Source organism: Lemur catta, chromosome 10, assembly GCF_020740605.2.
Source record: "Lemur catta isolate mLemCat1 chromosome 10, mLemCat1.pri, whole genome shotgun sequence".
NCBI lineage: Eukaryota > Metazoa > Chordata > Mammalia > Primates > Lemuridae > Lemur > Lemur catta.
The window spans coordinates 54869330-54941418 of NC_059137.1; positions in this window are offsets into that span (position 1 = coordinate 54869330).

Genomic DNA, 72089 nt, shown 5'->3' on the forward strand with positions numbered 1-72089 from the left:
GCTGTGTATTATGTAACTCAATTATTTATTAGAATAAATGCCATTCTTCATTATAAGATATACAATATTTCAGGAGAGTATTTGATGAAACATTGGAGATTTAATTATTCACTATATGGGCTGTCTTTACTGGTTAATCCCTGGGAAAACAATTAAAAAATAACGAGTATTAAAAGCTAAATTATCAAGGACTTATTGCAAGAACATTGGTTAGTTCATTTGGTGAGATTAGGTGTTAATAATATTCAGGCTCTTGGATAAATGTTACAAATTTATAGATGTCTGATCCTCCTCTGCTTTGAGGCACACACACTTCCTTGAACACTTGTAGTTTTATGTGAGCCTGTGACTACTCACCAGGATGGAAAGTGGAAGTGATGAGTGTTACTCCTTGTCCAAAGTATTTAATTTTCCATGTAATATCCTCCAACTTTCTTATCTTTTGCCATGAAAATTTTGATGAAATCTTTGTATTAAAAGGGTGATGCCAAATCTTAAAGGATTCTGAATCACTGAGTGCCGAGATGACAATAATTGCATTACAGAATTGCCTCTACCTATGGTAGATTTTGCAAGAGATAGATACACTTTTATTTTATTATTCTGTTTATCTTGTTAAGCCACTGAATTATTTCATTTTACAGCAGTACCTATTTGATTCTAACTAAAATGACTTCTGTGTTCTAGATCTGTGCTGTTGTCATGGACTAAATTGTATGATTGGTATGCCAATCATTTACACTGGATATAACCAGTTTAAATTAAAAAATTCAGAATTTTAATTAAATAATTTGACAGTATATAAAATTAAAAATGTTTCTTTTTTTTTATTTCTTATTTTAAAAACAGTCACATTTAGCAATGGGGCATTGTGTATCAACTTTAATGACGCTAATGTTAAGAGGTTCTGGTAACCTACTACCATCAGACCAGCCTATTTGTTTTTATTTCTAAATAATGGAGAAAACAATTATGAAATATATGAATAGAATCTTTCCTGGTATTTAATATTAACATATGTAAACAGTATCATTTACATTTTTAATAAATGTGTCAATAGTGCCATTTATTTGTCACTGTCTTCTGGTAAGTGTTGAGCACACAATTTATGTTTGCTAATTGAGATGGTGAAGATGTTATCACTATAAAGAGAGGTTTTAATTCCCTAGAAAAGTAATACTAATGTCAGTCATTTTTATCAGTTTGGCTTAGTTTCAGTTGTATATAACAAAGAACCTTACTTAGAATGGTTTTAAATAGAAAGTATTTGTTTATTACACATAGCAAGAAATTTACAAGTAATTAAAGTAGACTTAATGATACATAGATTGGTATCTCTGTGATTTTATTAGCATTTCTGTTTCTATCAGTAGAATCTGGCCACTACTTTGAAAATTAAGGCATCATTCAAGACCAAGAGACTGGAGATAAGTGTGCGGGACATGGCATAAATCATTTCTGATTCATCTTATCCAAGATTTTCTGTATTTTCTCACCTTTGACCTCTCCCCAAGTTTTCTATATATTATTTCCCAGAACAGTATCAAATGGCCACTCCCTGCTGTAGTACTGCTGAAAATAAGAATATTTACATTTGTTGGGCTCTTATTTGACTCAAGTAAGGGAAAAGTTGGTTGAGAAATGTCTTCTGGTCAGCCAAATTAGTGTGTCTGCTGTGACCATTACTTAAATATTTATATGTATAAGTCCCTGTACTAGGCACTACTTAATCTGCTGGCAACAATCTGAGGCAAGAAGCATTACCCAGATTTCACAAATGCATGTTGAGGTTTAAAGAATTTCTGTTATTTGCTCAAAGTTGCACAAACTAACCATGAATGTACCCTAAGAGCATGGATGAACAAGCACTAACCTCTAATGCTAAAACCTTGTTTCAAACTTTTACTCTATTTTGAACTTTAGCCATATTGAAATACACAAGTTCCTATTTGAAGGAATTTTTATATGCACACACCAACTAAAATTCCACGAAGTACTGTAGTATATTTTTCTCAATGTACTAATGAAAATTCAAGTGAGCATATGATCAAAATAAAATAAATATGAAAATCACAACAACTCTAACACACAAAAAAATCAGACCCTCCCTATGTGGTGTTCATGAAAGCTTCATTCTCTGACCTTGAGCTATAGTAATAATTCATCCTGTCTGCAAGATTTTCCACTCTCTATCATGATCAGATCATAGCCACATTGCAGTCAGAGTTATCTCATCTCTTCTCATCTATTATTGCAAGTCCTTCATGAGAATATTTGTCTGCTCTATTAGTTTTCTGGCAAACCTAATTTGCTTACACACTCAAAGTTGCACTTTTAATGAATGTGTCAATACTGCCATATTGAGTATTTCTTCTTTGTTAAAACAACAGCTGCTGAGTGCTATCATGTCATTTAGAGTTTCCCTGGTGTCCAACCCATGCGAGATCATACATTTTAATCATTTTTTGATTCAATAATAATTGTACAAAAATCCACTTCCTGTGCACATTCTAAACACAAGGAGTAAATCAACTTAACATGGCCAATTTATTCATTAGATAATGATGACAATAGGAAAAATATGAATTCTATACAACGTGATCTAGTGAAAGTAAGAAATATGGTCTAACCAATCAGACATCTTTTGCCTGCTGTGCTTTTTCTCTAGGCTGATGTATATATACAGAGACATTAGTGTCTTTGTTCTAGACGAGCTGACAATGTTCACAAGCCTATGAGAGAATGACTGGGAGCTAACATTCTTTAGATTACATCAATATCCCACATTTCCAAGTAGCCTAGACATCAATTAATGCATTTACAATAGTTTTTGGAAATGCATAATGTCAACACACTTTTAACGTTATGCACATGAAAGTTCCTAACGGGTGTATATGTCCCAACATAAGCAGCTATTATAAAATGTGTTTCTGGGTCTCCATTTATTTCATTTCCTTCTGAGCCTCATTACATATCCACTGTTCATTTCATTTTATTTTGTTTTCTCCGTGTGTCCACTGGACTTTTCCTCTCTCCTTCATGCATTATCAACATTTACCAGACATATACTATGTGTCACTTGTGATACCATGATATAAGTATAGAAAAATGAATGACGTTAAATAGGAAAAGTCACACAATGGAGGAGAGGAGGTTACGTTCAATTAAGCGTTATAGGTGATACCTAAGACATGCTAAGATGTTTGCATGAGGTGTCAATGGAACAAAAGAAAAGAGTGCTCAAATAGTTTGAAGGTTGAGATATCACATGAACAAGACACTCGCTTTGTCATTTATTCTTGAAGAAGATGAAAACAAAGTGTTCCTAAATTAAAAGCAATAGCATGATATTAGGATATAAAGTGTAAAACTGCCTGAATTTTATGGGGCAGCTATTAATAAAAACATAATAAATCCTTGATGATTGACAAAGTTATATCAATAGATCTTTGTGTATTTACAAATACATTAATGGAATTACAATATAGATTTTCACCACTAAATAGCTTTTTTTGCAAAAACTGACACTCACTGAAAATATTTATATTTTAAAACATTTTAACATTTATATTTATATGGTAGATTTCTTAATATTCTTTATATTGACTTAAACTGCTTTTTGTGTTTAAGAAATCTTGTTTTTATTTAATATTAATGCCAAAATTTGCAACTGGCTTTATTCTGAGGACACTGTTGAACGCAGAAAGTTAGTTTCTGTCTCACTCTGAAGCATTATTACATTTAGCTGGGGCAATCACCATGCTAAGAGCGCTACGCTTCAGCCCCAGTAGCAACCTTTTTCTTTTAGTGATACATCAAGCTAAATCCTAACATAGGACTGTTACCCTTACTGTTCCTATGCCTTTAATGCTTAGCCTCATAATTCTGCAAGTTCTACTTTTTCACATTAATCTAGGCTTATTAACTACCTGAGATCATTTTTCTGATTTTTCAATCATATGTAGCCTCAGAATTTACCAGTAATATTCTATTACATACTCGTCATAGCAAATCATTATCTCATATTAATTAATTTGCTTTCACAAGGGAATTTACTTTTTTCTCTCTACCAACTAGAACTCAGGAGCCATGAAAGAATGGCTGCTTTATTCACTGCTATGACTGCAGCAACCAGAATAGGGCATGGCCCTGATCCAACTCTCTTCCCAGCTCCTATTCACCCTTCTCTCTTAGCAAAATTGCTATGTGAGTTCACTGCTTGCTAGGCACCAGGGAGGCCTTGGCTCTAAGAGAGATCCAGCAGGGAGAACTTGTGTCAGGTTTTCATTGCTATGTTTGTTATCAACATTGGAACAACTAGAGCCCCAAGCCATAAGAAATGGAGTAATTCTATACAAAAATGGCCTTTAATTATCTAGGAACCTCCAAGGGAAAGTCAGTTTTGCATGAATGTGTCTGATGTCTATGGCCTCATTTATATGAAGGGAATGACACTGACTCCTGAGTCTTCCTTTTCCTGAGGCTGAGAGAATATTAGAAGACCCAAGTGTCAAGAGACCTCTGTTAGGCAACTCAATAGGAGTTGCCTGTTTCTACCCACGAGGCAGCTAGAGGAGCACCTGCATTGTCTTCTAGTAAACATGGTGCCTTTTAATAACTCCATCTCAGACTCTGGGCTGGCATGGATGGCTAACAAAGGTGCACTATAGCCATTAAAGTTTCTCCATTAACCAGAAAGAAAAAAGTCAGTCATTACAAAGTGAGGACAGTTCTAAAGAACTAGAGCTAATGAACAAAACAGAACAAGAATAAAATTGAATAAAAATAATATTAATAATAATAAGAGTACTTAACAGCTATAAGAGTAGCTCAAATAAACTTCCTAAGGGTGAAGAGCATAATGCCACAGGAAACAATGACATGGATAAACTGAAAGAGTGAAGCATACCTCAGACCTATATTTACAGACTGAAAAATCAAGTATAGAAAATAATTCAGGCCGGGCTCAGTGGCTCGCGCCTGTAGTCCTAGCACTCTGGGAGGCCGAGGTGGGAGGATCACTTGAGCTCAGGAGTTCGAGACCAGCCTGAGCAAGAGCAAGACCCTGTCTCTACTAAAAATAGAAAAATTAGCCAAGTGTCCTTGTGTGTGCATGTAGTCTTAGCTATTTGGGAGGCTGAGGCAGGAGGATCACTTGAGCCCAGGGGTTTGAGGTTGCTGTGAGCTAGGCTGATGCCACGGCACTCTACTTAGGTCAACAGAGTGAGATTTGGTCTCAACAGAAAAAAAAAAAAAAAACGAAAATGATTCATAGCAATGGAGGAAAAGTATAAATATTTTTAAGTCAGAAACAGTAGGCTAAAAAAACTGGTGGATAGCTCTAGATGATCTAACATTCAAATAGTAGAAGCTACAAAGAAGAAAATGAATCAAATGGAGAAGCAAAGAGTCTAGCCAAGTGATTTATTCTTGAGATGAAAAAAGACCCAAGTCTATATATATTTCCTCATGAGGGGAAACTAGGTGGATAGATAGATAGATAGACAGACAGACAGATAGATAGATAGACAAAATAAATAGATAGATGAGAAAAAGAGAGTTTGATAAAAATACAATTTATTTGGAACTGTTAAGTAATTCTCTCACAGAAATGGAGGCAAATTCAGTAGACAACAATGGAATGACAATGAGGGCCTGATTAATAACATTAATAAACTCAAAGTGCGTGCGTGCGTGTGTGTGTGTGTGTGTGTGTGTGTGTGTGTGTGTGTTTAGAAAGAGAAAGTGAGAGAGCGAGCATAAAACATTAAAATAAGAGATAGTAAAAGGTACATTCTCTAATTGTAATCAAATAAAATTAGAAATGCTTACTAGACATTGAACTTCTAAAATATCAATTGTTGAGAAATTAAAAAATGTGCACGCTAAAATTTTAATGAAAGTAGAAATTTAAATAGAAATTACAAAATAACTGGAAAGAACCTAGATTTTTGATGATAGGAGAGACTCCCTTTTTAAATAAGTGACCTCTTTACCAGAGAGATGTTTCACTTATACATACTCGTCACAAACTTTGCTATTTACAATCATGTGTCACAAAAATTACACATTTTTACATGTGATGAGCCTTTGCAATTGCTAACAGAGTCAAAACCAAGACTGGGAAGTTTTCAATTATGAAGAGCTAGTGTTTGTCAGTGTGTTTGCCCCTGAGTGTGCTACTGGAAAGAGAGCCCAGCTATGACGTATGGGACCCCTAATTCCATGACCACATATATCTCTGCCTTCTAAGCTGTGCTCAGTCATGGACATTTGTTGGGAGATAAATCATGTAAGTAATGTATCAACATTCATTCCCCAGGGTCCTGCTTGTTTATTGTTGGTTAATATGTGCTCATACATAAATGGGTTAATATGTTACTTTCAGGTTAATATATTTGCATTTTAATATGGAACTTACTCAAAAAATGAGTATAAAATACACATATTTCAAACAGCACTGGGAAAAAAGAAGGTATATTTCTTATAAACAGACTTTTGGAAAACTTCAAATTAGTGTTAGTGGAAGTGGCCACATCTATTCCCAGTGTCTATTCCCTAAAACCTATTTTACTGGATCTCCTGAAGAGCTAAAATGGTAAAATGTTAAAGGAGCTGAAAGATCATTTGATGAATGCTATTATAAATACACAATATTTCTGTGATGTAAATTACATGATACAAATTAGAAATTGAGGGATATATTAAGCAATTGTCAAAATTGATGTTGAGTTTTGCTTCTTATTTTTAGTAAGTGGTTTAGGTTCTCAGATACTTCCTTGATAATAGTCCCTTATGCTTTGGTTAGTATATATTGTTTCAGAGGCAGAGAGTGGAAAATAGTGAAGGACGAAAGAGAAAATGAGTCACTAAGGAAGCTGACACCTCATTAGATTTAAAAAATGCAGTCTGGTTTTTCATGAATATCATTAAAGCCCTGAGAAGACTTTAAAAGGTCCTATCAAATTCCACACAATGGAAGCAAGCAAAATAGCCCAAATATGCTTACCCTACCAAAGCTGACTCGAAATTAATTTAACAACTTAGTATGTCACCTGATTTTTTTTAAAGAAATTTTTTTAAAGAATTTAAAGAATTTTTTTAAAGAAATTGTTCTTTTGTATATTTAAGTGTTTTGATCTCCTTAATGTCATGAAAATGTTGAACGTAAAACTGTTTCAACTCATAAAACTGGTCAATACAAGAACAACACTTTCATCGCACATGAATCCAGCAAGCCTCTATTATATACCTGCTGTGTGCAGAGCAGTATAATAGCTAAACTAGGAAATACACACTCACAGAAACACACAAAGAGAAATTGTCCCTATTCATGAGGTATTTAATGTTGGCTAAGGAAATAAATTGTATGTACATGAAATAACCAGAGAATGTATGCAAATATAAGAAAGTGAAAAAATACTGAACATAAATATAATTCAAAAATAGAAAACAAAAGCAAAGAAAGCAATTAGGATAGCTGCAAGAGAACTGGAATTAGGAAACTAAAAAAAAAAAAGATTCAATTTAATTATCTTCTCTTTATTTGATAGGTGAGCTTGGTCAAACTATGCATCTTTGCATCTTTCAATCCCTGTCATTCACATGCTAAGAGCAAATAATAAAATCCATCTCAACAAGTTGATGTAGGGATTAAATTCAACAATGGATATGAATGTGCTTTAACAATTGTTAAATTACTAAGAAAGTTTTATCACAGAGAGCAGTTTTAGTCTGGGGTGGATATTGCTGCTCTACTCACAAAAGTAGTTTGGCATCAGCTCTTTCTGCAGTTTCACTTTTTAGGTAATTAAATTGTGGCTCACAAAAGTTGAAAAAATGTTCAGCATTATTTTTTTGAAAAAATAAGCTTTTAGAACATAGTACTAGGTAAACACCAGTAGTTATTATTATATCTCAAATATACTTGGCAGTTTTTACAGAATCAACAATTTACTCACTCCCTTCTGATTTTAGAGACACAGAGATGAGTAAGTCACCGTCCTGCCCCTAAAGAAGAAGAAATTCTAAAGGGAAGGCACCTATTAATAATCGACCCAAACTTTATAATAATAAGGACACTTTGTATTCATAGACATGTAAGATGAAAGAACACTTAATTGGGAAATATATGCTACCATATGTCCAAACACAGTCTAAGTGTAGATGCACATTCTCATCCCTTTTGGTTAGATAAAATCCTTCCCTCTACATTTAAGCTAGAAATTCCCGTTGCCACTAAGATCATAGCTGTCTATTTTGTCTTTCATTGCTTACTTATGGGCAGAAATCACTTAATGCAAATCTCATTATGGAAAAATAATGTTTATAATTTTATTCTAATTTGCTGATCATATTTGCTTAAAAGATCACACTTGTCTGGTGTTATTAATAATAACCAGGCTCTAATAGTCATAAATTAGATTGCTAGTAATTATATTACTTGGAAATCTTGCCAAGTCTATGTGAAGAGATGGTTTTCATATCAAGTTAATCATAAAAATTTTACTTTGGCCAAAGGTTATAATTCCTATTCATTCCATCCAAAATGCCAGAAATTCTCTAAAGACTACACATAGGTTAAACATTTTTGTTTCCTCAGTATACATAACAGATTTTAGTATGTAAATAAGTTGTTACATATTTAATTCACTAACACCCTGGCCTTATATTTGTATTAAAAGTAATGAATTTATACACTCTGTTTATTTTGTAGAAAATTGCAAATATGAAACTAATCTTTTACCGGTTCATATGCAATTGTTAACCTTGTGGTATTAATTGGATTGGACATGAAAACAGTCAAGTACTTATATGTTTAAGTTCTAAACTACTGAAATAAATTAAAGGAAATGATGGGAAATACTAAAGGAAAATTACCAGTGTACCTGGAGGAAATACAGTGTTATTCTGTCTCAAATAAATGCACTGCTTCATTTGTACTTTTATGTCTATTTGTTTCATAAATATTTTTTGGATGTATTTACAGAAAATGGTAGAAGGCAGCACTGCTCTTCACAGAGAAATTTCTGTATTATTTTTCTTATGAATAAAATATTTTGTAAAATGATGATTGAAAGTATGGGAACATGATTGGGCATCTTATAAATTAACATTTCACTGAAAAATTTAAATTTGATGTATTATGACTTAAACTCAACTGATTATACTACTATTTTCCTATTTTTAATTTTTTTTTTTTTTTTTTTTGAGACAGAGTCTCACTCTGTTGCCCGGGGTTGAGTGCCATGGCATCAGCCTAGCTCACAGCAACCTCAAACTCCTGGGCTCAAGCTATTCTCCTGCCTCAGCCTCCCAAGTAGCTGGGACTACAGACATGTGCCACCATGCCTGGATAATTTTTCTATATATTTTTAGTTGTCTGGTTAATTTTTTCTATTTTTTAGTAGAGATGGGGTCTCGCTCTTGCTCAGACTGGTCTCGAACTCCTGACCTTGAGCGATCCTCCCACCTCGGCCTCCCAGAGTGCTAGGACTACAAGTGTGAGCCGCCGTGCCCGACCTAATTTTTCTTTTAAAAAGAAATAAAGTATTCATAAATGCCATATATATTTTTTTAATTTCATGAAATACTTTCAATAAATTATTTTAACTTTTACGGAAATACTGATAATATTCAGAGAAACAACACATGGTATAAAATTCAACCATAATTGATTTATCCATGTCACCACCTTTGGTAGTTTTTACTGTGTTGGACTTTCTTGGACTTAAGTACTCTATTCGTCCAGCTTCTAAAACATACAGCTCAGACAAATGGCACACTTCTTCTTTAGTTTATTTATCATTACTTTATGTAATCATTTTCTCCTCCCCTGATGGCTCCATAGAAACAATTTTGACTATCAAACAGGATTTATTCCTTTATTCCTTGGGCAACTCGTTTTTAATTGAGTCATAATCAGGGCAAACAGCAAGGGTACTGATTAGGGGGTGGTGTGAGAACAGAAGAGTCTCAGAGGATCATCGGTACCCTGGCCACACTAGGAAAATATTACCATAAATGATTTGAAGGATGCAGTGTTGACAGACAGAATGGAAATTTCTCTTGAGTGACAGCAGAGAGACCAGCATAGGTCAAAAAAGAGCCATGGGAGACTAAATATGGGAAAATGAGTAGAAAGTGGTGAATAACACAGAATGGGTTATCAAGGATGGTCAGAAAGAAAAGTTAAGAAATATGACTGGGAGTTACAGGTATTTAAATTAATGATCCTTGAAAGTGGAATACTGTACACCTTGCAACAATGGCCACAGCTGTTTGGATGTGTTGCTATAGGCTGGGAACTTGCTGTTTTTCTTTGAATACACTAGTAATCTGAATGATTTTTTGTCTTCAAGTTCGGGTAGGGGGACAGACAGGAAATAGTATGAGATATAAAGAAATCGATCAATCAAATAGTTTGTTGTGTGGTACCAACGATAATAGTATGCCCTGAACTGGGAAATATGATTAATTCAACCAAAGTTCAGCTGAGAATATATTCAGGTATAAAATGGTTATTGATTTCTTCCTCATTTTTCTTAACTGTTTGCTTTTTGTCTCACTTGTGGTCATGTTTCTCAATCATCTATAAAATATTGAAATATTGCAAGGTACCATTCTAGGCCTTCTCTTCTTCTCATTCCACATTCTCTTTTCAGGAGACCTCACACAGAGCTTCAATTATTATCCATGTGAAATTCTACTCCAGGCTTATTTTTGCATTATAGAAATTTGCTCTGAAGTTCAAACCCATATGTCCAGTTTTCTATTTTATACTTACAGGAAAATACCAAATACATATTTTGTGTTTTTTTTATTGATTGGAATTTTTTAAACTTCTTTTATCTCTGTAGTTTATTGGTCTACATTAAGTTTATACAAATTTTGACCATGATTTTCTCAAATATTTTCTGCCACCCTCGTTTTTTTCCTGAGATTCCAATTACATGCTTTAGACCATTTGATGTTGTGCCAATGTTCACTGAGATTTTGCTCATTTAACATTTTTAATTTAAAAAATTTTAAATATACATATATATATTTTAGATAGCTTATTTGGTAGTTTTTGTTCCTATTTATTTCTGTTCACTGATTACTTTCTTTTAAAGTGTCCACATTCCTATTATGACCAGCTACTGAAAATTTTAAATCAGACATTTGGATTTTAATTTAGAAGTTTCATTTAGTCTTTTTTATATGTTTTCGATTTACCTCTTCACTATGCCCATGTTTTCTTTTAAAGTCTTGGCAAATTTTTAATAACTAGGTTAGAGTGTTTTTCTGCTGATTTAATCATTACTTCTGGTTCTGTTTCTATTTTCTGATTTTTCTCTCAGTTGAAGATCAGATTTTCCTGCTTCACTTGGTTCTAATAATTTTTTATTCATTCCTGGCTTTGTGATATTAGGTTGTTGAGCATTTGAATTTTATTTTTAAAAAGGTATTGTTTTGTTTTTTTCTTTTGGCAATTAAGTTATGCTTAAATCAACTTTATACTTTCAAGGCTTGTTTGAAGCTTTTCTGGTGTGAATATTAAGCAACTGCTTACTCATCCCAGGGCTCAGTTTGACCTCCTCCCAAGCATGATCTTCCTGGGGTATCTACAAAATATTTCAAGTGTTATGATGAAGTCTCTTTACTTTGGCTCATCAGAAAGTGAATGAATCAGCCATGAATGTCCTCTGATTATTTTTCAATTTACAGTTTTCTGGTAGTTGTTCTTGCCTGAACCCATGACGTTTCTCTCTCTACATATACAGCTGAGTGTTCAATAGCAGACTCAGGGGAACCTCTATACAAATTTCTGGAGCTCTTTATCTGTGTATCTCCCACCTGTACAAGTGCCTGCTACCTTAACCTCCTGAAATTCTGATCTTTGTTTCTTACCTCTGCAAAACTCCTGAGCTCTGTATGGGTTTCTCCTTCCTGTGCCACAGTCCAGAAAACCAGGGTGGTTATAGGGCTCATCTGGTTAGTTTCTCATCTTTTAGTGATCACCATCCTCTGTTGCCTTCTGTTCAATGTCTGAACACAGTTTTTTAATACAGACATATTTTTGACTCATTTTTTAATTGTTATAGCAAGAAGGAATTTCTTTTACTGGTTACCCTGCCATGGGAGTAGTGTGGAAGTTCCCCGATTTACACATAGAGGTATTATATTTACTTTAGATATCAGTTCCATCAGTACTAATATATAATATGTTGCTCCAATTATTGTAATTGTTTTTTCATGTTTGTACCTGTCAGTGTCTACCTATTTTGGTGTATGCACACATGTTCCTCTGGAATTGTTCCCTACTCTGTTTATTAATACTGAAGTGTATTAGAGACGGACAGAAATTCACGTTTTGTCTGTGTTTAAGAAGATAAACAGTATAAGCTATAAATCAAAGAACCCCTGTGCTATATAAAAGAATCACTATGGATAACAATAGTACTGACGTTATAATAGGCAAAGTCTCTAGTGACAAACTCACCTCTAAACACTTAGAAAGAAGGAAAATTGGGAAGAGGTCGTCTCTACGAATTGTCCATTAACACCTGGTTGTTGCACAAAGATTCAAGGAGGAAGGGGGCTTTTGAAGCAGATGGTGAACATACATGTCCACCTAATTATATCAACCCCTGCCCTCAGCAGTGATTCTGTGCCACAGTGATACTGCTTTTTCATACTATGGTCTGAGAGCTCTTTCATCAACCTCTGTGCAAGGGAGTAGGCAATGATTTTGCACAGGAAATGCGGGAGAGAGGATGTAGCAAAACTTAAACCTCATCATATAATTTATCATTACACTGCTGTTTTTGGTTGTCCGGCATTCCACTGCATAGCCAACTCCCTCACTTCCACCTGAGCCTTACCACCAACACACTCAAATAAGTTCCTGTCAGCTTTTAGTTTCTACTTGTGTTTTGTGCAGGTTTTTAAATTTAGTTTGTTGATATTGCTGTTATTCTTTGCTCCATGATTCCTTCTCAATTTCCGAAATTGCTGCAAGGTTGACCCCCAGGAGTATCTTAAGCCAGTAACTTTTTCAACTAGAGTCTGAAGCTATTTTTTGTATTCTTTTTTAGAAACAACATTGTTTAGGTAGGAGCCATTGAAAAGAAATAATTTCACTTTTCTTAACTAATTATGATTAATTTAAAATCAACAAGAAATATTAAGAGTTTAATCCATACAGTTTATAGATAAGTTTTAATGATAATTCACATTCAATGCAGTTGTTTTCTGACATGTAAAATATTTTTGTCTGTAAATTAGAAAAACAGTCTGCTTTTCCAGTAGGGATTCTCCTTTGGAAAGTTAAAACCAAAAGCTGTGGCACACAGAGTGAAGATGGCAGTGTATATTGCATAACGAGTGCAAGAGCTTGTTCTAATATCACTTTATAGAAAATAGTACTACAGTATCTGAACTCCAGGAAATACAGAGGTGTATTTTAAAAGCAGTTACAAGAAACTTGTTAAAAGTTTGCATCTGTCTGCATTTTAGAATAATGAGACAAAATACAACACAAGTAAAATGTTCAAAGAATCAATTAAATGTGTATTTGCATAACTTATTGGAGTCCTGGTCACGAGACCATATTGAGAAACTAATCCAAGATAAGTCCAAACATAAAAACTATGTTTTCTACATAATTACTCTTATTCATTTAGTGAGAATTTCTAATATATTATATTTCAGCAACAATAGACACTGTGGAGATATTTTACAATATTGGGTCTATATTTAAAATATTTTTTATAATTTATTCTATAACTTCATTCACAAATATGCAAAATGAATATTATGCAATAACTAAAATTGTACAAAATGAAAATGATATAATTTATGGAACATTATTCATTTGCAAAATTCGAGGTAATTCTATATGTATTAATATGTAAATATTTCTAGACATTCACTATTAAGTAAAAAGCAGAGTGCAGATCAGTGTGAATGGAATGCTACCAAGAGCACATATTCATATTTACTTATAAATGAGGACATATATAATACTAATAACAATGGGTATGTATGGCAGGGGTGGAAAAACCTTAGTCAAGGGAGGACTGGGATGTGAAAGGCATTTTTCCTCTAGACCTTCAATTTTATTTTTGACTTTTAAACCATGTGTATGTATTAATTATTTAAATAATTACTTTAAAAATGTGTGTTTACTTGTTTCCCACTTATAAAACATGACTCTCTCCAGATTTGAGCCTGACTTTTAAAAGAAATAGCACAAATAAAGTTTGTAAAACAAAAATAAAAAAATATTTTTTGTAATACAAAATTAATGCATTATTGTTGTGAAAGTGAGACAATAGAGTTATTTTTAAAAAAGCTTACCATCTCCCTCTGTAATCCACACCCTCCATCTCACTTCTGTGAATTAATCCATGTCAACAGCCAGATAATATGTGAAATTTCTTGCTCAAAATGCAGCATATCTTTAATATTCAAAGATTCCAGCTTTTAAAAGATCTGGGATGGGGAATAGATAGATGCCTTTCTAATTAGAACGTCATATGATTCCAAAGAAGGCACACTATAGAACACATTTAGAAAACCTTACATAATTTTTAAAATGTTCTAACTAGACATTTTATTCATCCAGAGTATTTTACTATTGATGTTTTTAAAGGTACATACTTGCTCTATTGTGACCAAATAGAATTATTGTCCTGCTTCAATCTAGCCACTAGGTTTTGCTTTATTAAATTTTTTTAAAAACCCAAAGTAATTCTTCAAGTGGCTGTAGAAAAAATATAAATGCGAACTTTGAAATATTTTCAGATGATTTAGTAATTCTGAAACTATATAATTAATCAAATCTTCTTTGCTAAAATTATTTATTAATAATATAACAATTTAATTATTAACATAAAAATTTAATTTGAAAATTATTAAATCACTTGTATTTTTTCATTTGTAGTCAGTTCTAATAACTTAAACTACATCTAAATGCAATTTTGTACATCCACTTTTGCATAATTCTCATATTCCAGGAGATGTTGCCCACCTTTATCCTTGCAGTTAAATATTAAATATTAAAAAAAAAGTTTTCTTTCTAAAAAATGTTTTAAGCTGATACCTAGAGCAGTATCTTGTGCAAATACATCAAGCTAAATTAGCTGAAAGAGTTAAGACTCAATTTCAGGCTTTCTGATATCACATGTAGTAGTTTTTATACCACAATGCTAGAAGTAGCATTTTACAACTGTAATCCAAACAGCAGGAGGTTCTGGAGCTTATAAGAGGAACTCCATAAACAAACAAACAACAACAAAAAAAGGAGTAGACTATTAATGGTCAATGAATTTAAGGGGTTTAAGTTTATATTTAACTGATTTCTTTGAAGAACAACTTTCCAGAATCTTTAAAAGGCTAGTATACATGACAAAAACATATGTAGACATAATTCACTAAACTTGTTTAACCAGAGGCCCTGACATTTTATCAACATTTCAGGAAACCCAAGTTTCTTTAGACTCAGTTTATTAAATATTGCCCTAGTGAAAAAACCTTGCGTCCCCTAAATTTGAAATATGTGAACTTGCACAAGATTCTCAAAGAACAGATCCAACACTCAAAGTTAATTTCCTTCTGTATATTGTGTTACCCTTTTTTCTCTTCAAAATAATCAACATAAGGGAGTTAAAGAATCCTATAAATCTCAAAGAGGACAAACACGATTGTAAGCTATAGACATTGGAAGAAAGACTCAGTAAAGGGATGGAAAATTTTCTCAGCTGGAGATCTATCCCTGAAGCCCCACTTGCACTCACTAGGTTGATGATTAACTGAAGAACTTTCTGAAATTTATGGTAGTCATAATTGTTATATGGAGTGGCTGGGCTAGCTTTCTATAAATAGCTAAAACCTGGGGGCGGGGGACAGGGGGCGGGAAGGAATTTTGATGGAACAATTCAATTTCCTACTTCAGCTAATGGGATATCAATCTATTTTATTTAATTTATTGGTTATTTCATTCCTAAATTTTATATGTATTCATTTATTATTTAACAAACATTAATTCCATTATTTGTTCCAGCTACTGTGCTCAAAGTTTATTAAAATTAGTCCATGTATTGTGTTTCCCAGAGGTGATGGAATGAATTGAACTATCTCTCTACATAAACGACCACCTTATACCACTTTATTGTAGCAAGAATAATCAAGAATTTTAGTCAAACAGGATGGGAAGAGTATTTCATTTGAAGCCACAAGAGACAGGTCAAGTTCTAAACACAGTGTGCAATAACTATGTGTCAACCTCTCTACACCTCACTGGTTTCCTCACAAGTGAAATAGTGAAAATAATGCTGGCCCTGAAACACCAAAAGGTTGTTTCGGGAATTAAAAATGTACCAGCTATTGTATAAAGCACTATAATTTACAAAATACCATTAAATATGCTTTTAATTTAAAATTCCTTTCATGATATCACAATTGAGAAGTTTTGAGAAGTTGCCTCAAGTAAATAAAATATGCTCCTACTCTGGTGTAGGATTTGCATTCACTCCTATCAGCTTCAAAGTTCATAACATGGAAAATAAATCTTGATTAGAATATATCTTCTTAAAATAGTTGTAAGATATTGTGTATAGGTGTTCTTTAGCATAAACATGGATTGCTTTGTTTAGTGTTTCATTTTATTTTATTCCAGCCCCATAGTATTTTGATCATTTGGAAACTCTAATACCAAAACTTCGCCTTTCTTGCCAGAGCAACTGCTTATCTAAAAAATATATTTTTCAACCACAGTCCAATCCTGAATCACACTATAGTAAGCTCCAAATCATAAACATCTCATGTGGAGTAACTCATTTTCTAGGTATTGAAATTTCCTTTCCAAGTAACATTTTCATGACAAATTCAAAACACAATCTACAGGAAAAACAGCCACTTCCAACAAAGCAAGGCATTTCTGTAAAAACCATGCATTATTTTTACACTAAATCCGAAATACATGACTCGCAGTATCATCACCTTCAAGCAACATTTCTTGAACAACAGCTAAGTACAATATGTATGTGAAAATATATTGGGTTTTTCTATTAAGTAGGCGTGTGTGTGTGTGTGTAAAATCAAAAAAGTGGTATTATATAAGTATGGCCATATTTAGCATAAAGATAAACAGAAAGGAATCAAGGATAACACCACAAAATATTATCAAATCACAAAGGAAGAGAGGAAGAGAGAAACAAAGGATTTATAAAACACAGCAACAATCAAGAAGATGGCAATACAAAGTCCTTCCTTAGCAATGATTACTTTAAATAGATGAAGTTATCCAACCAAAAGATGTAAAGTGGCTGAATGGATTTAAAAATAAAAGAAGAAAAAAAAGAATAAAACAAGCACCAGCTACATGCTGCCTAGAAGATACTTACATCAGATGAAAGGACATAGACTAAAACTAAAGGGATGGGAAAAAGATACTGCATGCAAATGTTAACCAAAAGAGAGTAGTAGAAGCTATACATGTATCAGACAAAATAGACATGAAGTCAAAAACCATCAAAAGAGACAAAGAGGATCATTATATAATGACAAAGGAATAAATTCATTGTGAGGACATAACAATTATAAATATATACACACAATATATATATGCACATTAAAGCACCATATAAAGTAGTTAATAAATATTAACCGATATGAAGGGAGAAGTAGCAATACAATAACAGCAGAGAACGTCAATACCCTACTTCCAACAATGGATAGATCACCCAAACATAAAATCAACACATCAGACTTGAACTATAATAGACCAAATGGACCCAACATACATATACAGAACATTCTATACAATAGCAGCAGAATACACATTGTTCTCAATTGCACATGGGAGATGCATCACGATAGATCATATGTTATAGCCAAAATTTTCTTAACATACTTAAGAAGATTGAAAGCACATCAGCATCTTTCTGACCACAATAGTATAAAACTAGAAATCAGTAACAGTTGGAAAATTGGAAAATTAACATATTTGTGGAAATTAAATAACATACTACTGAACAACCATAGATCAAAGAAGAATTCAAAAGGAAAAACAGAAAAACTTAAGTGAAATGTAAACATAACATACCAAATTTTATGGATTCAGCAAAAGCATCTCTAAGAGAGAAGCTCATAGTAATAGGGCAGGGGGAAAAAAAGCAACCAAATCAGAAAGGAAGAAGTCAAATTTTCTCTTTGCAAGTAACATGATCCTATGTGTAGAAAAACCTAAAGAGTCAATAAAAAAATGTTCTAACTAATAAAAAAAGTTCAGTAAAGTTACAGGATACAAAACTAACATGTAAAATTCAATTGCATACACCAATAATGAACTATCTGAATAGTTCACTATTAATAGTTCAGAAAATAATCCCATTTACAATAGCATGAAAAATACTTAGCAATAAATTAAACCACAAAGGTGAAAAATCTATACCATGAAAACTATAAAATATTAATTAAAAGATTTGAAGAAGACACAAATAAATTGAAAGAAATCCCATGTTAACGAATAAGAATTAATATTGTCAAAATGTTAATATTACCTGAAGTAATCTACATAGTCAATGCACTTCTTACTGAAATTCCAATGGCATTATTTTACAGAAATACAGGAAACAACACTAAAAATCACATGGTACCACAAGAGACAAGACCCTGGATAACTAAAACAATCTTCAGCAAGAAGAACAAAGCTGGAAACAACATACTTCCTGATTTAAATTATGTTACAAAGCTATAATAGGAATACATAAAACATTATGGTACTGGAATAAAAACAGACATGTAGACCGATGGATAGAATAGAATTGTATGTGTGTTTAAGTTAAAATATCCTTTCTATACTTTATAAAATGGTGTACACCTGCATTATGGAATTTATATTTTCATATAAATTATTTTTTCAGTAATGTAGATGCAGATCAGGAACATATTATACACAAAAAACTTTTAAAAAAATTATCACAGCAACAACAAAAGCAAAATACAGCTCAGGATTGTGTAAAGTAGAAATGTCTTCAAAGCTATGAGAGAGGGTTAATTTTGCTATAATGCCTGACCTCTACCTGTCAGCTTCCCAGGTTGAATACAATAAAGTCAGCGTGACTACCTGCAAAAGAGCAACTGTAAAAGATTTAGGCAAAAATGTGGCTTTTAAAATGTATTTTTCAAATATATTATTTCCCTTCAATGACTAATACAGAGGAAAATAAAACTTGAGTGCCAATAGGGAGGAATGACTTATGAAATCATGACATTTGGGGAGTTAGGAGAGAGAGTGAACCTCCATTTAACCTCCTTCTTAGCTCTCACGTGTCTTTGAAAAAAATTGCCAAGACAGTTTAATTTAACCAGCTGATTTTAAATTGCTCCTTGGGGCTGATTTTGTAAAACTTCTTTGATATTTTATGGTTCTACAGTTTTATGAGCACCATAAATGCCACAAACCTTAGATATGGCATAGCATTTCAACAGGAACATCTTTTCTTAGAATCAGGGTGAAGCTAAGTAAGTTACTGACTTCTGAAATCTATTAACAGTCTCACTCCAGTTTAAATTTCACCAGGCTACCTAACAGGACCATCAATTTAGTGTAACATTACCCTGAGTACTTTTATTATCGACCTTCATTACTTAAATGTTCCTTTTTTTTCCTGAGCAAATAATCTATGAACTATATAGAATATAGAACTTTCAGGTGTCTGTCTACTGAATTAAAAACTCAGCAATACATCTAGGAGCACAGTAAAATTACTCTTCAGAAGGCACTAATCACACAAGCAATCAGGATTGATACTCCAGGGAGACAGCATTTATTATTTCTGTACCAGAATACCAAGCAATTAAAAAAAATGTAAAATCTGTTAACAGTGTTGTAAATGAAAGGCCAGTAGCTACATGATGACCATTAACACTGGCAGAACAGAAGGAATCCAGGTGCCTATCTCTAATATATTCTAGTACATTTAATATGTTCCACACTTAAAACCCCTTAGGATAGGGTATTAACAAGGCATAATTTTTCATTTCTATCCTTGAAAAAATAACTGAGATGCTGCTGCTTTCCATGTTTCTAAAAATTTCCTTTTAAATCAAGTCCCTTTTTCTCCATCCTTTATTTTTTGAAGGAATTGTAGCAAGGCAAGTTATATCCATAATAGATGCAATTTCCTTCATTATAAGTGAAATCACTCCTGCTGAGAGCTTAAGGACACTTCAGCACTTTTGGTTTCGATGAGAGAGCAATAATTGATTATCGTAAACCTTAACACTGCTATACAGGACGAGGAGACAGTCTCTAGACACACCTGCAATGCTTTTGCCTAGCTTAGCTTTTTAAAAGATGATATGGATTTCACAAATACATTATTGCAGTTTGTGTTGAGAAGAGGAAAGCTCACACAAAAGGCTGAAAAGGAAATCATTTTAACCTCAAGAAGAAAGCTATTATGATCTCTATCCAGGATTCCAATTAAAGAATATCCAAGAGAAAACAACACTAGTGGAGATAGTAATGAACATTTTTTGATTAGCTTTCAAGTGCTGCATATTTAAAGAATAAAAAATAATGAACCAGAGACACATCCTATAAATTCCATCACGTTTATTTCTGCCATTAGTCAATATATATAAAAAAGAGCTATGAGAAGGGGTGCCCTTAAGCTGGTAACAACAAATCATTTTGCCCTCAGATGCACTGAAGCAAGGTGTGGCTTTCCATTTCACTTTAGTGAAACAGCAGCAGTGTGAGGAGTGACACACAAGACAGTGAACATTGCCTAGCCTTTAACTACTTGCCCAGGAACACACGCCTGAAGTGACATTCCTAGCTAATTGTCAAATATTAGGTACGTATTTTTCAAAAGCTAAGGCCAATAAAAAGTTTTGTGGGTGGGTAATAACAATATGAGCAATTATAATTAAAAACTAAGATAATAACAATGATGTCTATATCTACTGAAAGGCAGGGATGTGTTAGTATTAGCCATTTCATTTACTGACCTCGATAACCCTGCAAGGAAATATTATTAAAGACGTTTTATAGATAAAATAAATAGGTTTAATAATATGCCCACATTGATGTACTGGTCAGTGACCATACTCAAGATTAGACCCTGAAACAGTCTTAGTATAATTTCTTTTAAATCTTAGTACATCAATTATTTTTAAAAATGTTAGCATTTGGGCCAGGCGCGGTGGCTCATGCCTGTAATCCTAGCACTCTGGGAGGCCAAGGCGGGAGGATCGCTTGAGATCAGGAGTTCAAGACCAGCCTGAGCAAGAGCGAGACGCTGTCTCCACTAAAAGTAGAAAGAAATTAGCTGGACAGCTAAAAAAATATATAGAAAATATTAGCCGGGCATGGTGGCGCATGTCTGTAGTCCTAGCTACTCGGGAGGCTGAGGCAGGAGGATTGCTTGAGCCCAGGAGTTTGAGGTTGCTGTGAGCTAGGCTGATGCCACGGCACTCTAGCCTGGGCAACAGAGCAAGACTCTGTCTCAAAAAAAAAAAAAGCATTTGCATCAAGGCACACAATGTATTTTCATAATTCTTTTGATAAGTATACAGCCCTGTGAGGTAAGCAATGATTAGCATTCCAATTTCAGAAATGATACAAGAGATATTTAGCAAATTTAAACTGGTTTCCAAAGCTATAAAATTGGTGATAGCTAAGACAGGGTTTATATTTAGGATTTCCAGTTCCAAGTATAAAGTTGTTTCAAATATTCTACCATGAGGAATGCTTCAGAACAATGATTCTCAACTTTTCTTTAATATACCTATTTTTCTTGCAAAGACCTAGGGCCCACCACGGCAAAAAAAAAGGATACAATTTTTTTTCCCAAGAATAGAATTTATATACTTGCTGACATTTTGATAATATATTTAATATTTATGATAGAATTTTATGATATAAAAATCATAATAATGTTGATAATACATCTTATTGCTATGACTTTAAAGTACTATATATTCATATATATTCAAATATATAGTTCTATCCTTGATTAAATATGTAATAATACAATTGAGCATGCATTTTATGGCTATTTAAAATATTAATAACAAAAAAAGATGCTGGAAATCATATTTGTATTTACTATAGTAATATAGATTGTTCTCAAGAATTGGATGTTATTTCTATCTTATTATAGTACTACTTAGTTATGTTTCTGTACTTATTATTGTTTTATTCTGTAAATTACTTGGCATGTTTGATATTGATATCCTTATTTTCACAAGAAGAAAATGTTTATAAACTATATTAAGTTACTCAATGTCATAAAGCAAGTAAGTAGCAAAACCAATTTAAAGTTATGCTGTTAACTATACTGTCAAGGACTATATATATATATATACACACACATATATGTGTACAAAAATTATGCTTCACTAGGATAAACTTGGAAATATTAATGATTGAAATAAAGGCTGTAAATTTCAAAGGAAAAATGGGTAGTTATTATTTAAGGACAACAATTTTAGCCTTGCAGAATAAAGATAAGCAAAAGATGCAGTAGAGGATTATGGAACATGAAAGCCTATTTATCAAATCTCCTGATTTACAATCCAGTCTATGCTTTTATGCAGAATATGCATCTTAGTATCAGGTTCCCAAACCCAACCTATTCACTCTTCATTCAGGCTCACCCAACAATCTCTCTTTTTCTCTAGGATCATATTTCCCAGACACCTGCTAAATGTAGCATGAATATGTGATCACATTTTCTACCCAATGTATTTAGCCACTATTTTTAAGGAAATTATCATTTTATCCCATAGGCATTTGTGCCTAGAGAAGTATTTTCTAATTGTACAGTGATGCAAAGGTTAAAATATGATTAAATCAATAAAAATTAAATTAAGCTTGCTTGAGCTAGAATATGACTAGATTAATGAAAATTTGCTTTGTGATTCACTTTCCCATAAAGTTACTGTTTAAAAAAAAATGCCTGAGACATTGAAATTCTCCAAATTATCTTATATATGACATATAATATAAATATACATTTTAGGTAATGTAAATGTTTATACATGTAAGAAACAAAAACCCAATAACCCAATTATTTATAGAAGTTTATATACCGTTTTCTATAGGGCACGAGAGAGATGGACAATGTAGATAGTTCTTTTGAGAGACAGTGAATCAAAAGAAAGAATTAAAAGACCAGGAAACAGAAATGAACTTGTGAATGATTCTCTTAGGTATTTGAATGAGTCCAAGAGACAGTGACTGTCTTGTGAAAAGGTCCATCCAGGTGTGGTCAGATTCCTCAGTCTGCTCTTCTGTGATAGATAATGAGATTTCAGGGAGGAGATGGGAAGCAGCTGGTCTCCTTGGTGGGCCCAGTCTTTATGCAAATAAGGGAAACACCTCTTCCAGCATCTGCTGATCTCTAAGGGCCTTTAACTCAAGATATTCTGTATGCCAAGGTGTCATATTTTGGGGTAAAATAGTCTGAACTCCTTCACTTTTCTCATTTATTAAATATTACTTCTTGAATAGTCTTAATACTTAATAAAATTCATTTTTCTTTCATGAATTTCTCTTTAAGTGCCTTCCTTGCAAGGAGTTAAGTGAGAATTAAATGAGACAGTATTTGTAGCAGATAATACAGATGGCATGGCGCATTCTTAACTAACAATTCTCTTCTAGTTTATTCATTCTCAGTCTCACTCAGTGTGTGAAAGGTACCACAGATTATATCAATGATCTATACCTTTTAAACAAATCATTCTGTTTAATCTCTATTTGGAAATATTTGTTCAAAATTCTGTGTTTGGGCAATTTGGGCAGTTCTCAGCTAAGGTGGCACTTCTCTGCTCCACATGGGGTCAGCAGAGCACGCTCATGAAGCTGACAGATTGACTGGATGATGGCTGATCTCCTATCACCTCTTTCACAAGCCTGAGGGTTGTGTTGTGCTGGAACACCTACATGTTCTTCTCCAAGGCAGAATCTCTAGTCTCTTGAGGTTTTGGCTAGGAAATGTCACTCCCACCGTATTGTAATGTGCAAAGCAATCCACAAAAACGGGCTAGGTACAAGGAGTAGGGAGATTAATTCTATCTTTTAATGAAAGAATCAGAAAAGTCATATTGTAAAACAACGTGTTTATACAAGGTGTTAGTCATTGTAGGTAGTTCCATAACAATGTACTCTAGTAGATTGAACATTTTGGCAGTTCTCAAGGAGATTAAAGATTGGAAAAACATGTGAAGCTCTACTTTGAGAGAGAAAAAGGAGATGGGTAAATAAATAGAAGAAAGAAAATGAAGCCTCTGACCATGATGCTTATCTATGGATGTCATACCTATAAATTGGACATTTAATTTCACCATATTGACAAGATTTGTGCATATTAGAGATTAGATTTCTTTGCTCTGATCTCACTAACTTCAAGTCAGAACCTCAAGAACCACTGACCATTGCTTTGGGAAGGCAGAATCTTAAGCACTAGTATTGGGCAGAGTTGCCCCTACCCAAGCCTGAAACTGAATTTGCAGGGCCTCCAGGTTTCAAAGGAACACAGCAGGATGGACTAAATTGAGGTAAAGGGAATGTTAAAATTGCCACCATCCTTTGATGGTGCTGTTCAACATGATGGGGAGCACAGACGTAAATAGGCATTTTGTATTGGGAAATATATGGTGAGGTTAAGTGAAATTAGAGTATTTCTTATTCATCCCAGAAGAGATGTCTAATAGCAAGTAGATATGGAGTGAAATAATAAAGAAGATTTGGAGGTATCATTTGGAGAACATCTTGCATCATGCCCAAATCTCCAGGCAAATTAGATCTAGAAAAATGCGTATTATAAAACTATTATAAAACATTAATTTAAAAAAATTACATAATACAGAGTTCTGAGCATGCAAATTTCTATTCTCCGTATCACATTTTCTAGGAAACACAGATTACAAGCCCCCAATACCTATAGTGATTATTAACTGGGTTTTCTTTGAAAACTTTGTTTTTGATTAGTCACTACATAATCCAAAATATAATCTAATTTCAATAAAGGAACTCAACATCTTCATTCATGACTATTTCACCATAAAGGAAAACACACGTATCTATACACACACATGCATACATACACACACATATACATACAAGGGAAAGAACATAATGGAAGTTATCAAAGTCATCAACTAGATAATTTTTTGCTTCTATCAATATAATCAAAATAATTAATGATGTCAAAATATAAATGTAGTTATCAGAGAGTTCAAAAGGTTTGAGGAAATATTGTGCTATGTCATTAAAAAGTCCCATATGTTTCCCAAGAGTAGATTGTCTTAGAAAAAAAATGGGGGCAGGAGGGAAATATGATATGTTCTGATATAAAGTAGGTACAGTTACATGTTTATTTAATCCACATATAAAGACTTTGACCTGACCTTTTCAACCAGGACATTGAAAGTTCAGACTCACTACACTAGGTACTGCTGTATCTACAGAATAATGTACATACAGTAACTGCACAAATGTGACAGTGCAGTGACAGTGCAATGTCTTTTTATCTGTAAAATGTCAGTCTGCATAAAAACAACATTCAGCTGCCAATACTTTAACAATTCATCTTCCTTAATGTAAAATCAATATTTCAATGTAAACTAATTACACTGGGAATTAACTAACAAAAAACATCCTGTCTTTTCAAGTGACGTGGAAATAAAAGGATGTTCAAGACCAAGTCAGCTATGAGTAAATGCTAATTGGCCCGATGGCAATTTATTAAATTATTACATGAAATAGGTAATTTATTTGAATATACAATTTTAATATCCTGCTAAATTTTCAGGAGCATACTTACATTCATCTACTATAACTGGTGAATATAAAATACTAGAGGCTCATCTAGCTTTGAACATTTGGTGAAATAAGGGTCCACATACTTCCTTAGGACAGAAGAGGACAGTCTATCCACTATAGATGATGGAATTCTCTTGATTCAGGTGGAACAGGCCAAACTAAAAGAAAGACAGTGGTTTGTTTCCTGCTAGTTTCTTCCTTTATGAAGACCTCCCACTCGCTTCCCACCCCAGCACCCATCCACATAGTTGGACACATTGACAGGCCCGGGAGTATTATCAAATTTGAAAATCTTTCAAAGAGAAGAATACCTACTAAAATCTGAACACAGGCTAAAATGTATGCACAATTAAAGAGAATATTCAAAGAACAATATGTAACATTCTGATACTTTAAAAAACAATGAAAATATCTATTTCTACCTAGGATGTGCGAAATGACCTCTGTTACCTTCCTATTGTTGCTATAACAAATTACCACAAATTTAGTGGCTTAAAAGTGCAATGTTTTTGTTTCATAGTTCTTGAGGTTAGAATTCCAAAACAAGTCTCACCAGGCTAAGACGCCTGCAGGGCTACTACATTCCTTTCTGGAGAGTCTAGAGGAGAATCCATTTCCCTGTCTTTTTCCACCCCTTTGAGTCTTGGCTCCCGGCTCTCTTCTATCTTTGAAGCCAGCAAGGTTGCATCCTCTCAGTCTTCTCCCACAGTCACATCTCCCTCTGACCACAACCGGGAAACACTTTCTGCTTTGAGGGTTAGTGTGATTAGATTGGGTCCACCTGTACAATCCAGGATTATCTCCAATCTCAGTTTCTTTAATCTTAAATATATTTGCAGAGTCCTTTTTGCCATGTAAGATAATATGTTCACAGGTTCCAGGCATTAGGATGTGAAAAGTTTATTAATTGAATTTTTTTTGTAGGCCATTGTTCTGCCTACCAAAACTAAATTTCTTAAAGAGAGATCTTGCTGCTTATAAATCAGGAATATTCAGAAAACTTCTGCATACTTCACATACTATATTTTACTCCAAAGTGGGTACATGAAAAAGAGACAAAAGCTATGTAAAACCTGTCTTTGGGAAACATACTTATCTGCCTTTGCTGCTAATGAAGAAGATAAAAATGGTTCTGATATTCCTTAAAATCTCAAGCTATGGCTTCTCAAGGAGAGAATATAAATTACATATAGAATTCTAGATGAATGTGGTTCCAGGGAAAGTAGTTCCAAAGCTTCCAAACCTTGTTTTTAAAAAAGAGAAGACTAGAGATGAATTCTCTACGAGAATTTGCTACGAGAAAGCATATACCTAACAGTTGAATTAAATTTAAATCACTAATGTGGGGTATAAGTCAAGTCTCAAAATATGAAAGTTTTATAAATGAAATTTATTTCAGTTTCATTTGCAATGAAAAATGTTTCATGTGTTAATGGGACTCAAATTTTTTAAATGTCAATTTATATTTCTGTGTGTGTATGTGTGTGCACTTGCCAATTTGTTTTAAATAGCCCCTGTTTGTGAACTTTACTTTTCAGAATTACACTTCTCAGACAAATTGTGGCATAAACAATGCTATGAGTTTACCAAACCATTTTATCTTCCTAGGCATAGGGCTGTTACCAACCTTATAGTTCTTGGTCCCTGAGTCAATAGAAATTGGCACAAGATCAAAAAAGGAATTTTTACAGGCAAGGCTTTATTGGAGGAGTGGGGAGGGGGTGCTTTTGTCCTAACAAAAGGGAGACAGTGCTGATTAAGGAGCAACCAGACTTTTTGCTCTCTGAACAAAGGGCTGGGGAACTTTTAAAGGGTAGAGAGAGAAAGTTTGAGATCAGCATTGAAATCATAGCATGTAGAGATGGAGTTTTGTTGGCAGCTACCCATCCAGTGATCATGCTTCTTCATACATCGCATGTCTCATTAGCATTTTAAATCTCCACCGTTGGGCATGAATTTGAGCATTAAAATGAGGCAAAAAGTCTATGAGTGGTCAACTTTGGGCTTTAACTTGGCAGTATCCAGTTTGTGCTGGCTTTGACTGGAGTTGGAGGACCTCTGCTCCATTGGTTGCCACGTCCTGTTAAAGAAAGCAGAACTACCTCCTACTGTAGCCGGATATTAATCATTTTCCAAGCTTTTGTTCAGTATTGTAACCAGACCTAAGCTTTGGCTCAAGGTTCAGGCAGGTAGCCCAAGTAGACCTCCTATACTATCTCACAGGTAGTCTGTATTTATGAACCACCTTGCATCTTACAAGATATATTACTTCTTGTCTTAATTATGTTTAGTAAATAAAAGTGTCTTCTCCATATTTTTTCACCTTCCATCATAAGTTACAGACCCATTTGTTCAAAATAGCATAGTTTCAAATGGGAGGAGAGCTGCTTAACCCACATTTGACTTTAAATGAAGGAACAGTGAAAGCTTATATTAAGCCATAAAGATTTGAGAGATTTACTTGATACCACAATATAGCTTACCCTTTCTTGATTATTGTAGAAATATTATCTGATATTTAAGTAATAATTAGTACAGGAAAATGTTGATTGATAATAGCAAATATATGTAACACTTATTTCATGTTTCCTGTTTTTTTCTCTTTATTTTCTATTTTGTACATGACCCTGTGCAAAGCACAGATGTACCATATTAGAAACTGGACTCTTATCAGAAATCATACATTTTTGTAAGTACCTAATAAAACTTTGCCCTGGCATTGTAGCATAGTATATTTTACACATTTCGTTGGCTAAGACATTTATTGTGTGAACCTCAAATAAGAAATCGTTTACTAATTCCTTTGGTATGACTATGAGAGTGGCACAGTCATAATATTAATTTCATAGACAGTTCTACAGATGCACAGAGAGATTAAAGTCTAACCCAACAATGATGACTGAAGAGAATCTAAGTCCCCCTTTTCTGATCCTCACATGCTTTCTATTTGTCAACTTGTATATGTATTTTACATTTGGTGTACATTTGACATCTGGGAAATGAGAGAAAATCATCTCTTCTGGGAGCAAAATGACATTGATAAAGTTGGCAGAGATTTGCCTGCCATTTCCCCAATTTGAAAAACTTTTCCTTTCTAACACATAAAATGAAGTAGTTATAAATTAAAAAAGAAAAAAAACTTAAAAGAATATTTCTTCAAAGTGAAAAATTGTTTTACATTACAAAATAAGAAAAATCACAAGAAATATAAGGTCATCAAAATTTCTCAGAATAAAAGGATTTCCTTTTTTCTTTCCTTATTTTCTTTAAATAAACCAATTTAAGTTGTCTCTAAAGGTATAATTAACTGAGATGGAAAAGGGAACACTGAACCAAACTAAAAGTAGGTCAGCTCATTTGAGGTTCTTGGCTGTACGAGCTCTGACAGCTGGCTGAATATTTCTATATATATAGAAGATATACAGGTTCTAGTGATTTATTGTTCTTTCTTTTCCTTATGCTTGTTATATAAAACATAGAAAAGAAAACCTATAGTTTTTTCTTCTTGCTTAGGAAAAACCTACATTGGGGACTTGAGTGTAATTATGAAATGGAGTTAGCTGTACCCAAGTGCGTAAAACACATTGCTAATTACTTTCAAACACAGAGGAACTATGATTGATGAAAGAAAGTTTTGGTACTTTCTGGCCTATAGATATTTTATGTAAATTTTACTTTGTATTCACATATCAATTAATCTTTAATATTTTAAAATTTAAATATATTTTTCCTCCTCATTGCACATCCATAGACAAACAGAAATAATTGCATCTTCCCTTTTTTAAAAAAAAACTTTTAAAATTTTGCAAGTCATAAAATTCTAGAATAGTCAATGTGACCCGCTTTCAGACACAAGCAAACTCCACCATGCTTGATTCATGAGACTCATTTGTGCCATTTCAAGGACATCCACGATGATTCATCACATGTGCCTCTTTAAGAAACCCATTATGTGCAATACTGTCTGTTGGGGAAAGCATGCTTAATTTTATCCTCCATCTTGGCAAGCTAAATCCTGTACCCTAAATATATTGGAAATCTTTTTATCTGTGAATCTTGGCCTATAAGTTTCGAGTATTTTGCACCATATTTGCTATCCTATTCTCAAGTCCCTCTTCGTCCAGGAAACTTTCCAATGCATTTATATCCAGCAGCTTATCTCTTTGTTTTCTCATGTCCTATTACTGTTTACAGAGTCAGTTCATGTGAAATTACTACTCTGCCATCCCCTTCCTACCTCAAACCTCTGCAAATGGGCTTCTAGTCCATGAACTTATTTGCTAAGTTCAAGAAAAAACATGGCCCATATATTACTTAAACTTAGCCAGAGGTGAGACTATTATGCTCTTTCTCTTTCATTACTCTTTCTCCTTATATGTTTTCCAAGAAATGTCATTTTGGTCTATTCTTCTTTACCTTTTTTCAGAGCTCTTGTTCTCCAGCCAATTTATCTAGAGAAGGTACAAATAGTCATTTCTTCACATTTCCTTATTCTTCCTGAAATATTTATGTAAAAAAATATAGCCTGATGACTATTAAATTTATATATTTAAATATACCCTCATATATATATATATATATATATACACACACACACACACACACACACACACACACACACACACACACAGAAACACATTTTTATTAAGGCTTAACCATCACTGTCTCATACACATCTCAAACAATATGTTTCAAATTGCATTACTATTTGAAAAGCTCTTATAAGAGATTTCAGCCCATAGTAAACAAATATTTATTAAATAAAACTTAAATTTTGCATAATGAAGTGCTTAAGAGTAGGAACTTTATAGTCAGTCACACCAGATTTAAATTCTAGCTTTGCCACTAGTGAGTATAATCCCATAATACCTGCTTTATACTGTTGTGATTTTTATGAAGATTAAACAAGATAATTTACTTATCACACTGGGAAGCATACAGAAAATGCTTAAATATGTTGTTGTTGTTAATAGCATTTTTAAACAAACTCTGTGTCCTATGGAATTTTTCCCCTTGATGTCTTTGAAATCTATCCTACTTTCTCATTCTCATTAACATTGCTTTAGTCTAAGCCCTTATAATTTCTTGCTAGTATTGCTGAAATAGCCTTCTAATAGGTCCCTAATATTTCCAGTTCAGTTATTGAAAATGCCATGAAAATATTCTTACAAAAACTAATTAGCCATAATATTCCTGCTTTAAAATCATTCACAGTTCTGCATATCTTTACCGAATATACTTTTGAACTCCAGACTAAAGCAGTCAGGATTGTCTTCTACTTCTCCACGTTTACCTCTCCTCTCGTCATTTCGCCTCTTGCATTCTATGCGGCAACCACATTCTGTCACATCTATACTCCTGATGGATCATGCTCACTGTCATTCTTGGGCCTTTTGACATGAAGTACTTTCTATCTTGCCTCAACTATATCTGGTTTTCATAACTCATTATTTTTTTCAAAATTCAAACAAGGCAATTATTCGAGCTTTCTCTCATCCTTCAGACTGATTTTCTTATCTCTTTCTTCTATACGTCCATAGTATTTGAGCATTTCTCTATTTCAGTACATAATAATCTGGTGCATCATAAGGCATTGCTAGTTATGATAGAATGTAATTAATGTGATACACAATCCAGGAGTCATCAATTTTAATCTAAAATTTTCAAGGGTAAGAATTATATGTTAGACTTTCTTGTATTCTCTATGGCCTATAAGTCAATAATAATTTGTTAATCTTTGTATTTTTCTTTGCTATTTTTAAATCATTAATTATTTGTTTCTTTTCTCTGTGGAAAATGTGATGTAGCAGGTGGCAACAGTGATATGGACCTGTGATAATATCATGCTTAGGAGGTGGATTCAGGGAAAACAAGTTTGTCCGTTTCTTTCAAGAATACTTAACATTGCTTCCCAGTGTTTGTCTTATTATAACTGATTGCCCCAACTATAAGCACTATCACGTTAGAAAGAATCAAGAAAAAAGTTACAGAAAAGAATAGTTGCTGCCTTGATGAGCTAAAGAAACAGGATAATAGAAAATATTTGTAACTTAAGTATTATATAGATTTTATTAGGTTCTTCAAAAAACTTACTATGATATCCAATCTAATTGATACATGTCAGTTTTTAATTCTGGCTCTAAAAAGACTTAACTAGTATTTAAGAAACTATCGAAGATATTCCAAAAAGTTGCAATAAATTTTACAAGTAGGTTTATCTTTAACAAATTACTTGTCAGAGATCTCCTAAACCTTATCTCTACATGGCAGAAAAATAGAGTTCAAAGGAGAAGAAATAAAGAAAGAAGCAAATAGGGCAGTTTTTAGCAGTAGCATCACACAGTATCTGTCTGAAGAAGCAAGAAATTGCCCCACAACTAATTTAAAATTGTCAAGTGGCCTTTGTTCCTTAAAGGAACCAATTCCCTTATAATTCTCCAAAAGTACCAGATATTGCATTAATATGGTTCCTAATATGACACTTTTCCTGCCCTTACTACCGAAAATAAAATTATTTTGAAGGACATTTTAAGAAAACATGTCCTTATATGCATTTAAACTTCCAAAAGATTTATGATCTTAAAGAGATCATAAAAGTTGTCCTGCTCAATATAAATATTTAAGACATTCTTTAACTCACCTGTTGGCACACCTTGATCCATGGGGCCAAATATGGTCCATCACTTGTTTTTATAAATAAACTCGATTGTATCATAGCCATATCCAATTTTTTTTGTATTGCCTATGGCTGCATTTGCACTATGATGGAAGAGTTGAGTCATTGCTGCAGAAACCATATGACCCTCAGAGCCTAAAATATTTGGTATCTGGCACTTAGAAAAAAGTTTACTAACCTTTACTGAAATTCTTATAATCATTTATGTCTGATTAAATCATTAAAAGGTTTTTTTTTTTCCCAAACAACAATATTCAGCTAATATTGACATACAAATATTTTGACATCGATATATATCCATTATATAAATGCACACGTATGTATGTATATATAGTATTTTTTAAATATGATCACATTTAGCAATATTTAACCACGAAATAACAAATCTTCAGTGCCCATTTCACAACACTGAAAAAAGCCACATGAGATATTCAGGGACTGATCCTCTTTTGGATAGGTGACATGACAAAGCTGCCTTAGCTTACACAATTAAGAAGCTCCTATTTGGTCGGTGCAAGAAAAGTATTAGATAATTTATCCCAAGAGTATTTTTAACAACTAGATAGGGAATAGGTCAATTTAGGAGGCTAGGAAATGGAAAATTAAATAGGGGTTAATATCAGACCAAGATGGAGTAACAGACCCTGAACCTGTAGAGTAACAGTACCCTTCACCCTGAGAAAACTTCAAAGTATACTCAATATTTGATCTCAATGAATTATATATCATACAGGAAAGGGCCAAAGAGTTAAGGCTAAAAAGTTTTGCAGATCACTGCCGGCTGGGCGTTTGTGGAGGCTAAGGCAGCTGGCATCATCGGGCAGAGTTTTGGAGGGGAGAGAGCTACGCTGGAGAGAACTCTGGAGAACTTCAGAAATTCTCCTTGAGCATTCTGTTGAACACCGACTAGCCCATATATGTGAGGCCACTACCCAACACTAAGGAAAAGAAAAACCCAAAAGGATTAGAAGGAAAACTCCTTGGGCCACCAAAGGCAGCACTGATGGCTGTTCTCACTAGTCAGATCAGACACCCTTATAATTCTTTAACATTGGGTAAAATATTCAAAAGGGTTTAGCTTAGTGGTAGAGAAGAATTAGACCTAGACCAAAAGCTGCTCTGTTCCCACCTAAAAGTGCTTAAAAGCGAGACTCTAAGGGATCGGGATATTTTCAAACTACTCAACCATGTTCCAGAACAAAGCTTAAAAATATTAAAATAAATACAACAATACCCAAACTTCAACAAAGTAAAATTCAAAATGTCTGACAACTAAAAAAATTGCCAGGCATTATAAAAGCAAAAATATCAAGCCATTAGAAGAAAACAAATCATTTTACAATGACCCAGAAAGAAACTTGATAGAATTAATAGATATGGATATTAAACAGTTATTAAAACACTTTTCATGCCAAAAATTTAGAATAAAGGTGGCACATATTTGATGGTGCAATATTCAAGGCATTCCTCCTGAGATCAGGTACAAGACAAGGATGTCCATATTCATTACTTCCCCTCAACATTGTCTTGAGGTTCTAGTCATTGCAGTGGGGCAAATGAAAGAAATAAAAATGAATCTAGATTAGAAAGAAAGATCAAAAATGTTATTCATAGATAACAAGATCATATGTGTAGAAAGTACAATGAATCCTGTAAATTTTCTACTAGAAATAATAAAAGAAATTTAGCAAGTTTACGGGATACAAGATTGATACATAAACATCATGATTCTCTATATACTAAAAACAAACAACTGGAAATTAAAATACATACTAATATCATTTAAAATAGCACCAAAAAAGAAATACTTAAGGATAAACAGCAGAAGATATACAAGACGTGTGTATTGAAAACTACAAAACATTACTAAGAGAAATTAAAGATATTTATGAATCAGAAAATCCAGTATTATTAACATGCCAGTTCGCCCCAGATTTAACTACAGATTCAATGAAATTCCAACCTCAATCCCAGCGGGCTTGCTTTTTGTATAAATTGACCAGATGATTTTTAAAGTCATATATATATATATATATATATATATATATATATACACTCTCCTGCACATGCACGTGTGTGTGTAAGGAGCTAGAATACTCAAATCAATCTTATAAAAGAACAAAGATGGGGGACTTACACTGTTTGACTTTCTGTTATTTTGTAAAGCTAGAATAATCAAGATAGTTTGGCATTGGTACAACATAGGCAAATATGTTGATAGAAATAAATATGAAGTCCAGAAGTGGAGTCACCCATCCACTTTTGTTAATTAATTTTTGACGTGGTCTAAAGACAATTCACTGGAGAAAAGAAAGGTTTTTTTTTTCCCCAAAAGCCCAGGGCTAGAAAAATTGTATATCCATATATAAAAAATAAATATAAACTACACCTTGAGCCAAATAAAAAATATAAATCAAAATAGATTGCAGGCATAAATATAAAAGGTAAAGTATAAATGTTGTAGGAAAAAAATAGAACATCATTGTCACTTGGATTAGGCAGATATTTCTTAGTTAAAATATTATTCATAAAGAAAATATAATAGACAAATTTTACTTTATCAAGTTTAAATTTTTATTGAAGAAAGACACAATTAAGAGAATGAAAATACTCGTGCAGACTCAGAAAAAATATTTGCAAATCATGTATATGATAAAAACTTGTATCCAGATTGTATAAAGAATTCCCAAAACTCAACAACAAGAAAACAAATAAACCAAATAAATTGCCAAATAAAAATAAGGAAACACACACTTCATTGAAGATGATATATACATATCAAATAAAGCACATGAAAAGATGTTCAGCATCATTGCCCATTAAGAAATTGCAAGTTAGAGGCACAATTAAATACCACAGCATATATATTGGAATGACCAAAATAAAAAATGACAGTAGGAGGTCCTGATGAGGATATGAAGCAACTGAATTTCCCACATATTTCTGGTGTAAATGTAATATTGTACAGCCACAATATTAAGTTTGATATTTTCTTGTATGGAATACACTATGTAACCTAGAAATCATTCATTTGAGTTTTCCCCTAGAAAATGAGATATTAGAATAATAGGGAAAAAACGATGTAAGAATGTTCATAAAGTTTTATTTTAATAGGATAAGACTGGAAAAAATCAAAGGGATAAACAGTGGCACACATACAATAAAATATTATTCAGCAATAAAAAGAAAAAACTATTGATACGTGCAAGAACTTGGATGAATTTTAAAAGCATTATGCTAAGTGAAAGTAACTAATCTCAAAAGTTTACATACTGTATTATTTCATTCATATAACAATCTAAAATGACAAAAATATGCTAATGGAGAAAAGTTAGTGTTTTCCCAGGGTTGGGGTTGAGAGGAGAGAGTATGGCTATTGAGGGATAAAAAACTTGAGCAAGTTTCTCTGTAGTACAGAATAATACTGCATCCTGATTTTGGTGGTGGATACCTGTGATATAATTTCATAGTACTATAAGCGGAAGTTTTAAAAAATGAGTGTATTTAAAAACTGGTGAAATCTAAATGACGTATGTAATGTTTAAAATAGTATTGTACCAATGTCAATTTCCTGGTTTCGACAAATATATTATGCTTATGTAAGTTGTTATCATTAGGAAAAGTTGGCTAAGGGAACTCTCTGTACTATTTTTCAGCTTCTTGTGAGTCTAAAATTATTTCAAAATAGAAGTTTAAAAAATCAGTCCTCAAATCTTCTATGAATAAAACTGGATATCTATACTTAACATTTCTCCGACCGCAGTGCTCTATTTATTTATAATAGAGTGTAACTATATTATTTTAATTTGGAAGCTCTATTGCTGACTTTTTCTTTTTAATATTTTAGAAGCCACTCTTCCAAGTACGTAAGTGTAAAATATGCAATCACTCAAACACACACATGCACAAACACACCCAGCAAAAGTCTTTTTTTAAAATATTGCACTATTTATGTTTCTTCCAAACAAGGAGTTTTAGGTTTCCCTGCATTGTTACTACAATTTCATCATTCATGGTTAAATTTGGACATTTCTGACATTTCTACTCTTTTAAAGTAATATTGATTTAAACTCTGAGGCACACAACCATAGGATTATATAACATCTTTAGACTTTAATACTTATCATTCTTTATTTACACTGACTCACTATAGTTCAGTAGATTCCCTTGCAGGAAGTGTGGGTCCTAGATGTCTTCTGCAGTAATTGACTCTAGAATCAAATGCCAGATTTATATTGATTATTACCATGAAGCCATTCATGATCATTGTGACTCCTATAACATGATGGTTAATTTTGTATGGCATATCATGCTAACCCAGAATAATGAGAAGTGACAGTGTATTTGGCACAAAGTGATTGTTTTATCACCCAATAAAGTGAGAAATAATAGTTGTCACCACTGTAGCAAATTAGGTAATATGGCAGAACCAAGGAGTTTGGATTAAACCATAGCTATAGGTCAAATTAGAAATTGCTGAAGAATGGTACATCATATATTATGTCTGATTAAATTAATGTGTAACTAAAACACTGTTTAACAAAAAACTGCTTATTATTAATTTCAGAGAAACCACAAACATTGATCTCTTTTCAATGTTTCATGATTGTATCAAATGTCTCCCAGGTGGTTGAAATGGTGATTATCAAAATAAATATTTGCATTTATGTCCAACAAGGATAATATAGATCTTTAGATGTGGGATAATGGTTTTTAGGTAAATATTAATAACATTGAGCATAACCAATGGTTAATAAACCAGGGGCTAATACCCAAAGAAGTATATCTTGTAGTGTAGATATTGGTTATATTATAAATTAAAAACTCTGAAAGACCTGATATTCTAACCTCTGAGAGATACTAGCATAACTGGTCTCAGGCATCACCATTTCTGTGTAGGGCACCTGACTCTTCGCTCTTTTAGAATATGTTACATTATTTTGAAACTGATTGTCTATCTACCATACTAATCTGAGAGTCCCTTGAAAACAAAGATTGGGTGCTGGTTTGTTAGGTTTTCATAGCATTAAGCACTATGTCTGGAACAAAATGAGCATTGAAAAAATTCCTTTGTACTAAATACATGAATATACAGAACTTGCCAATGGGGAAGGAAAAAGTAGAAGGATTATGAAGGGACTGGAAAAGGCGACACTAAAATAATCATTCTGTAAGTAATTGAGGACAGCTAGAAGAAGTGCAGTGAAGGTATTTTCTAATTAATGCATATACTCAGGGTGATCAACCTGATTAGGTAAGTTCATATAGTACATTGTTTCTGGAAACGATTATTTTTAGAAACAAGGAAAATAAAAACAAATAGAAACAAAAATATGACAAAAAAATTTTACTTAAATATAAAGTGAGAAATACCTGCTCATCTCGGGTATGAAAAGCTATAAAAGAATGTCTTCCACTTTAGTAACGAGAACAAGCCAGATATTCTACAAAATTGTAAATTTTGAGTCCAACAGACATCTGAGGTCACTAGGTAATGATACTTACTGAATTCCAAAGGTAAATGAAGTCCTCCATTGAAGACTGGACACACAAACTACTTCACCTTTGTCAAAGTATAGGAAGAAGAAGGGTCCACTATAAAAGATGGCAAGAAAAAAGCAGCTGGAATTTTCTTTTTAATCCTAGAGTGAAATAGCTTGACGTTTTTGAATCACTGGAAGCCATGAATACAAATACATTTTCTCCAAGGCTTCCAAGAAGTACTCAAGAGAAACAGTGAGTGTAGGGCTGAAGGCCCCACCCCTCACTCCATGGCACAAGTGACGCAGGGTGTATCCCAATGAAGGGAGGAAAGGCCCTGAATTCACCAAGTGGGTTCTTGGCTTAGTGAGGGAATGAGTCGAGAGCGAACCAACTAGCTACAGGAAAGTTTTATTGAGACGAGACAGACAACAGATCCTATTCCACAGACAGAGTAGGCATCATTTCCTGAGCAGAGGGGGACCCCTTATGGGGCAACAGTAACATTTATATGTGTTCAAAAACCCCTTTAAGGAAACAGCCATATGTGACCAGCTATGTCTTGAGGTCAAGCCATAAAGGTAAATCATAAGGTGCTGTCATAGAAAAGTAAACACGAACAGTTTGTAAGGCATCCAGCTTAGTAATTCACCCATCCTCATGTGGTCCTGAGCCGTGACTTGCTGGAGATTTCCTTGTTCAGGGTGCTTAGGGTCTTGTATCACTCAAAATAGCTGCATTCAGGCTCTCTCGACCTTCCTTTTCTGCTTTATCCGTTCATTACAAGTGTGCAGGGCCTGCCTAGATTGGAAGGAAAGCAGAAAAACCAGCAGATCCCTTAAGCATTCCAGACCCTACATGAGTTCAAGGTACTGGTCTGGTACAAGGCAGAAAATTTACCAGTTCACTGGCCTTTCTCTGTTATAAAACAAAGGACAGATTCTGGGAGAACAGAGGTAGACAGTAAGCCCACATTTCTGAAATGTCCCTGATAGTAGGTTGCCATTCTGGGAGAACAAAAAATCTACCAGCACTAGCCTTGGCAACGAACAGGGAAGCAGAGATTATTTGACATTGTGGGAAAGACAATGATAAGAAAGTCCTATCCCTGAGGTACAGGGGCACAGACCTGTCTAAGACTGAAAAGGAAGGGAACTTTGATTTCCCTACTTCTACTATACTACTTGAGGGAGGTGACAAGCAATTTTAATCTACCATTAGAGGAGGGACAGGACGCAGAGTGAGTCACCCCTGTGATTCAGGTATGCTGAAATCTGAGAAGCAGGAATATTGAAATAAACTATCTGGCATACCAGGCCTCACACTAAGCATGAAGCAGTGACTGTCCTTCACTCTAGGAATTCGAAGCATGTTGACCCCAGTTTATCTACATTCTAGATTGACTCAAACCTCACAGTAATGGCCTGACAAAAAAAGAAGTATGTTGATTCATGAGCATGCATATTATTTATGTCAGATTTCACTGTTCTTTTACACACAATGACTGGTATTCAATAATAATAATAAAAATACAACAGACTTCTGGTTTCAACTCTAACATGTAGAGTTTGGAAGTTGTCACTTCTGTCCTTAAAAAAAGAGCTAAACAGACTGAAAATAAAGGACTCTCCTTTCTCCTGTCAGAAAACTTTGTATACAGGGCAACCCACTGACCCCAAATTGGAAGAGAGAGATAAACACAGTCACAAGTAAATTTGCTTACTTGGAGCAGAAACTGCTGGAGCCAGTAACTGGTAGAAATACTAAAGCAGTAATTTTGACAGATTGCTGTGGTCTGAGAATAAAATGGCATGGGATGAAAATTTCTGGTAGTTTCAGTCATGAGGGATTCTGCACATTTTCATGGGTTTTATCTACAAGAGCACCAATGGGTTCTCAAGGTGAAGAAAGAGACCCTCATGGTTCTGGCATAGGAAGAGAAAGGTTAACACTTGTGAAATACCCTCAGAGCCTTCTTGAAACAAAGAATTCCCCTTCAAGGGAGAAGACTGCCCAAGACTTATCCCACCTGGGGAAGGGGGGGTCTCTCCCATTCTAGCTCATTCTCATCTTCCTATCTCACCTAAGTAGGGAGAAGCTAAGAAACACTTGTGACGCAGCCTTGGGTCTTCACAAGTGGTCCATTAAAACACTGATATTTTACCAAATGATTATAGAATGCTTTCCCAGTCCCACACTTTACCACCATCTCAACATGACTCCACTATAACACAGAGAATTAAAAATAAAAGAGCTTGAAAACAGATTCATTTGGAAGAGAAGTACTTAGAAAGCCCAAAGTCATCAGGGAAGACAAGTACAATGAAACTAGAGGAATTTGAGGCCTCTGGCCCCTATTACTGTGGAAAATATGATAAAACAGCCCAAGTCTTAGCCAGAGACAGATAAAACCTCACATTAAAGACCTATTCTTTTTTTTTTTTTAAGACATGGGGTCTTGCTGTGTTGCCCAGGTTGAAGTGCAGTGATATGATCATAGCTCATAGCAGCCTTGAACTCCTGGGCTCAAGTGATCCTCCCATCTCAGGCTCCCAGGTAGCTGGGACCACAGGCACATGTCACCATGGCTGGCTAATTTTTTTATTTTGTTGTAGAGATGGGATCTGGGTATGTTACTCAGGCTGGTCTTGAACTCTTGCCTCAAGTGGTCCTCCTGCCTCGACCTCCACAAGTGCTGGAATTACAAGAGTGAGCCACTGTGCCCAGCCCCAAACATTACTCAATACATCATTTGTCCAGTTTTCAACAAAAAGTACAAGCCATCCTAAAAGGCAAGTAAAACATAGCCTGAATCAACAAAACATTAGAACGAGACTCTGATAGGACAGAGATGTTAGAATTATAATAAATATCATCAAAAAACATTCATTAATATGTTAAAGGCTCTAGTGGGAATAAATGCAACATTTAAGAATAGATAGGTAATCTCATTAGAGAGATGGGAACTCTAAAAAAAATCAAAAGAGAATACTAGAAATAATTTTAAAAAACACTAACAGAGATGAAGAATGCCTTTGATAGAGTCAATATGAATACCTTGATGGGTGGGTAACCTGCTGCCTTGGGGACACACGTGGCTTTCTGGATCCCTGAGTGCAGCCTTTTGACAAAATCCGAATTTTACAGAACAAATCCTTTTAACAAGGGATTAAAAAGATTTGTTGTGGGAAGTGTGGATTTGGTCGAGGGGCCACACTTGGGGATCTGGAGGATCACATGTGGCCTTGAGGCCACAGTTTCCCCACCCCCAAACCAGAACTCTTTGGGGAAATGGCTAATTCTATGACTGGACAAGAAAGCTGGAAGATGAGCCTGGAGAAGCTTATAGGGCCAGAAAGGAAGACAGTACTTAAAAACCAAAAACAACAACAAAAAAGCCAACATTGATCGGGTTAATGATGAGAATAACTGAAAGGGATTTAGGAACCAGTTGAAAGAGTTTCCAATGGCAAAAGCTAGGACATTTTGTATCACAAAAGCATTTAAATAATATTGGACTCTAACCCAAAGCATAAAATAAATACCTGAGTCCATACTGATACAATTATATCATTGAACAAATAAATGAGGGGTAGAGACTAATCTCCCTTGCAGAAAATTTCAAATCATTTACAGAGATATTCCATCATTAAGGAGGTAGATCCCACTCTTTAAGTGCGTACTATAGATAAATAATTTGTTTAGGTAGTACAATATAAAAATGGGTATAAAGAGTGATTTTACTGTGGAAAAACCAGACAAACACATCCCCATATAGGTGATTAAGATCAACATCAGCTGTGGTCAATCTTGTTGGTAGTAAGTTCTTTTTGTACCATGGGCTGAAAATGACGTTTTACTATATTGTCTTGTAAAAGCTCATAACTCCACTCTATTCATAAGAAAAAAATTGGATAAATTCTAATTGAGAGGCTTTCCTCAGAATACCTGACCAACATTCGTTAAGAATTTCAAAGTCACTGAAAATAAGAAATATCTGGGAAACTGTTAGAGCCTGGAGAAGCCTAAGCAGATATGACAAATAACTGTAATGTGATATGTTGTGTGGGATACTGGAAGAGAAAAAGGACATTAAGTTAAAACTATGAAATTATGAATAAAATATGAGATAAGTTAATATTTCTCATTATTTGTGCATTAAGTGAACAAATGTAACACACTAATATAAAATTTTAATAAGGAAAATTTGGTGTTTACTGTCTTTGTAATTTTTCTGTAAATTTAACTCTGTTCTATAATAAAATTTGCTAAAAAATAAATTTGAAGTACAGATTTTTCAGAGGTAAGCAGAGACAATTTGTTGCCAGTGGACTTGCACCACATGAAATTTTAAGGGTATTTGGGTAGGTTTATTACAGGTGAATTTGTAAATCAAGACAAAAAAACAATTATTAAATGGAATGATAGTATTCTAAGATTCTTTCATTACAGATAAAACAATAAATATCAATTCAAGTTACATAGTGATAAATTAGGGTTAAATGTTTTATTCCCTCAAGAAATGTCTAAAAATGACAAAAAACAATATAAATGAAATGTCAATACAATAGATAAAAGAGACAGAATTGTGAAACAACAGCAGCAACAAAATAGCTTAATTTTTAAGGAAGAAAGAAAAGAACATAGAAACAAAAAGTAGAGAAAAAAATGGAAAGCATGTAGCACAATGGTAAGTATAAAACAACTATATTAGGAATTAAGTTAAATATAAGTTACATAAAACCTTTAATTAAAAGCAGAGACTGTAAAAGAGGATTAAAAAATAAGATGAAGCTATAATCTGTTTAGAAGAAGAGTATTTTTTTTTCTTTTTTCTTTTTTATTTCAGTATATTATGAGGGTACAAATGTTTAGGTTACATATATTGCCTTTGCCCCACCCGAGTCAGAGCTTCAAGAGTGTTCATTCCCCAGACAGTGCTCATTGAACCGTCCCCTCCTCCCCACTCCCACCTGCCTGACACCCGATGAATGTTACTACTATATGTGCACTTAAGTGTTGGTTAGTTAAGTCAATTAATACCAATTTGATGATGAGTACATATGGTGTTCATTTTTCCATTCTTGTGATACTTAGTAGAATGGGCTCCAGCTCTATCCAGGATAATACCAGAGGTGCTAGACCACCACTGTTTTTTGTGGTTGAGTAGAATTCCTTGGTATACATATACCACATTTTATTAATCCACTCATGGATTGATGGGCACTTGGGTTGTTTCCACATCTTTGCAATTGTGAATTGTGCTGCTATAAACATTCTAGTGCAGATGTCTTTTCATAGAATGTCTTTTGTTCTTTTGGGTAGACCAATTGAACAGAACTGAGAACCCAGGTATAAAATTGTCCTCATATAGCCATCTAATCTTTGACAAAGCAGACAAAAACATACACTGGTGAAAAGAATCCTTATTCAATAAATGGTGCTGGGAAAACTGGATAGCCACATGTAGAAGACTGAAACAGGATTCACACTTCTCACCTCTCAGAAAAATCAACTCATAGTGGATAATAGACTTAAACCTAAGGCATTAAACTATAAGAATTCTAGAAGAAAATGTTGGAAAAACTCTTATAGACATTGACCTAGGGAAAGAATTTATGAAGAAGATCCCAAAGGCAATCACAGCAACAATAAAAATAAATAAATGGGACCTAATCAGATTAAAAAGCTTCTGCACAGCCAAGGAAACTATAACGAGAGCAAACAGACAACTTACAGAATGGGAGAAAATATTTGCATGCTACACATCTGATTAAGGACTGATAAATTGAATCTATATAGAACTCAGGTAAATCAGCAAGAAAAAAAATCAAACACCCCTATCAAAAAGTGGGCAAAGGACATGAACAGAAACTTTTCAAAAGAAGACAGAAGAATGGCCAACAAACATATGAAAAAATGCTCAACATCTCATCTCCAGTAAGAATGGCCTTTATCATAAAGTCCCAAAACAGTAAATGTTGGGATGGGTGTGGAGAGATAGAAACACTCATACACTGCTGGTGGGACTGCAAACTAGTACAACTTCTGTGGAAAGTAATATGGAGATACCTCAAAGAACTACAAGTAGAACTACCATTTGTCCAGCAATCCCATTATTAGGAATCTACCGAAAAGACACATTATATATTTTTAAGATAAGTGGTATTACATGTATTCTGATAAACATTTGATTATACTATCTATCATATATACAGATTTAATATGTACATATATATAAGTTCATAGGTAATAGACAGATGATAGATAGATCTATTTTGCTCTTATTGCACTGAATGTATATAGTTTCCTGAAGAAGTACACTTGATATCTCATTCATGTCTTTTTTATGCTCCCATAGTCTAGAAACTTATTTTTTCCTAATTTGGGATATAATACAAATCCTTATTTACTTCAGTTTTTATTTCTATGTTGTAAGGGAATGCACTGTACTTCAGTATATAATAATATTTAGTAAGTTTTTGTTCCTTTACTTTCTAAATTACTTTTCTATAATCTTTTTTTCATGTACAATTTTATTAGTATTAGTCTTTATATTCCCCAAACCTAGAACTGTTGTCAAAATAAACACTGGTCAAATGAATGTTAATAAACATGTAAGAGTATGTTCTAACAATTTTTTCCCCATAAAAATATTTTTGGCCTCATCTTGGAGAACTCCTAAAATCATGATAGATTTACCTTTCTCTAATTTCTAAAAGTATCTGAAAAAATTGATGCATATCCTAATTCCACAAATACATTTTAGAGTACATCTAAGACTTTAAAACATGGAAAGTATTAGAGAACACATACAGTCCTACAAAAGGGGCTATTATTGGTAGTGAGGAAATATATCATAAAATAAGATGTTATAGTCCAGAGAAGTTAGATATGAGTGAATAAAAAGATTATTGAAGGTCTTAGAAAGACTTTAGAGATGAGAAAGAATTTGTGGAAGAAAGTTGGGTGAAGAATAAGTAGGTTGAGATGAGTCAAAATGATCTTCCATAAGCTGCACAGTAGAAGGGGAAAAGAGCTTGTTTGTAGAGGTCTGTGGGTAACTATTATATGAAACTAAGAAGAATAGAATATAAAAATAATTTTGGAAATAATGAGAATAATAAGAAACCTATAGTATGGAAAGAGATTAAAAGTGTGTTCTTGGAACTAACACTAAAGAATTTTGACTTGATATTGGAGGAAGCTTTTCTATGTTTTTGAAAGGGAAGTGATTTCACCAAAGTGAAACAGAAAAAATACTAAGATGTTATAGAAATAATTAAATTTTGCCAGTATTTTTACATATTGTACTAAAGTTCATTTGTATTAAAATTATTCTTTGTTTCTAGGAAAGGTTCAGTGCAAATAAAGATTCACAAGATTTAATCCTGTGTATTAAAGCCTAAGTAAGCGATAAAATCTATTAAATAGATTAAGGAGGCTCATTATTATTCTACATAGTTGCAATTGGGTGGAAAAATGACCCATTTTTAGGGAGAAAAGCAAGAATTAAACCTGTAAACAATCTAAATAGAGTTATGCACCAAATGGGCAGAAAAATAATTAATCTTTTAAACACTATTTCTCTTCTTTGGCTGCAGAAATTTAGAGTAAGTTTACAGTGCATGCTCTAGTTATACCAATAAAAGCAAGGTATGAGACAAGAAGATAAATTTGATATAAGCAAATTTGTTGAAAGTACAGCTTTCCTTCTACCTTGCAGTTCTACAGTCCATTAAGTTTGAATACTGAACAAATCCCAGATTTAACTGTAAACATAACTTCAGTATAGTCTTTTAAAATTATATCATACATCACATTTAAAATGCTTTCAATTTGACTGTAATTGGTTTACTTAAACACAGCTGAGCATATAAGCATGTAAGTTCTTTCCCAATTAGTTGATGAAGCTTCTGTTCTTCATGTATCATACAGCTGGATTGCAGTTGGACTTAAATTCTTATGCTTGGATGTACAGGACATAATTGAAACATGAACAATAGAAATTCTGCTCTAATCATACCAATTTAACAAGATGCTTAGGTTTTCTTACAATTTAGTATTGAGAATATCTATAAATAAAGGTGTTCATTGTGCTTGCAAAATATAATTAGTCTATAAAATATATTATAAATTGAATATAGTTTTCCTTGGACTCCATATCTAAGTAAATTTTAAATGAGAATTTCTTATGCAGGATGTTGAGGATATTGAACAGGTTTTTCAAAGATATTAGTTAGAGACTTTAGAAAACAGAGAGGTTGTATTTTCTTCCAAATTTTTGATTTTCCTAAAAGTAATGTTACCCCATATTTTAAACTAAAACTCATTTAAGAAATTTGTAAAAATGTAAGCAGTTGCTGCCTTTATAATATTTACTTCTACTTATAGAAGATCCAGTTAAAAATATTAATGAGAACTTTGTTGTTCCTAAAATGTATATTCCATATTATAATAATACGGAATTATACAAATGGCTGGTGAACTTTGGTAAAGAGAAGTAAAATAATGTATTGCAATCACAACAATAATAATAATTAAAATTAGTCATTTTATGTGAGCATAAAAGGACAGTTAAAATTTAAAAAGTTTTTGTGCCCAGTTATCTACTCTAAACTTAAACAAATATTATTTGTAGTATATCTTCATTGCTTTTTTTCACCTTTCAAAATCGTTTTGCTATTTCATTAATACATATATATATATTTTGAGACAGAGTCTCCCTCTGTTGCCCAGGCTAGAGTGAGTGCCGTGGCGTCAGCTTAGCTCACAGCAACCTCAAACTCCTGGGCTTAAGCAATCCTACTGCCTCAGCCTCCCGAGTAGCTGGGACTACAGGCATGTGCCACCATGCCCGGCTAATTTTTTCTATATATATTTTTAGTTGTCCAGATAATTTTTATTTCTATTTTTAGTAGAGACGGGGGGTCTCACTCAGGCTGGTCTTGAATTCCTGACCTTGAGCAATCCACCCGCCTCGGCTTCCCAGAGGGCTAGGATTACAGGCGTGAGCCACCACGCCCGGCCTTCATTAATATTTTAAAGTAAAAGTCTGCCAGTTATATTTGTAAAAAATTATTGGCAAAAAATAAACAAGGTTAAGAAAATGAAAAGAGATCATTTATACTCCTATAGATACTTGGAAATTAAAAACAAAACTCTAACAATGTTTGTGCTTAGCTCTGCTTTTTGAATTTACTTCTTCAATATGCTAAATTTCATTTCACTTATATTGATATAAATTTTATCACTCTCATTCCAGTTCATCCAGTTCAATGCTCACCATGACTGCATTACATTTTTCCCCATCATGGGAAACTATGCATTAGTGAATCAAACTATATTTTGGTGAGGTTTTAATTGTTTTTCCTGTTTAGTAATTTTATGCTTGGTTGCAAAAGAGAGAACAATTTTAAAATGTTACTTTAGAATAATAAGCTGAAGAAATTATGAATTCATTTTATCCAAATTATAATTCTAAAAAATGAATGTGCTGATATCTCTTCTTTATCATCTGGATCACTGATGTCTCAAATTCTTTGCTAAATAAATAATTCTCCCACCCACATTAATACCCATTATTTTGCTCTCCAGAATATCAGTTTATTAGATTTCACCAATTCTCCTATGTTTTGCATTTACATTTAAATATAAATGTGGAACATATGTTTGCCAGCCTGTGACAAACATACAGTAGCATTGTATAACAACCTGAAATTTGATAGTAAAGTCTGTATCAATGGTGAACCACCGTCAAAACCTCTTTGACCTTTTTCACTTCAGTAGCAGAAGGCCAAGACCTTAGATGAGAAAGAAGTGAGTCTGTCAAACGTGATGCCCATCTTGCTTTGTATTCATAGTGAGATGTGTTATGGAAACATGGAGTGAGATATTTCAAACACCTATACTTGTAATCCATCAAATTCCTTAATTATAAATTTTAAGGTAAAAGAAAGCTAAATAAAATACTGTTCAATATAGCATAAGATGTCTGATTAGCTACTTTCCTAAATTATAATTCAATAATATTAATTCTATTATGAAATAATGTAAGGATCAAAAAGTGAAATGCATTAAATGGTTTCCTCTTGTTGAAAGTACATGATCAGTTTTAAGCATAAATTCATAAGGGAAATAACCTGATTTTACAGTGAACTGGTATAATAATTACTGTACATCCATACAGAAACATATAGTAAAGTTTAAAAAGTTCAAGTTAAATATAACTATTTTGATATGGAAAATATTATTAAGTGACAGTCTTAATATAAGCATGAGAACATATTTAAACTAGGAATACAAGAAACTTAGACTTACCTTTAAGGAAAACCCCTGGGATTAGGGAGAGAAGAATTATTTTCTCTTCTTTTCATGCATGGCTATTTTGCTTTGAATTAAAAAGATATGCATATGTTACTTTTGCTTATTAATAAATACAGTAGAATTTATCTGAACATTGTGTTCATAGGAATGCTTATATTTATCTTTAAAATTGTCAAAATTTAAAAATAAGTATATGCTATAAATTATATAGTATATAATAAATTCAAAACATAATCTCATTTCTGCTTTTATCTTGTCAAAAGAAAACTAAAATGTTATACTGTAACATTGTCACCAGCCAAAATGACCAACAGAGAAGATCAGTTGTCTACCTTTAAATTGATATATTATTGTTGAAAGTGTTAGTTTAACTTAAGTTTACTGAAAATTTCCTTTGTTATAAGGAAATCTGTTTCTAGGAAAAAATATTATAATGATGAGTTATTTGCTATAAAAGGTGTTATAGATATAAAAATAAAATAAGATAAACCTTAGTGGAACTGTAGATTTTTTTTCTTTTCATAATTTTCTCTATGTCCATGAAATAAAAGGAAGATTCTATATAAAAATACTGTAAATTTATTATTTTTTTACAGCTATATCATAATTTAATGAATTCCTTATTGCTTAAACAACATTCAGGTTGTTGATCGCATTTGTTGTTTCCAACAGTGCTATAACAACAAAAACCCCTAAACATATTTTTGTTTGTTCTAATTTATTTTTTTTAGCATTCTTTCTTTTTTTTTTTTTTTATTTCAGGATATTATGAGGGTACAAACATTTCGGTTACATTTTGTCTTTGCCTCACCCAAGGGAGGATTAGAGGCTTGCCCTTCCCCTCTACAATGCTCACCGCGTCCATTAGTTGTGAGTTTATCCCACCCACAACCCCCTAATCCCTGGAGATTATGACTACCCTGTGAGCAACATAGTGTTGATCAGTCAGTGCCAATTTGATGTTGAGTACATGTGGAGTCTATTCTTCGGGTCTTGTGATACCCCACTTCGGATAATGGGCTCAAGCTCAATCCAGGAAAATATAAGAGGTGCTAGATCACTATCGTTTCTTATAATTGAGTAATATTCCATTGTATACATATACCAAATTTTAATAATCCACGCATGAATCGATGGGCACTTGGGTTGTTTCCACATCCTTGTAATAGTGAATTGTGCTGCCATAAACATTTGGGTGCAGATGTCTTTACTATAGAGTGACTTTTGCTCTTTTGGGTAGATGCCTAATAGTGCTATTGCTGGATTGAATGGTATTTCTATTTTTAGCTCTTTGGGGTATCTCCAAATTCTTTTTCACAGAGGTTGCACTAATTTGCAGTCCCAACAACAGTGTAAGAGTGTTCCTGTCTCTCCACATCCTTGCCAGCATTTGTTGTTTTGGGATTTTTTGATAGAGGCCAGTCTCACTGGGGTTAGGTGATATCTCAATGAAATCATCCACATATGGTAATCTAATCTTTGACAAAATAGAAAAAAATATACACTGGGGAAAAGAATCTCTTTTCAGTAAACGGTGCTGGGAAAACTGGATAGCCACATGCAGGAGATTGAAACTGGATCCCCACCTCTCACCTTTTACAAAAATAAATTCAAGATGGATAGCAGACTTAAACCTAAGGCATGAAACCTTAAGAATTCTAGAAGAAGATGTTGGGAGGACCCTTTCAGACATTGGCCCAGGCAAAGAATATTTGATGAAGACCCCCAAAGCAATCACAGCAGCAACAAAAATAAATAAATGGGACCTGATCAAATTAAAAAGCTTTTGCACAGCCAAGGAAACTATCATTAGAGTGAATAGACAGCCTAAAGAATGGGAGAAAATATTTGCTCTCTACACATCCGATAAAGGGCTGATAACAAGAATCTATCTGGAACTTAAAAAAATCAACAAAAAAAATTCAAACAACACCATCAACAAATGGGCAAAGGAAATGAACAGAAACTTTTCAAAAGAAGACAGAATATAAAAAATGCTCAACATCTCTAATTGTTAGAGAAATGCAAATCTATAAAATTATTAAAACTATTGTAAAAATGAGTTTTTATAACAAAGTTTATTTTAAAATAATATATTGATTTTATTAGAAAAATTTATTTTTAAAGAAAAAGGCTGAAAGTAATACGTTTAAAATCTAAAATGCTAATGTTAAAAATTTTAATAATTTTTAGGCACTAATTATTGTACTTATTTATGGGATACAGTGTGAATAAAAAAAGAATGAAATCCTGTCATTTGCAGCCACATGGTTGAGCCTGGAAGACATAGTGTTAAGTGAAATAAGCCAGGCACAGAAAGATAAATACTACATATTCTCACTCACATGTGGAATGTAAAAAAGATGATCTCATAGAAATAGAGAGTAGAATAGTGGTTATTAGTGGCTGGGAAGGGGAGAGCGGGTATCGGGAGAGGTTGGTTAACAGATCCAAAATTACAGCCAGATGGGAGGAATAAATTCTAGTGTTATACAGCACTGTAGGGTTACTTAACAACAATTTTTTGTATATTTTCAAATAGCTAGAAAAGAGGATTTTAATATTCCTGATACAAAGAAATGATAAATGTTTGAAGTGAGGCATTTCCTAATTACCCTGATTTGATCATAACATGTTGTACACATGTATCAAAATGTCACATTGCATGCACCCCAGAAATAAGAATTTTTAATTGTGGAGTTTTGCATAATATGACAAATAATATGCACAGAATTCATTACATCAGGGCAAGTAGACCTGTGCCCCTGTGAGACTGCTCTTGGCCCCCTGTTGCAACTTCCCAGTGAAATTTCACTCAGTGTCATGATTTCATTTCAATATCATATATTTTTCTGATCAGTTCTATAAATCAACGGATTCTGTTTAAACTAGGACATTTTATTATCTATCCAGATAGAAATAATCTGTTAGAATGCATTCAAACATAACTTCTAATCAGTGGGCATTGTTTTTGGGATGGTCACGGTTATTTCACAGGTATTTTGATTTATTTTATGACTTATTAGGCACACTCATGGTAATAAATTCTATTCTGTGAAAAATTCTCATCAAGATATGCATAGACGGATGCTTGCTCTCAGCATATGTTCCATGAATGGTTGCCTTATAGATTAATGAATATGAGGAAACCTCCATATGAGATTTGCCTTGCATATATTCTGAAAGTGCCAGATAATATACTCCATACCAAGTTACCATGATATATGGTTTGGAAATATACCTTCAAAATTTAAGAATTTTTTAAGATAAGCATTCTGCATTTAATAACACTGCAAGATAAAAAGCAGTGTTTACTAATTATATGAACTTTTAAATAAACTAATATTATTATAAACTAGTGAGAGAGCAGAGATACAGGAATATTAATATTTTATTTCTTCCTGTTAACTAACTTCATTTTCTAAGTGAAATAAACCATTCAGTTATATTAAGTATGCTGCTGCTACTACTGAGTGGCATTTAGGAATAAATAATCCAATTAAAATTCTTTCATGTTTATGAAATCCTCGAGAAGAATCAATGAAGAACAGGTCCACATCTGATTATAAAATCAATGCGAAGAAAATCAAGCCCAGGAAACTATGGCATGCAGTCGTCTGGTTAAAATGTTACACTTAGCTCTTAGGCTTGGTAGCAGTCAAATAGCAATCAGAGAAGAAACACATCTTCTCTAATTTCATTTAACCCAAGAGAGATTACCTGTGTATTGAGTATTGACCATCTAATGCTGTGGGGAAGATTAAGAATAAGAGTGTGTTGTAACATTGCTCATTTTTTTACACCATGCACCAAAATTAATGTTTTATTTTTTTGTAAGTACCTTAGTCTGTTTTGTGTTACTATAAAAAATGTCTGAGACTGGGTAATTTATAAAGAAAAGAGATTTATTTGGCTGAAGATTCTGCAGGTTGTACAAGAAGCATGGCACCAGCATCTGGTGAGCTTCCAGTCAAGGTGGAAGGCGAAGGGGGAGCAGGCACATCACACAGTGAGAGGGAGCAAGACAGAGAGGAGGAGGTGCCAGCCTCTTTTAAACTACCAGCTCTCCTGTGACTAATATATATAGTGTGAACTTAGTCATTACCACGGGGAGGGCACCAAGCCATTCATGAGGGATCTGTCCCCATGACCCAAACACCTTCCATCGGGCCAACTTCCAACACTGGGAATCACATAAGATTTGGAGGGGACAAACATCCAAATTATGTCAGTAAGATCCTCATGTTAACTACTCAAGTTGGTGGACCACATTGGTGTGTTAGGTAAAATGCGTAAACTGATTTTCCCTGACATTTTTGCCACTAATTCAGTATAAATTGAGGAAGTAAAAATAAAATATTATTGTCATTAATTTGATAAAATAACAGTAATGATAATAATACATAATACTAAGTATTTCAAGCTTAGTATTAATCCAGGATTCAATCTCAGATTCAATTCAGAATTTGTGTGGAGTTGAGCATAGATTCATCCATTTAACCCTCACAAACTCAAGGTGATTCTAAGAGCATTTTTTGTCATTCCTCTTTTAGACCATAATTTCTTTATGCCAAAAACATTTTTAATAAAAGAAACTAAGCCCTAAGTGGTTAAAATGCTTTCCAATGTAACAACTATAAATTACAATCATAATTTGAATAAAGGCAATGTGGTTCCAAAATCCATGTCCTTAACCAAACTCTATTCTAAAAATATGAACAATGTAAGTGATGGTGCTTTTGCAAAAATGGAATCTATAAAGAAATCTAACTTAAATGTGCTCTATTTTCTTCCTCTCCAATTCTGTTTTTCTTCTTTTCTATTTTTTTGTATTATTCAAATTTTAATACTTTATTGTAGGCCTTACTGGCATTATTATTATTATTTAATAAAATGGTTAGGTATAATCTATTTTAAGTTAAGATCATAAAGAATCACTATTTCTTCTACAATTAGAGCTGTGCAGTTCTAATTCCTACTTTATTAGGTTGGCATTTAAAAGGTTCACTTTAGCTCTTGTTTCAGAAATTGTTTGCATGGGACAAGATTGGGGGAGATCACTAACAAGGCTGCTGTGGTAAATAGAAAGAGATGATAGTGATCAGAACTAGGCTTCCTACCAGTGATAGCACAAGAGAGAATTCTGTAAAACATGGCTCTTTACTTTTTGACGTGGATGACTGAGTTTTTGTGTCATTCATGTAATCAGATCACAATGAGGAAAGAGCAGGTAATGAGGCTCCAGGTAGCTGATGAATGGTATTTTATGTATTTGCATGGGGCATCCAAGAACAGGTGATCACTCTAGAGGCATACGCAAGGTTGGAGGCTCAGGAATGAGATGATGGATAGACTTAGAAATCATAAAGTAATGAGTGACTAGTGAAGCTATACAGGTGGATTTTATGTGCAAGAAGATGGACCTAGATGATGATAAAGATAGGTTAAGATAGAAAAGTGAGTGAAAGCAACTCCTGATGGACACTTGGGCTGATTCCATGTCTTGCCTATTGTGAATAGTGCTGTCATAAGCATAGGAGTGTATCTCTTTGACATACTAAATTCAATTCCTTTGGATATATACCCAGTAGTAGGATTGCTGGATCACATAATAGTTCTATTTTCAATTTTTTGAGGATCCTCCATGCTGTTTTCCATAATATCTGTACTAATTTACATCACCACCAACAGTGTGTAAAAGTTCCCCTTTCTCCACATTCTCACATTCATTACTTTTGTCTTTCTGATAATAGCCATTCTAACTGATGTGAGGTGATATCACATTTTGGTTTTGATTTTCATTTCCCTAAAAATTAGTGATGCTTAACATTTTTTTTTCACATACTGTTGGCCATATATATATCTTCTTTTAAGAATTGTCTATTCAGTCATTTTATAATTCAATCTGTTTTTGGGGGAGGGTTCTTTTTGCTATTGAGTTGTTTGAGTTTCTTGTATATTCTGGATATCAGATATCAATCTCTTGCTGGGTGAATAGTTTGCAAATATTTTATCTCATTTTGCAGGTTGTCTCTTCACTCTTTTGACTGTTTCCTTTGTTGTACAGAAGCTTTTTAGTTTGATATAATCCTATTTACCTATTTTTACTTTTATTGCCTGTGCTTTTGTGGTATTTGCCCATAAAATCTCTCCCCAGACTAATGTTCTGATCCTTTCTCCCTACATTTTCTTCTAGTATTTTCATAGTCTCAGGTCTCACATTTAAAACTTTAATCCATTTTGAATTGATTATTACATTGTGATAGATAGGGGGCTACTTTTATTTTTCTGCACAGGGATATCCAGCCAGGCACTGATTCCCCAGAGGTGATGTGCCACTTTAGCTCAGGCCTAGGAGGTGTGAACACTATGGGTGAACCAGGCACTATTTCCTTGAGATGCAGGGTGGTACTTCAACTTAGATGCCATGTAGGTGTGACTGCTCTGAGCAGCCAAGGTATGGTACTAGTTCAGGAAGTGGTAGGTGAAAGAGCTTCACCTCTGCTTGGCCCCACAGGGAAGGGTGTAATAGCTACTTGAAGCTTGGCTTGAGGATGTTGGGCTGGAGTGGTGTGGCAGTGGTTTACCCTGAGGGTTGTTGAGAAGCCATGGCTACTTGTCCCTGGAGCAAGACACAGGCCAGCCATAGTTCCAGTTTTAAGATGGTATAGTGCAGTATTCATGCAGGCCACAGGGGGCAGGGCACAGTGCTAGCTCTTTATTTCAGGGGAGCCCAGCTATGTGGGCTTCAGATAGTTTCCTCAGCTGGGCTTAGTGCCTGTGAGAACTATAAGGGAAACCAGTGGTAAGGTAGGTAGGTGTCTAGGGTGTTTATGGAGGTTGCTGGGATCCTCTTGCTTACCTTTATGCTGTAGGGAGACATTCCTCCTGGTCCCAGCTGATCCCACTTGGGAGATGGGGTGGTGAAGGCCAGTGTTTCCTTCTGTTCTCTAGGTGGCTATACTGAGTTTCTGGGCTTACTAAGTTTTTTGCTATTTCCTTGATGTATTCCAGCAATCTTTTTAGCTATCTTCATTAAAATGCAGTTGTCTGTTCATTGTTTTGATTGTCTTTGTGAAGGAGACTAGTGTTAGGGACTTCTAGTTGGCCATCTTGTTGACATCACTCAGTATTACATGTATTAAGCAATGAACACACAGTTGTTATCACAAGCAATGTTATAATCTGTTTTAGCATTATAAATACAACAGAGTTGCTATTTTTCTGTTGTCTGTTAATACGCATGAAAGATTTTCATGAAAATTAGATTTTCATGAAGGATTTTCATGAAATTAGAAGATACAGTTTGAATGGACTTACCTAAAAGTAAAGGATATGTCGTTATACAAGGGAAATTGACATGGGAAAAGTTTCAAATAGTTATTAATAGGAAGCCACATTTCAAACAATGCTAAAATATGAGATACAAATGACCTCAATTCACAAAAGTAAACAGATTGGGGTTTCAGATATAAATACAAATAAAAGGCACTGTTGTAGACACAAAATTGCATATTGAGCTAATTTTTCAGCAGGCAAATCTGTGAGGCATGTTCCATGGCAAAGAGCATTAAAATGTCTCCAGATGATCGTTAAAAATTGTCGTGACCACATGGTTATATGAACTATATAAAGAAAGTCTGACATTGTAACAATACATATGCAGCAAATCATGATATGATGGCCTACCATTGTGCTTGCCACATATATTTTGCTCAGTTATGTCTTGAGGCTACAATCTATTTTTTAAACATATTTTGAGAAAGAAGGGCAAAAGTATTTGGTGATATTTCTACAGGCTGAAAAAAACATTGGCACTGGGAGTGCTTTTACCAAAGCATTAAATGAATCTAGTAGTTTAACAATTTGAATTTGTAAGTTTTCTCTTATTTGCATGACAAAGGTAAATTAGATTGATAAACAGATTGTTAAATCATTATTTCTTTATGTTGGAATATACAACTAGGATGTATAATCTCACATTTGAAGCAAAGTTTAAAAAAATTATGTGTGTGTGTGTGCACACATCTGTGTCTCTGTCATTCAGTCATTCAGTCTAGAGTGCAAGGGGACAATCATAGCTCACTGTAGCCTTGAACTCCTGGGCCCAAGTGACTCTCCCACCTCAGCCTCCCAACTAGCTGGGACTACAGACACGCATCACTACGCCTGGCTATTTATTTTTTATTTTTTTTGTTTTTTGGAGAGACAGAGTTTCACTATGTTGCCCAGGTGGTCTCAAACTCTTGGCCCCAAGTGATCCTCTCTCCTCACCCTTTAAAAGTGCTGGGGTTACACACATGTGCCACTGTGCCCAGACAGTTTTTAAAATGTTTATTGATCAGTCCATCACTAGAATCCCAATCATAGCATTCATAAATATAATTTGTCTCCTGAGGATTTACTTCAGTGTAAATCTATTGCAAGAAATGTAAAGGAATATAACATTTTAGAGATCAGTTAGCTGTATTTGAAACTAAACAAAATCTAGTCTGTAGAATCGGTTGTGACAGGTTTGTTTAGAGATGCTATATAGAGCTATGCATAATAGATTGGGGAAATGGAATGAAGTAATTTACTTTTCAATTAAAACTGTTATAAACTATTTAAACTTTCTGTGTTAAATAGAAGTTCTGTATTTTAAACTTTTTAAGAAAAAATAAATTTCAATATATGCAGATAAGTTGTTGAAAATAAGTCAAGGATAAAAGAAAAGCAATTAAAAAAAAACTGGGAGAAATAATGAAAAAAGTCTTTTAATATTCTTAAAATATTTTTTCAACTGAAAGTGGTTATATAAAAACAAATTAGTTATATAGAAACAAATAAAAAGGGAAAAAATCTTTACATCTTTGCATTTCCAAGGTATCCACTATGCAAATACTCAACTCTAGATTACTTTCAACTTCAGTTTTGAATTTATCTCAGTTCTCGAAAGTGAAATGCTCTCATATACAATTTTTTCCAGGACCCAATTACTCTAATATATAGCAACAATAAATAAAATTTTAAAATAGAAAGCAAAACACATGGATTTCTTTAAAATACACTATAAATAAAAATAAAATAAACACAAAATAATATGTCCTACTGATGGCATAGACATATGAGTTGCTGGTTCCATATACTGGCAGTACAGCCATGACATAGGTTCTTGCAAGGCACAGGGGACTGTGAATGCCCCATGAAAGGCAGACTGTAAACAGAGGCCAAACAAATCCAGGAAATAATATAATAGTTGCAGGTTTAGAAAGGTGGAAACACACATATATCTCATGACAAGTAACTCAGCCACACCTTTGGCTCCATGATTGCTTTTGTCCTTTCCCCAGAACAACTGGAGAACAATAAATCCGAATGGGCATTATGTGATTTGAATCTAGATTGAAAACTGAGAGGCCTGGATGGAGACCAATGTAAAACCAACAGCCAACAAGGAGTAAAAACAGAGGGAGAGAGAGAGGAGAAGGGGGAAGTGGGGGTTGCATGCAAAATGATTATAAACTGAAATCTATGAATATCAAATAGTAAAAAAATGACAATAAATTTGAAAATAAATGCAGACCACTATAATTAAGTTTATAAAACACTCTGATAAGGACTTTAAAATAAGTACACTTGGAGAATTCAAAGAGTTAGAAATAGTTAGCAGTTGGAAATTTTTAAAAATGTTGAAATGAAATATGCAACAGATGGAATGGACTTTAAATTGGATTCAGTTGAAGAAAGAACATGAAGTAAATTATATATAAGACTAAAGAAAGAACCTATAGCATTGCAAAGAAAGACAAAATTATAAAAGAGCATTAAAGGATATGAGTACAATATGGAGAGGTTGAATATTCTAAGAAGTATATCAGGAAAAAAAAGAGAATGGTAAGTAAAATAGAAAGTAATATTGGAAAATATTCATTTTTGAAAACTTCCTTAAATTGAGCAAAAATATTGGTTTGCAGATAAAATTTTAACTTCGAGGACACAATAAGATTCATGCATACAATAAAACCAAGACATATTACCATATAATTGAGGACAAGAAAGTTAAAGAGTTAACCTTAAAAGCTCTAGGGCAGTGGGCATAGTGCAGATTACCTTCAAATGAACAATTAGACAGTATAGAGTTTTCTCACTGGAAAATAAATTCCCTACTACACTGGAGTGATAGCATATATGTGCTAAGGGAAAAGAACTGTCAACTGGAACTATATACAGCTGAACTATCATACGTGAATGAAGACAGATGAGTAAACTTTAAAGCATAATGGCTGAAAGAGATTACCACTCACTACTCTCATTTAAAATTGTGTTATATAACATACTTTATTATACAGTCAACTGAAAGAGACAACAGCTTGGGAGTAAAACAACAAGGGGACATAAAAATTTACAAAAGCTATCGTAAAATTTATTTAACTATTTACTATACTGTAATAGTATTCATATGTTTTGTGTTAAATAGGTATACTGTAAAATCTAAAAGAGAGTAACAATTTGAAGAGGTGTTCAATTTTTTTAAAATTCTGTTCAAAATAAGGATATCGATGCTTAGTAACTTTAAATTTTGTTAGAACATATACTGTAACTTCAAAACGTTAAAGAGACATACTAAAACACTGAAGTAGTAAATGTATCTACAGCTTACAAATAAAGAAAATAAAAAAGAAGAATTAAATGTAATCTAATGAAAGGCAGAGAGAGATCAGGAAGGATCCAATATAAGGAAAGTAAAGAAACATACAGAATTTAGGCCAGGCATGGTGGCTCACGCTTGTAATCCCAGTACTTTGGGTGGCCGAGGTGGGAGGATCACTTGAAGCCAGGAGTTGGAGAACAGCCTTGGAGTCGGAGAACAGACATAGGAAGACCTCCTCTCTATTAAAAGAAAAACAATCAGTCAGGGTGTGGTGGTGTGTCCCTGTAGTACCAGCTTCTGGGGAGGCTGAGGCTGGAAGATCGCTTGAGCCTAGGAGTTTGAAGCTGCAGTGAGCTCCAATTGTGCCATGTACTCCAGCCTGGGTGACAGAGGGAGACCTCGTCTCTAAAAATAAACATAAATAAATAATAAAATAAACATACAGAATTTTAAAAGTAAATATGAATCAAAATTAATTTAAAAATTAACAGTTATATGGTGCTTATGGATGACACAACAAAATTAAAATCGCATGGAAATATCTACTTGTAAATTATAAATCATTGCTAAATAAAACTTAGAAGGAACTAAAAACTTGAAGAACATTGTTACGTGTGATGTTACGTGTGATGTTACGTGTGATGAAAAGTGGATTCTTTTTGACATTCGCAAGTGTTGGGCACAATTGCTGGATAACGATGAAGTGTGAAACACAGTCCAAAACCAAATATTCATATATAAAAAAAAAAAAGCTACTCTTGTCTGTTTGGTGGTCCAGTGCTGGTATTATACACTACAGCTTCATGACACCTGGTCAATCCATTATAGCATATGTCTACTGCAACCAATTGTATGAAATGATGAGAATGCTTATGATTAAGCAGCTGAGATTGGTCCATAGACACAGGCCAGTCCTCTTACAAGATGCTTAAGCACAAGTCGCAGAAATAATGCTGCTCAAACTACAGAGGCTGGACTTGGAAACTCTCTGTTGTCCACCATATTCATCAGACCTTGCACCAATTGACCACCACTTCTTCCAAGCTTTGGACCATTTTTTGCAAGGCAAAATATTCAGTTCTCAACAAGCCATGGAAAACCCTTTTGTGATTTCATCCCCACTTGCTCTCCAGGCTTCTTTGCTGCTACCATTAAGATGGCAAAATTGTGTCCATAGTTTAGGCACATACTTTGATTAACTGTACTGCTTCTTGTTTGAGATATAATAAACTAAACTTTTGATTCAAAATTGAACATTTCATATTTAATGACCTAATACTTATGAGAATAACACTACAGTGTAGAAGAAAAAGAATGTATATTTCAACAAACGGTATTGAGTAAACTGGATATTCATTTGGAAAAAAATGCATCTTGATTTGTATTCCTATTGTAAAGAAAAATAAATTCTAGAGGAAATGAAAATGTAATTATAAAAGACAAAATAGTAAGGCTTTTTGAAGGAAAACATAGATATACATATTAATACCTTAGGGCTGGCAAAGATTTCTTAAATATGACACAAAAGTTATTGATTATCCATTTAAAATGATGTTTAAGACTGTACTAAAACTACAAACTTCTATTCATTAAAAGAAACCAGGATAAAAAACCCATCTAATGATAAAAGATACCTGCCACATGCAACAAATATTGTTACCCAGTATATGTAAGAAACTCCAAAAGGAAAATGGGCAAGTAACTGAACAGTCACTTTGCAAAAGAGTACTGTATCTAAATAGTCATTAATTATATAAAATATAATTAACTTCATTTGTCATCAAGAAAATGCCTATTATTATTATTATATCACTAAATATCAACAAAGGAGGATAAAATGAAAAAGAAACAATACCAAATTTGGTAAGGATGTGACCAAATAAAATCCTCTGTTTTGCATTATCTACTAAAGCTGAACTTACACATACCTCATGATCCAGCTTCCATTCCTTGATATATAAACAACAAAAATGAGTATACTTGACCATCAATACATATGTGCAAGAATGTTCATAAAAGCATGATCCTTAATTACTAAAACATGAAAACAACTGACATGCCCATTAACAAGGAAATGAGTAAAAATTATGGCATATTCACACAATAGAATAATCTACAGCAGTAACAATCTATAAATCTACACAGAAATATAAATTATCTTAGTTTGCTCCTACTGCCATAAAAAAGTACTACAGATTACTGTGCTGGTTAAATGATAATAATTTATTTTCTCACATTTCTGGAGGCTAGAAAATCCAAGATCAAGGTTGCAGTAGATCTCCGTTTCCGGTAAAAGATCTCTTCCTGGTTTGCAGATGGCTGCCCTCTCACTGTGTCCTCACAAGGGAGTTGTTGGGAGAATAAGAGAGAGGGAACACTGTTGTCCATTCTTGTAAGAACACTAATCTTATTGAATCAGGGCCTCATCTTCATGACCTCATTTAATTTTAATTATCTTCTAAAAGCTCTAGTTCCAAACACAGTTACATTGTGGGTTAGAGCTGCAGCATATGAATTTGAGAGGCACATGTTCAGTCCATAACATGAATGCATCTCAAAAACAAAATATTGAGCAACAGAAACCAAACAAAAAAGAGTATGTGCTGCATAATTCTATTGATAAAAAGTGCAAAATATGGCAAGAGAAATATTTGCTATTAGAAGTTAAGATAGTGGGTGCCTTTGATGCAGGGGCTGGTATTGACTGGAAGGGTAGATGAGCTATTTCTGCAGCTAGTAATACACAGTGTTCTAGTCTGGGAGATCGTTGCACATATTTTTTTAAATGAAAATTAATCAAGGTCAACATTATAATATATGCATTTTCTGCATGGGTTTTCTTTAATAAAATGCTTATGAAAGTTATTTCAGCTGTTTGAAGACATACACACATACATCTTAACTCATACAATTTTTAAACAAGGTACATAAAAGACTGCTGTTAAATAAACACAATATATTTAAAATATGAAAAATGTAGAAAGTTTGAGAATAAATATATAAAAATAGGTAAAGTAGCTGGGCTCAGTGGTTCATGCCTGTAATCCCAGCACTTTGGGAGTTTGAGGGGAGGATTGCTTGAGTCCAGGAGTTCAAGAGCAGCCTGGGCAATATGGAGAGATCCCATGTTTACAAAAAATTAAAAAAATATAAAAAAAATAGTTGAATGTGGTGGCACATACCTGTAGTCTCAGCTAGTTGGGAGGCTAAGGCAGGAGGATCACTTGAGCCCAGAAGTTTGAGGCTTCTGTGGGCTATGATCATGCCACTGCACTCCAGCCTGGGCAACAGAGTGAGACCCTGTCTGAAAAAGGAAAAAAAAGTAGGTAAAGTAGATAAATATCAAAATAAGACTGTTAATACAAAATAACAATTTTAATACTAGACAGAGTAGAATCAATGTTACAAGTTTAAATAATAATGAATTTAAAGATAAAAACAATAGTAATCAAATAAAATATGTATCAAACTACTCTTTTTTGTTGTCAATGATAGTCCTCAACTATGACAGCTAAGAAGTGGCAAAGTCACAAGAAACTAGCATATCCATGGGCACACTGGGAAATGCTAATATGTTTGTACCAGAACATGAGAGAACCTACTGGTTGAAAAATAAATAATGTCAATATATTAAAGATTAAATAAGAAAGTTATTTAGCTTTTTCTACAAAGCTATTTAATGAAAATATGTCTGCAAATAACTCTGCAAAAAGAAATGGAGAAAATCATTTTCAAATGAACATAGACTATTTACAAAACCTATCACCTACTATTTCTCAAAGAAAGGCACTAATATAAAATGAAAAAAACATCATATTAATTATATTCTGTGAAAGACAGCAAAAGAGAAGAGAAAGTAGTTTAAAAATAAAGAAAGAGAAATAAAAAACATAGTGTGAAAGAAACTAGTTCCATGAAGAGACTAATAAATTCCTCACTTTGCTTTTTTTTTTTGAGACAGAGTCTCACTCCTGGGCTCAAGTGATCCTACTGCCTCAGGCTCCCGAGTAGTTGGGTGGGACTACAAGCATGCGCCGCCATACCCAGCTAATTTTTTCTATATATATTTTTAGTTGTCCAGCTAATTTCTTTCTATTCTAGTAGAGATGGGGGTCTCGCTCTTGCTCAGGCTGGTCTCGAACTCCTGAGCTCAAACAATCCTCCCGCCTCGGCCTCCCAGAGTCCTAGGATTACAGGCGTGAGCCACCGCGCCCGGCCTATTTCTTTAATCAGTTAGCTATCAACACTGATTTCACCTGTCATCATTTTAACACAAATATCACATTATTTTTTTCAATTTAAAGATATATAATTAAAACAAAACATTTCTTATGTTTGGCTTCATTTCCATGGATTTGTTACTTACAAATTTAATATTGCTAATAAACTTGCTTTCTTTCTTCATGAATATTTCTGAATTACATTTTAAGTAATTTCAAGCAAATTCAAAATGAAAACCAAATTGTCAGCTTGAGCCTCTCATTGTCAGTGAAAACTGAGCTCATTATTTTTTGAAAGAAAAGAACATAGGAACAGTTACATAACACTTTTGATGTAGCACCTGTTCTTGCTTAATTAAATTAACTTTAATAGACATGATATATTCATTACCAACCTCCTTCTCACATTTTTCTTCCTTCCTGTAACACAAAAAAACCTTAGAAAACATACTGAGTATCACATGACTAAGTATGGACTACTTTTTGAATTTTCTCATCTGAAAATTATTTTAGGTTGATAAAATCTAGTGTTTTCATCATTTTCTTTTATCATAAAAGGCTATCAAGCACTTTTTAGAAACTTGTGAATTTAAAGAAACTTGTGAATCATCATATTTATGTCAATGACATGCCATCATGAATATTTAGAATAAAAATAATTTAAATAATTTTTATAGGATTGTAATGGTGACTTTTAAACTGAAAGCATCTCTGTCGCTAAATTGTGCTCTTTGAAATATCTAAGCTGTGACAAACAACTGAAATGTGATTTTACTGCAAAAATTTAAAGAATTGTAAATGTTTGAAGATTTATCTTAAGTCACACTTGATATTTTCTAAGTGGGACTCACCTAATGGCAATCACAATGAGTGGAGGCACGGTAAGTGCTAAAATAAGTACTATTTGATAAATAGCTATGAGTTATTTAAGTTCCAGTAGAATTATCAAGAAACTTTCAGCACAGAGAAGGAAAATAAATAAATAAATCTCAATAAGTTAAAGGTACTTTTTCAATTAAATAAAGCATTAAAATTGTTCTGTTTATGCCAAAACTAATATCAACTTTGCATTGAAAAATAAATATACACTGGTTCATATGTTCAATATCATATTTAGATAAAATCTAATGATAATATATTCAACAAACATACATTTAAATATTTTCTTGTGAAATAAAAGCACATTTGACATATTGATTTTCTTTCTCTCATGGAGCTTTTTCAATGATAAATGTTAGGTGTTCTGAGAAATTATCCCTGGGCTCCTCAAAATGTTTGCTAATGAAACACCTATATTTTAAATGGAAACAATTATTAATTTTATTAATATAAAAATCATGTACCCTTACATGGAAGACTCTCTGCTACAAGTTGAGTTGGATGAGGCAGACTAAGCTTTCTGCTTTTCCTAAAATCACACAATAAATTTTGTGTTTGAATTATCAAGTTCCATTAGAAAGAAAATAGTGGACCAAATTTGCCAGACTGCCTCTGTAATGTTGCGATTAACATAGAAGATGGTGCCCAGTCATGTGGGCAGGGAACCTGCGTCCTTGAGGCCACGTGTGGTCCCCAGATCCTCAAGTGTGGCCCCTCGACTAAACCCAAACTTTACAGAACAAATCACTTATTAAAAGGATTTTTTTCTGTAAAACTTGGATTTAGTCAAAAGGACGCACTCAAGGATCCAGATGGCCACATGTGGCTGCAGTGCTGCAAGTTCCCCAGTCCCCATTCTTCTCCTTTAAGGAGGATGAGTTAACAAGGTATATAGACTATTAACAGAAATTTCATCCTTTGTGGTATACGGTTAGAATAGAGGGAGAAACCATTTATAGTCCTTCCAAGTCTGAACACACCATTTCAGTATTTCTGTACTATTGGACTGTTTGCATAAAAATCTTCGTCAGTATTAGGAGAGCAAAGCATATATTCAAAGCTTCTGCCTCAAGGGTTCAATTATCTTCTGCTTCTTCTTTAAAATACCCATTATTCTTTAAGAACATCAGTTATTTTTACTAAGAAGAGATGTAAAATTTAGGCATTGAAAGAAAATGCTTTTTTACTTTTTAAAATAGGATTTTGACAATGTTTCCATTTCTACTAAATTTGCTTTATCTTGTGAGTGCTTGTAAGAGACTTTTATTTTAATGTATGAACATTTTTCATAAATTATAAAACTCTGATTTTATACTAATGTGTTACATCTGAAACGTGAAAGGAAATAAAATGTAATACCCAATCCTGTCTTCTATTACATTCAAATCATTTCCCGCCTCTCAAAGTGTATGAACCTCTCAAATATATTCCAAATGCTGAATAAGAAGAAAGTGAATTTGAATTTTGGTCCACTTTGGCTCTCACTGCTACTTATATACATATATTTTTAAAATTTTAAATTTTAAAATTTTGTGATTAATGGGATTACTAATAAGTGATTATTTGTACACATGGTATAGCCAATTTTATGAAACTGAATGTACTAATGTAGCAACAACATACTAAATTATGCATCAAGAACTGTAAAAAAGTGATAATACTCTCTTTGCCATTGCTCTCACATTGAGATCATTCTATATAGACCAAAAACACCAGAGTATATTTGGCTATTTTATTACATTGTAAAATACATATCTCAATGCAGTGTTTGCAAATGCCTTACTTTTCTCAGAATAGCTTGGAGAACAGAAGTATCTCATTAACTATAAACTAGTTGCAGTACCATTCTGAGAAACAGAGATAAATTATTATAATGACCTAGTATTATTTCTGATATATATTCAATTTTCAAGTATTAGCAGTAGTAGTAGTATCACTACCATGATTCTTTCAGAGTTTGCACATGGTTCTATCTCTGTTGCCCTATCCTACCCCTGACCCTAAGATTGAAGATGCCTGTGGATAAGAATAGCTCAAATATGCCACAGTATAAAAAATATAATGGGGATTACTTAAGTCATATTTGTTTATTTAGTGTGTATGTGTATATTGGGGGGGGGTGGTGCTAGCTGAATGCTGAATAAACCTTACCAATAAGAAGGCATGTGTGAGAAACCAGAAATGAGAAAAGAAAAAAAAGAATTGCTCGTTTGTTCTGCTTTCAAAAAATTTCTTTGCACAGGATAATGATCACTTTTCCCATGCTTAAAGCAGTATAATACTGTAAAGTAATAGTGTTATATGCTGTCTTTTCATGTCTTTTTAATAAAAATAAGGTTAGTAGAAAAGAGAGAAACTTAAAAAGAAATTTATCAGACTATGACCAATAGCAGTAGAAATAATCAGAGCTAGTATTTTTCTTAGGCTATGAATTCCAATCTTGGGAGTTGTTTTATTTTGTTTGCTGGTTTTTCAGCATTTGCATAGAGAGAAACAGGCATTTTAAAAACTATGTAAACAGAACTTTTTATTTGGTCTTGTTAGCATGTGTGTATTCTATGCCAAGAATTCCATTGATTTAGGAGTAAAAACAAATGAGTTTTTATTGATGTTCTACCCCCAATAGTTTTATGAGCTTAGATATGCCATTCAAATCACTATGTTGTGATTTTTCTTTATCTCTAAAATTAGAATATAATCTCTTTTATTTCTCAGACTAGCTGAGCAGATCAAAAGAGAATAATTTTGAAAGTATTTTTGAAATAAATAACACACAGATGAATAATCTCATGAACATTGTTAAATACTGTTACGTAGTGTTAGGTATTTTGAATGATAGGTTCAAGTCTGTAATTTGTTTTTCTTTTTTCTTTTTAAGGTTTAAGGTGTTGGTGAGGAACCAAGATAAATCCTCAAGGAAACACTAGCAAAAAAAGAGAAATATCTCATGCTCTAATAGTTTTAACCTTGCATCAGTCTATTTCTAATTGATCTTACTATTTAGGAGAAATCTGTTTCTTAATGATCTCTTCAAGTATCTTAAAAAATATGAAAAAATTTACTTCATGTAGGATTCTCAAGTGTGAGAATTATGCAGTTCTAATAAGCAACTTTCTTCTATGTTTCCCTTCTGATTTTACAAGAGACTTAACATTCCTCTACAGTTAACAAGATGTCTGACAATGTGTAGACTGCTGCTTTGTTTAGCATCATTTAATTGGTAGATTTCCTATATTATTGATCTTTGCACAAGCACATTCAAGTTAGTAGAATCATTCCATTTCAGATAAAAGGTTTTTAAAGTATTACATAGGAAACAACAAATACAATTATATTGGTGCTCCATTTTTCCCTCATTGGTTTAGGATTTGGGACTTTTAACAAAACACACAGGCACACAGAGGGAAAAATATTAATAGCTGTAATCCACCTACTTAATATGAAAGTATATAAGGAGATGCATAATAAAACACATAGACTCAATATATCTTAAATCCATTAGAATAAGAATAAAAAGCAAAAATCTAAATCATAAAAGTTTGAGGATAGTGCATTCACTATCAGAAACCAGAATATTATGGCTATTGGAAAATACAGACTTGGAAAATGCAGTGCCTACATGTTCAATTTGGTGTTGACTTTAGCTATTCTAATCATGCCTGGATCTTGGTGTGTAATCTGTATTTGTTGGAGAAATAATTATAGGGGAACTCCAAAGAAACTTTAAATTTAGATCTGTTTTTCTTGATGGGGAGAGTAAAATGGACGTATAATGGATATGTGCACTGTTTCTATAGGAAAGAAAGTAAAAATATAACCTCATATTTATTTAATGTAGATAGATTGGATTGATTGTTAGAGGAGTCTAGATTGTGGATTAGAGTCTTAGTTTCAAGTGTTTGTGGAAACATTAGGCAACCCACCATTGGCTGAGGTATTTTTCTATCTTGTTCTGGCTTCTAGAGCAATTGACTAGATTTCTCTCCCAGCTGAAGTAACTGGATTGAAAAGAGCATGGTTTGAATGTTTTACCTGGATACATATAGAGACAATATGTGTTTCCCACTACAGTCAACTGGTGTTGAGACAGAATTTATCAGATCAAGTGACTAAATGATGGAAGGAAATTAGTAATTTGCACCATTCATGATGTGATTTATGTTTCCCAAAAGAAAAATAAAAGTCTCTTAAAGGATGAGCTTTGTCCTAAGGCAAATTTGCTTCCTAATTTGAACTTATTATTTCCCAAAATCATATTAAGTGGCCATTGCAATCTCTGATGACTAGTGCATAACCTGGAAAGAGACAGTTTCATTTCATTAAGTTTTTATCTGGTGATAAACTAATTTAACCTAACATAATTCACATACTTTCTGGACCTAATTACCTTACCAATGAAATCTGCCCACACACCTGCGATGCTATAATTAGAAAAAATATCAACTAATTCAATAAAAGCAATTTTCACCTTCATTACACAATATCTGTCTTTGTTAACTAATTATAGTGTGACTTAAGGCACTTCTAAAAATATTAATACAATTAAATTTTCCTGCTCCTATGATTCGAACATGGAACAAGAGGCCTCTGAGTCTTATATTGCTTAACAGTATAAGTTATCTAGGTTAGCTGGAGAGTAAATAGAAGCAGTAAGTAGCTAACACTTTGCACTCATTAACTTCTACAGTTGGAGGAATGATTTAAAAAGAGCAAGACATGTGAATGGGCATCAAAGTGGAGTGACTAGAGAAGCATAATTTTAGTTTTCTCAAGCACTCCAAAATTTAGAAACATTCTGCTATCCTGCCAGCAAGATGTAAGAAAATGTTTACTCCTTCTTTATTGTCTGTCCATATTTTCTAATAACTTTTTCATTTAAAATATTGAATGTAACAAACTGCCCTGGACACCACCTGCCATCAACTCCTTATGCCTGTTTGCTAAATAACCTAGCTGTGTATAGCATGAATAGTTGTGAAAGGCTGAAAAAAATGCAAAGTTGGGGAATGGGTTCAAGAGTATAATGACAGGAAAATACTACTGAATGTTACAAATATTTAAAATCAGTCACTTTTATATCAAAGCCTTTTATATGTAATACAATTTGTGTGTAATATTTTAATTAATCTTCACAGCAATACTCTTGACAATACAGCTCAGCGGTGTATTGAAAACCTCCCAGACTTTTATTAGTAGTAAATTATGAAACTGGCTCTTAAATTTAAATTTGAGTTTGAGTCCACTTTGGACCCAAAATCATTTAATTCCAAAATATATTCTTTTTTCCTTGCATCTTGCTGCTTTGTATCATATATTCACAAATTCTTGATAAGACCTTGTATTATGTATCTGTGTATTCATCGGCCCGCAAAACTATAGGCTTGTATACATACAGACAGATAAAATAGGCACATATATACACACTTAAATATGCACTTATACAGATTATTCCTTAATTTTCAAATAAATTGAGATATAACCTTTTTATTAGTCAGTTGTAATGATGTATGTGTTTTTTAATAGAACATTAACACACGTTTCCATTCTAGTTTATAAATAATTTAATTATTCATAGTGCTAAAAGATGTATTTTAAATTACTGGATAATAATGATAAAGTTTTTAATTAAATATCATAACATAGTTGTAAACATCAAAACTACAGTTTAAAATGGTGCCATACAGTTTTCTGGCAAGTTGTTTGATCTGCAATTAGATGAAATTTTTTAAATAGTGCAATTTAATGAGACAATGTACTGTTTTACCCATAAAATTTATGATTAGTTTAATGTAGGGAGAGAAGGAAACGAAAGATTAAAAATGGTACAGAGCTCTGTGACATTTCTTCAAAGGTGTTGTAGATAACAAAAATTGTCCTCTTTGGAATTTAAGGACTTTTATTTCTTTTGATGTAGATTGTTAATGCTTCTCAGAGGACTTTCTTTTTTTATATATGAAGGGATGTACATACAGAGATGAACATTGATTTCAGTCCAAAGATTGGATAATATTAATATTCTCAACATATAAACCTAAAATTTTCTCTCACTTTGTCTGCAATTCTTATTTTTTTCTTTAGTCTCAGTTTCTTATATAGTCTAAGAAGAATCCAGATAGACTTGAACCTAAATCAGAATCCTAGCACATCAATTACCAGCAAAATTTCTATGAGACAGTTAACCACCCTTATCTTTAGTTCTCATTTTATACAAGAGATAAAGTTTTACACACTCTAAGAATAGGGAAAATCTATTATTAATATATATAAAATTTTATAATTATAATTAATTATTAATCTATAATAAAATCTATAATTAATAATGGAAACCATCTCTCTACAGGAAAAAGTGATCTACTATTACTTTATCAGTGCAGCAAAAAAAAATCTGTCAGGAGAAAAAGAACATCTTTTAAAGAATCTAAATTATTTTTCACAATGTCAGAAATCCATTTAAAATTATTGAGGCATGCTAAATATCAGGGTCAAATACCCACAAGCCAAAGGTGATAATAGTTCAGATAACTAAAATCTTAAGTGGTTCAGATTTTGGAAAAGAGAGAGAGGACATTTAAAATAACTAGTTTAAATATAGAGAAAATCAAATTACTAAAGATGAAGAATTTAATAAGAATATTAGAATTTAAAAAATAAAATTGATATTCTTGAATTGCAAAGCAATATCTGAAATTTTGATCTTATTGAGTGGATTTAAATCTTAGATATAGGAGAGAACTAGATTAAAAATAGGTCGACAGAAATTATGAAATTTAAGCGCAAGAAGCAATGAGAGTGAAAAACAATAAAGATTAAAATGCATGTGAGGTATTGCTAAAGTATGTATTAATAATATATGTGTAATTGGTGTGCTGGAAAAAAGGATTTACACAATGAGACAATACAATTTTTAAACAAATAATAGCTGAGAATTTTTCAAAATTTATGAAGTATAGAACTCACAGATTAGAAAATTTCTCAGTAAATCCTGAGAAAATTAAACACACAGACATGTATGCATGCACACACACACACACACCCCATGATCAAACTGTGTAAAAAAAGAGAAAAATTTAAAAAAATCTTAAACGTAACCGTAGTGGATGGAAAAGACATGGTTTCTTCACATGAGCAGCAATAAAATTGATGTCTGAGTTTTCAACAAAAATACAGAAGCCAGGGCCGGGCGCGGTGCCTCACGCCTGTAATCCTAGCACTCTGGGAGGCCAAGGCGGGTGGATCATTTGAGCTCAGGAGTTCGAGACCAGCCTGAGCCAGAGCGAGACCCCGTCTCTACTAAAAAATAGAAAGAAATGATCTGGACAGCTAAAAATATATAGAAAAAATTAGCTGGGCACGGTAGCACATGCCTGTAGTCCCAGCTACTCGGGAGGCTGAGGCAGTAGGATCGCTTGAGCCCAGGAGTTTGAGGTTGCTGTGAGCTAGGCTGACGCCACAGCACTCACTCTAGCCCAGGTAACAAAGCGAGACTCAGTCTCAAAAAAAAAAAAAAAAAAAAAATACAGAAGTCAGAATGACATTTCAATTGCTACCACTTTTTAAACTGTAAATAATTTTATATGAAACCAAAAATTTCTTTCAAAAATGAAAGCATTCACCAATGAACTGAGTGACAATGTTAAAGTATAAATTCAATTTCTTTAATAAATAAATATAGATCAATAAAATTGCTAAACATCTACCAAAACTGATAAAGAAAAATAAATAAAACATGGCATGACAACAAATATTTCAGACATTAAAGCAATAAGATGTGAAAAGTTTATGGCCATGGATTTGACAACATAGATAAGAAGAAACACACAAAAAAAGAAAAAAAAACACATCAGAATTAAATAGAGAATAAATAGAACATTTGAGTAGTCCTTTATCAGCTAAAGAAATTTTATCTGCATATCTGCAATTTAAAAATTTCTACTCCAAGAAACTTGCACAGAGCATGTAACTGATGAAAGCTTCCAATACGTTAGGAAGAAATAATAACAAATTACTACAAACTGTTTCAGAAATAGAGGCATATGAATAGCCTGTAGA